Genomic DNA, 72089 nt, shown 5'->3' on the forward strand with positions numbered 1-72089 from the left:
CTTGTACACTCTGGAGTTTAGAAGGATGCGAGGGGATCTCATTGAAACATATAAGATTGTTAAGGGCTTGGACACACTAGAGGCAGGAAACATGTTCCCGATGTTGGGGGAGTCCAGAACCAGGGGCTACAGTTTAAGAATAAGGAGTAAGCCATTTAGAACGGAGACGAGGAAACACTTTTTCTCACAGATTGGTGAGTCTGTGGAATTCTCTGCCTCAGAGGGTGGTGGAGGCAGGTTCTCTGGATGCTTTCAAGAGAGAGCTAGATCCCTATCTTGAAAATAGTGGAGTCAGGCGATATGGGGAGATGGCAGGAACAGGGTACTGATTGGGGATGATCAGCCATGATCACATTGACTGGCGGTGCTGGCTCGAAGGGCCAAATGGCCTGCTCCTGCACCTATTGTACCATTCTACAGCTTTTTTTTAAATTGCTGTTTATTTACCCTTTTTCCTTCCGCCCACAATATTTAATATGTAAAATAATATGTGATTCTGTTCCATTCTGTTTGTAGTTTGTTTGGTTGTTTGTTTGTTTGTTTGTCTTTTTGCACAAAGTCCGCGAGCATTGCCACTTTTCATTTCACTGCACATCTCGTATGTGTATGTGACCAATAAACTTGACTTGACTTGTCAATTGTCTATTGTCCTTCGGACGGTAAACTTCAGCCTCGTCTACCCTCAGATTCAGATTCAGATTCAGATTCAATTTTAATTGTCATTGTCAGTGTACAGTACAGAGACAACGAAATGCATTTAGCATCTCCCTGGAAGAGCGACATAGCAAACGATTTGAATAAATAATAATAATAATAATAAACACCTACCCTGACATGTAAGCATAATGTACTCCATTATTTGAGGAGCATACCATTTTGTATTGCATTATTTGTTCTTCAACATTACCTTAAAGGAAGACAGACACAAAAAGCTGGATTAACTCAGCGGGTCAGGCAGCATCTCTGGAGAAGGAATAGGTGACTAAAGAAGAGTCTCGACCACCGAAACGCCACTTATTCCTTTTTCAGAGATGCTGCCTGTCCCGCTGAATTACTCCAGCATTTTGTGTCTAACCTCACGGTGTTTGCCTTGACAACGGAAAGGATGCACTTTAATGCAAGGCTTTAATTCTCACAGCTTGAGTTTCCTGGGGTTGCTCCGCCAGCGTCGCCAGCTGTGGCCGGGAGCCCGCACCGCTCGCCTGCGCCCCCTCTCGGTCTCCGTGAGCCAGCGCTCGCTTCCCAGCAGCCGCCCATAAGCTGAAGGCAGACGCGGCGCAGCAATTGGCAACACAGATCGTAGTATCTTTGATTGGCAAGGGGGGCGGTGACGCCGGACGGGGCTGGTTTGTGCAGCAAGCGATCCCGAGCGGGGACAAGGAGGAAGGCGGAGCGGAGTAGCAGTGGTAAGAGGCACTGGCCGCTGGTACAGCCAGCCCTCTCCACAGGCACAGTGGAGCTGCGAGCTTCCCCCCAGCTCTATGAATTGCAGCAGGTAAGTGAAAGAGAGAGAGGGTGGGAAAATTCTGGCTGATAGCAGCCGAGCGCAACAAATGGTGAGGTTAATGCAGGGACTTCCTGCTAACTGCGATCACTGTGCTTGGCTTAGGAGGTCGGGGACAGATTAATCGTAGGTTAAAACTAGAAGTGTTTTAGGTTGATTGCTTTCTAAACTTCCATTCTATAATTCGTTATTATACATGACATGATAGATCAGATGAAGCTAACCCCTCGTTGCTTGGGTCTGCGAGGAACGTCTCCCTCCTGACTGACCAGTTCCTTGAACACTTCCATGAGGGGACGTGGACGAATTTGATTGATGAGGTTCTCCGTCGCTTGTTTGATTGGAGCTGAGGGGAAGGGAGACCTGCTAAAGTGGGGAAGGAGTGTTGCTATCTTGCGTCTTAAATAATGACTTCGCTACAAGAGTTTATGTAACTGAACGACAAAAGAGCAACAACTTTAAAAAAAAAAAAATCCGATGTGTATTTTAAAATATGGGATTGCAACCTCGTTGCCTAGTTTAGAGCATAGGATAAAACGGCAAGATATTTGCATTGATCTTTCTTGCAGTTTTCAAGGTGGGAGTTCTTCTGTATTTTAGTGCTTTTGTTGGTATGGCGTTGGCTAACTCTACCGCAAGTTACGATTGTATCCTCACTTCATTACCACAAAGGATCTGGACTATCATTACTGAAACAGGACTGCAGACCGAGTTCGCGTTGAGGGGGAGGGGAGAGGAGGGGAGAAGTGTCCAGAGGCGCCTGCTTTAAAAAAAAATCCTCGTGGTTGTCAGCTAGAGGTCATTTTAGATATCGACCTTAGTGGTTTCCAATAATTTGAAACCTCTCAACATCAAGAGATTAAAAACGACATGGATATCCCTTGTAGTTCTACAGTTTTGAGAGATCCGTGGCTGACCTTCATGTTCCTTTACTATTTCCACTTACATTAAATTTCTCTGTCCCTTCAAGTGAGTTTACAGTTGCCTAAATATAAAACATTGATGAAAAGAAAATAGACTGGATTTGCATAGCGCCGTTGGCATCCTGATGTTTGGGAGTGCTTGATGGATATATGAAATATTCATGACGAGTTGTCACAATTCATGTGTTACAAGAGAAAGAGTTCACAGACACTAGTGAGCCAAATGAGCGGATAATCCACTTCAGAAATACGGCCTAAAAAAAACGAATGGCCACAACATTGGGAGGATGCATCTGCTTTTCTTTGACAGGGACAAATAATATTTCATATCCACCTGGGAGGTCAACGTTGCTTCAAAATGGTGCTGAACTGAAATGCTAGATTGGATCATTCACTCGTTTCTAGAGCTCACAGCTTCCCGATTACATGGAGAGTTTGACGATTGGCCCACAGCTGGCACCAAATGAATGAACAAAAAGCAAACCGCTGGAGCAGCAGCTCCAGCAGCATCACTTGGGTAGATGGACAGGCGACATTTGGGGTCAAACAGTCGTTTGACTATTTACCTCCACCGATCAGCTCAATTTTAATTGTCATTGTCAGTGTACAGTACAGAGACAACGAAATGCTGCCTGACCTGTTGCCCGACTCCAGCAGTTTGTCTTTTTTTGCTCAAGAATCTGGCATCTGCAGTTACTTGCGTCACCACCTTAAGAAGGTCTTCTGTTCTGTAGCTGTCAAACTTGCTACACCTCAAATATTATTTTCATAAATCCCAAATCATCACAAATGGCGATGTTTAATTCACAGAAGACAATTAAAACTTTTTTTTAAATGAGCCCAGGGTGTGCTTTGAAAGGCTATTTGGTAACATTTCTTTTGTAAGTATGCGGTCTCATAATAAGTTCACTTCCAAAATGCCTGGTCATGAGTTTGGGGTTTTCTGGAGCCAGCTGGGGAACAAGTTGTCGCACAAATCTTCAAATCTGTGCTTGAGCTGCACAGGACTCTGATATTGTGCATTGTTATTAAGTATACTGGAGCAGAGTTCTTAAAGAATTGTAGCCACCTCAGACACTGGCTCAACACCTGCTGTGGATAGTAATCAGTGAACTTTACTGGTTAAACTTCTACCCCGAGAATTTGTCTTTAGTTTTATTTAAAGACGCAATGTGGTGTCGGGTTGCCGCTCCTGGAATGCTGCTCAGTCACTGTTTTATGATCCGAATAAACACAAGCACCAGAAAGAATTTAAAAGTGGGGTTCATACAGAAAACTATGGTTTAGGGATATCTACACCCACCTCTTTCTGATTATTGAAAAACATTAGTGGCTCAATGCCAAGGCCTTGATTTGGACTGTGAATTAGTATTTTTTAAATTTGTGTGAATGCATCGAAACAATGTAAAGTACATACATTTAGAGGGGAAAAGATGTTGGCAGCTATGCCCTTTGCCACAAACCCAGTATGAATAGACGATAGATCTGACTGATGTTTGAAGCCTGAATGATAATTGGCTGTATTAATGTGAAAATTCATATTTTTATTTTATTGTTTAAGGTTTATGTGAGCAGTGCCAAACATGTTTAGCTCTGCATCTATTTAGTTGAGCTTGGGGGAAAAAAAGAAACATTGATAACAATTTATTTAATTTATGTCATGCCCTTTAGCATTATCCCAAATGCCTTGTAGGAGCTCACATTGGACCAGAGAAGGGGACATTAGAACAGTTGATACCATCTTGGTTAGAGAGCTCAACTTTAATAAATAACTAGAAGTAAGAAGTGGAGACATTTAGGCAGGTCATTTAACACCATACAAGAACACAAAATAAACAGGAATGGACGTAGGCAACCCAGGCCTCTCAAATTTGTTCCACCATACAATATGACTGGGGCTGATTTATACTGGTCTCCATTCCTGTTCTATACCAGGGTCTCCATTCCTGTTCTATACCAGATCCCCCAAAACCTGAATTCTTTCATTTTTCAGTTAGATTATCATCACCTCGAATGATCTTGCCTCCACCAACCTCTTGGGCAACAAATTCCAGTGAATCTCCAACCTTTTCCACAAGAGGAAAACTCCCCTGCTCTTCGGACAATCCTCAGCTGACCAATGACCTGAACAAATTCTACTGCAGATTCGAGAGACAGAAACATAACACCACAGTCACACCCCCTCCCCAATTACCACTTCACACCTACTTACATCCTGACTCCAGTCTGCAAAGACTGGACCCTTCCCCCACCAACTCCCCAATCACCACTTTACACCTACTTACAGCCTGACTCCAATCTGCAAAGACTGGGCCCTTGTCCACTACCCACCCCCTCCTTGCTTCCCAACATCAGTCTAGCCACTGCTCGATCAATAACAATAAAAATTGAGGAGGTGGAGAGGCTATTCAGGAGACAGAAAAGCCCCAAATCTCCAGGACCGGACAATGTTTCCCCCTCTACCCTCAAGCTCTGTGCCAAATAACTGGCACCAGTCTACATAGACACTTTCAACCAGTCCATGCAAACCTGCACTGTCCCTGCCTGTTTCAAAGTCTCCACTATTGTTTATGTATCCAAAAAGCCAAGGAATACTGGTCTTAATGCATCAGGCCTGTTGCACTGACCCCTGTAGTCATGAAGACCCTTGAAAGACTTGTGCTGACCCACCTGTAAAATATCAGAAACCCACTGCTGGACCCCTTGCAGTTTGCATACCGGGCCAATAGATCAGTGGATGACGCAATCACCATAGGCCTGCACTTCATCCTCCAGCACCTAGACCACCAGATGACCTATGCAAGGATTTTGTTTCTGAATTTTAGCCCTGTATTCAACACCATTGTGCCAGAGCTACTACACTCCAAACTCTCCCAGTTGACTGTGCTGAACCCCTCTGTCAGAAGATCACCAACTTCCTGACAGACAGGAAGCAGCATGTGAGGCTGGGAAAGCACATCTCGGACCCTCAGCATAGGAGCACCGCAAGGCTGTACTCTCCCCCTTCCTTTACTCTCCCCACACCAAAGACTGCACTTCCACAGACTCCTCTGTCAAGCTTCTCAAGTTTGTGGACAACACAACCCTGATTGGACTGATCCAGGATGGGGAGGAATCGGCCTACCGACAGGAAGTCACACAACTGGCGTCCTGGTGCCATCGCAACAACCTGGAGCTCAATGCTCTTAAGACGGTGGAATTGATTGTAGACCTTAGGAGAGCTCCCCCCTCCCCTCCCCCCACTCACCATCAACAACACCACTGTCACATCTGTGGAGTAATTTAAGTTCCTTGGAACCATCATCTCCAGGGACCTTGGGAATGGGAGGCCACCATCGACTCCACAGTCAAAAAGGACCAACAGAGGGTGTACTTCCTGCGGCAGCTAAGAAAACACAATCTGCCTCAGTCTGAAGAAGGGTTTCGGCCCGAAACATTGCCTATCTCCTTCGCTCCATAGATGCTGCTGCACCCGCTGAGTTTCTCCAGCATTATTGTGTACCTGCCACAGGCAATGATGGTCTAGTCTTATACTGCCATCATATAGTCTGTCCTCACCTTCTCCATCGTGGTCTGGTTTGGCTCAGCCACCGAGCATGACATCTGGAGTGCGTAGTTCGATTAGCCGAGAAGGTTGTTGGCTGCAACCTTCCCCCCATCGACGAACTGTACACTGCAAGGGCCAGGAAGTGAGCGGGTAAAATAATTTCTGACCCCTCTCACCCTGGCCTCAAACTCTTAACCCACTTCCCTCTGGAAGGCGACTCTTGACTGTCAGCCAGACATAAAACTGCTTTTTTCCATGAGCAGTAGCTCTACTCAACAAACAAAAGTTTGTAGCTTCCTTTTGCTCTGGTATTTTATTTCATTTTTCACATATTTAAATTATAATGTTTAATTCTTAATTGCTAACTGTATATCGTGTTGTTACGAGCAAAGCACCAAGGCAAATTCCTTGTATGTATATATGGCTAATAAAATGTATTCAATTCAATTCAGAGAATAAGCTTGGTCAGCTATTGGTGGGGTGAAGGAAGCTGAGAATGGGCACAGTGTCAGAGATTGGAAGGGAAATGATTGTGGGAGAGGGACAGTGCATTGCTGGTATGAGCAGGAATGAGAATATTTTTAAATTGTTAAGTGGGAATTGATGAAGGCTACTGAGCAGGAGTTGGATGGGTGAAGTGACATTGTGAATCTGCTTACGTGGAGCTGAGCTATAGACAAAGTGACGTTTATGGAGGATGGAAACAATCTGTTGCTGTGTAATGATGGGAGTGTTCACTGGGTGTCACATGGTTATTTTGCTGAGTAAATATGGCTATGCCTATTCTGATTTGTCCCTTCAAATCTTTCTCTACTTGGTCCATGTTGGAGGAAATTAGATGAATTGTTGTTGGTTCTCGGGTTAAAAATTATTTTTGACACTGTACCGTGACATTGTTTTACACACTGCGTTTCAGAGTAGGGACTGATTATTCTATTTGTTTTTCAGTTTTATTTTAATAAAAATCCTCCCTGGCTCAGCAGTTGCATTTCTTTCTCTATTGAAAGGCTTTGAGTTCAAATCCGAGCACAGATATTTGATAATATAATCTGGCCTAATATTTCAGTATATTTTATGAATCAAGTGGAATAATATGATCAGAGCTTTTAACTGATGATTTTTTTTTAAATTATCCGTTTTTTAATATCAAGTTCAAATAATCACAATGCCATAGTGCATTTGCACACTCATTCTTGGATTATAAATCTGGATTGTTAAAAACTTTTCACGTACCAGTTGGGACTGGAAGGTAAATGGATATTGGGAATCTGAGGTAAAATATGGATTTCAAATGATAGTGAAGGACATTTTTATCAGTGTGTTAATTCGTTTACTAGGCTGTGCATTTTTGTACAGTTTAGCAAAGCTTTTGCAGCTCCAGTTCATGGGTTGGTGTCATTACCTGTAGATTACTTGCGTGCAGCAGCAGACATCTGCTATGTAAATATTTTTTTTATGTTGGGGGAGGGAAACAAGATGGATTGGGGAGAGGAGAGAAAGGAAACCTTGTGCATTTGCCCTTTTCTGACCTTGAGAGTTTCATGGCTAACCACAGTTTTAAATGGGCTTTTGTTTAAATTAGGCTTGTTGCCTTTTTTTTATTATCTGGGGGATGGTAAGCTTCAAAAGGTGCATTAATTTCTAAAGGCTTCTGTTCCTCCTTTGTATTCTGTATAAACCATTAGATTAAACAAATGGATTGCATTTCATTTTGATTAAATAATGTGTGAAATTGATGTTACATTAAACCTAAAGCCCCATTGTTTGAACAGTCGTATATTAATCTATACTGTACAACTAAAGGCTTAGGTCCACTCCTCTCGACAACTCCAAAGAGAAGCATTATGACTGAGGTGACTTGGCAAACGTAATAATAATTTTGCCGTCATTTGCTGGTCATTAGTGAGTTTATCTCAAGGTTGTATGGACACTTCATGCCATTTGCTCTGGCACAGCTGATGGTATCAGGTTTCATTCTGAAATAATCTCTGTGGGGGAGGGGTGGATAACCCGTTGGCGTCTAAAACCAAGGAGTTACATGCACACGGTAACACAGAAGATTGTAGAATGCAAATACTTACATGTGATGGGTTTTACTTTTCTTCAATTTCTTAACCCACAGTTCACCATTTAATGTTCATAGTTGGTCCTACACACAGGAACCATTTTTCCCTCCACCTGATCCTCTCATCCTTCATTCCTAACGTCACAAATCATCTCATTTTAGCCTTGAATTCTTGCTGCAACTCTGCCTCATCTAGTCTCGGGGATAGAAAGTCTAATGGGTCTGTCCCACTTACGCAACTTTTTCGGCGACTGCTGGCACCGTCATAGGTCGTTGCAGGTCACTGAAAATTTTGAACGTTGAAAATCCAGCGGCAACCAGAACAAGGTACGATTCTGGGAGACTACTCACGACCATGCAGGCTTCACCCCGCGACATGTCTCCTCAGTCGCCCAAAGAGTCGTAGCGTCTTTCTGGTTGCCGCTGGATTTTCAACGTGTTGAAAATTTTCGGCAACATCCAACGGCCAATGATGGGTGCCGGCAGTCGCAGAAAAAGTCATGTAAGTGGGACAGGCCCATAAAGATTCCAGTACGAGTTAAGAAATTCTCCTCTGAACAATCCAAAAAATACAGCCCTTAATCTAGATGCAACATACCACAATCCCCCTACCCCTCCTTTTCCCCAGTTTTAGACAAAACAGCCTCAGCTCTGCCCTGTCAATTCATTTCAACTTTTACTGATTCAGTTAGGTCATTTCTCATCTAAATGACAAAGTGTAACCTCTTCAATCTACCCTCTCAGAATTATCCCCTCATTCTAGGAATCAACAGTGGAATCGATACTGGAATCTACACTGCACCATCTATCTCCAAGTATATATATTTTTTGACAAAAGCTGCTAATAATGCTGCTGGTGGGGTCTTGCCAAAAAACACTATTGCAGGAGAGTGTCCTAATTCTTTATTCTATCACCCCAGTTAATAAATATCTCATGCCGCTTACCTTCCTAAGCACAGTCACTTTTTGTCAACTTTCTGCATTGCCAGGCGGGCTTAACATTTCTGTTCTGCCCACCAAAATAAATGAGATCACATTTTCCCATGTTAAACAAAGTTAATAGACTTTTGGTTAAGCATATGGAGGTTTTGCATTTTGTGCAGTCAAATAAGTTGGTCTTGGTGTTGTGTTTGACTTGGATATTGTGGGCTGAAGGGTCTGTTCCTGTGCTGTTCTATGTACTTGCACATTAACCAGTTTACAGCTTTTTGCTGATCCTTTCTATGTAAACATTAATACCAACTTAGTTAAGGAAATACATGCCCTCCCCAGGTTAGGAACAACCAATACATATGAATAAGTATATAAGAGATGGGTGGGTTGAATGGGGATGGATTTTTTATCTCCACGTTTTTTCTCTGAGCTGCAACATTCTGGGGGGGTTGGGGGGCTGGCTGGAGCTGGGAGGCAAGGCAGACTCGCTCATTCAATGATCTGTTCTTCCCGTGTCCACTCACTTTCCCGTCGTAGCTGATTAGTTCATTTCCGACTTGCAAGAAGTTCTCAAGAACAGAATTCCGTTGTAACCTGACGACCTCTTCACCAGTGATGAAAATATTGGTTAAAGACTTGGGGAACATTTGAGAAAATGAGAGGGGGTTGAAACGAGGTATGCAGAGCATGGACCACAGAGAGCCAGTGGTGGAATAATTAAAATCATGAATTAAGGCTGGATATAGATGTGCACAGGAGGAATTTATAAGCAAGGATAAGAACACTTTAAAATGAAGGCCTTGCAGGACCGAGAATTGGTATAGGCCTGAGGTGATGAGTGCAATTTATATCACAGTCAGTATCTTTGTGGAGGCTAGTGAGCAGGGAAGAGCAATGTTACAAAGGTGAAGCGGGTGATTTTGGTGATGCTGTGGTTTTGTGGTCAATGTATGCCTCAATGACGAGCAGTGTACAGAGGTTGCAAATGGTCTGCCTGCTGATTTTTGCACTTGCTGAAGTACAGGAGTGCACCTCGCCTTAAATTGCTGATTTCAAACCAATGCAGAGGAGTAATGAACTATAATGCAAGTGTAAGTTTATTCTCAGTCCTGGCCTCCCTCGTCCACTTGGCCCTGTCCCTGAAATCAAGTTCATTACTGATTTTGGTGAAGTTGTTTTAAAGTAGCAATTGGATTGTAATTTATATATGTCGTTATGCATTTACCACATGCTCAATGTACATATAATATATGTCCTCGGGTCGATTTGTATTCCATTGTTGGAGCATAGAAGCTTGGGAAGATCGGGATAGAAACATAGAAAATAGGTGCAGAAAGAGGCCATTCGGCCCTTCGAGCCAGCACTGCCATTATGATCATGGCTGATCATCCACAATCAGTAACCCGTGCCTGCCTTCTCCCCATACCCCTTGATTCCGCTAGCCCCAAGAGCTCTATTTAACTCTCTTTTAAATTCATCCAGTGAATTGGCCTCCACTGCCTTCTGTGGCAGAGAATTTCACAAATTCACAACTCTGTGAAAAAACGTTTTTTCTCTTCTTAGTTAAATGGCCTCCCCTTTATTCTTAGACTGTGGCCCCTGGTTCTGGACTCACCCAATAAATGGCCTCCCCTTTATTCTTAGACTGTGGCCCCTGGTTCTGGACTCACCCAGCATTGGGAACATATTTCCTGCATCTAGCTTGTCCAGTCCTTATCATTTTATATGTTTCTATAAGACACCCTCTCATCCTTCTAAATTCCAGTGAGTACAAACCCAGTCTTTCCTCGTATGACAGTCCTGTCATGCCGGGGATTAACCTCGTGAACCTAAACTGAACTCCCTCAATTGCAAGGATGTCTTTCCTCAAATTAGGAGATCAAAATGGAACACAATGCTCCGGATGTGGTCTCGCCAGGGCCCTGTAAAACTGCAGAAGAACCTCTTTTCTCCTATACTCAAATCCTCTTGTTATGAAGACCAACATGCCATTAGTTTTCTTCTCTGCCTGCTGTACCTGCATGTTTACTTTCAGTGACTGGTGTACAAGGACACCCAAATCTCGTTGCACTTCCCCTTTTCCTAATCTGACACCACTGAGATTATAATCTGTCTCCTTGTTCTTGCTGCCAAAGTGGATAACCTCACATTTATCCGCATTTTATTGCATCTGCCCACTCACTCAACCTGTCCAAGTCCACCTCGCAGTTCACACTGCCACCCAGCTTTGTCTCATCGGCAAATTTGCGAGTGTTACTTCTAATGCTATCATCTAAATCATTAATATATATTGTAAATAGTTGCGGCCCCAGCACCGAGCCTTGCGGCACTCCACTCGCCACTGGCTGCCATTCTGACAGGGACCTGTTTATTCCTACTCTTTGTTTCCTGTCTGCCAACCAATTCTCTATCCTTGTCAATACCTTACCCCCAATACTATGTGCTCTAATTTTGCCCACTAATCTCCTGTGTGGGACCTTATCAAACGTTTTCTGAAAGTCCAGATACACTACATCCACTGGCTCTCCTTCATCCATGTCACATCTTCAAAAGATTCCAGAAGATTAGTCTGGCAGGATTTCCCCTTCATAAATCCATGCTGCCTTGGACCAATCCTTTTACTGCTATCCAAGTGCCCCATTATTACTTCTTTAAGAATTGACACCAGCATCTTCCCCACCACCAATGTCAGGCTAACTGGTCTATAATTCCCCGTTTTCTCTCTCGTTCCTTTCTTGAAAAGTGGGATAAAAACATTAGCGACCCTCCAATCCACCGGAACTGATCCTGAATCTATAGAGCATCGGAAAATTATCTCCAATGCGTCCACAATTTCTAGAGCCACCTCCTTGAGAACCCTGGGATGTAGACCGGCAGGCCTGGGGATTAATCAGATTCCATCCCATTAGTCTACCCAATACTATTTCTCACCTAATGCAAATTTCTTTCAGTTCCTCTCTCCCTAGATCCTCCATCCTCCAGTACATCTGGGAGGTTGTTTGTGTCTTCCTTGGTGAAGACCGAACCAAATTACCTGTTAAACTCTTCTGCCATTTCCTTGTTCCCCATAATAATTTCACTTGTTTCTGCCTTCAAGGGACCCACATTTGTCTTTACTAATCTTTTTCTCTTAACATACCTAAAGAAGCTTTTGCTATCCATCTTTATATTCTTGGCGAGTTTACCTTCATACTTCATCTTTTCACCCCGTATTGCCCTTTTTGTTACCTTCTGATGTAATTTGAAAATTTCCCAATCCTCTGGCTTTCCACTACTCTTTGCTATGTTATATACCTTTTATTTTCGTTTTATACCTTCCCTAACTTCCCTTGTCAGCCACAGTTGCCTCTTACTCCCCTTAGAATCTTTCTTCCTCTTTAGAATGAAATGATCCTGCATCTTCTGGATTATGCCCAGATATTCCTGCCATTGCTGTTCCACCGTCATTCCTGCTATGATCCTTTTCCAGTCGACCTTGGCAGCTTCTTTCTCATGCCTTCATAGTCCCCTTTGTTCAACTGCAACTCTGACACTTCTGATTTAACCTTTTCTCTCTCAAATTGCATTTTAAAACATATCATATTATGGTCACTACCTCCTAGCGCTTCCTTTACCTTGAGTTCCCTTATTAAATCTGGTTCATTAGACAACACTAAATCCAGAATTGCCTTCTCTCTGGTCGGCTCCATTACAAGCTGCTCTAAGAATCCATCTCGGAAGGACTCCACAAACTCTTTCTTGGGGTCCAGAACCAACTTGATTTTCCCAGTCTACCTGCATATTGAAATCTCCAATCACAAATTGGCATTACCTTTGTTACATGCCAATTTTAACTCCTGCTACAATTTGCACCCTATATCCAGGCTACTGTTTGGGGGCCTGTAGATAAGTCCCATGTGTCTTCTTACCTTTACAATTCCTCAATTCTATCCACAGGGACTACATTGTCAGTCCCTATGTCACCCCTCGCAAGGGACTGAATTTCATCCCTCATCAACCCACCACCTCTGCCCACCTGCCTGTCCTTTCTATAGGACGTATAACCCTGAATATTCAGTTCCCAGCCCCGATCCTCCTGCAGCCATGTCTCCGTAATCCCCACAATGTCATATCTGAGCCTGAAGCTCATCTACTTTACTTATACTTCACGCATTCATATATAACATTTTAATTCCATTGCTCACCTCACCTTTCACATCGATTCCTATTTCACTTGGCCATACTCCCCTATCCCTTTGAGCTTTCTGTCCCGTTAATTCTAGTGTCCAACTTTTCTTATACTCTCTTTCCCTTTAACTCCATCCTTGTATTTCCAATGTGTCTCCTCCCCACCCACCCCCCACCACTATAGGAGGGGTAAGTTCACTTAGCCTGATCGTAACCTAGCTCCAGGACTCCTCTTCTAGTATCCTTAGTTATTTGGAAATGTCATCCTTACTTGCATTGAATGCCAAAATAATCGAAGCCGATATGCTTTCTGTGTAAGAAGGAACTGCAGTTGCTGATTTACACCGACGATAGACACAAAATGCTGCCGCAACTTAGTGGGTAAGGCAGTATCTCATGTGATGTTGCCTGACCCCCTGAGTTGGTCCAGCATTTTGTGTTTATCTTCTCATAGCATTTCTGCTATTTGGCTCAGTTGTTCAGAAGGTGGAGAGTCCTTAAGAAAGCTATTGGTGATTGATGAAACTTACCCTTGTATAGTGCCTTCCAAAACATGTTACAGCCAAATAAGTTATTTTTTGAAGTGTTGTCACTATTGCAATGTAGGAATTTAGCGGTGCTATTTCAATGTGGCTAATTTGGAAAGAACAGAGTCTTACAAACCGTACAATGAGGGAATAGACTGTTTTGGTTAAGGGATCAACATTTTCTCCACCACTTGGGTTAAGTTCTTTGTAAATTTTTTTTTTTTAGTTTTACTGAGAAATAGTCTTGAAATGTTTGCATTTGCTTGGAATTACTTGGACCTCAATCTATCTTTCAATCAGGAAGTGGAATTATGGACAGTTCAGCACTTCAGTACTGCATCTCAAAGTCATTGTAGATTTTTGAGCTAAAGTCTGTGCACAGGACTTTACATCACATACTGTAATCTTTCCTCTGTATCTTGGCATCCATTTTCTCCTAAATATTAAAAGGGACCCTCTCTCCTGTTACAGATGGCCTATAACAATGGTTCGTGAAAATTTAAGAAATGAGTGTTCTATTTGTGAAAGATTGCTACACTTTCCTCCCTTTGCTTGGTAAATGACAAGCAAAAAGTCACCGTTACTTGTGTCTATGGTGTAACAATTAACTCTCTGTTCCATTTTTAATTATGTGCTTTTTATTTTGTTTCCTCCAGCATGCTTGAGATCTTATCTCCAACATCCACAATGCCAATTGACATCGCTATGCAGCTCTACCTTCCTCCTCCGTTCAAACAACTGAGCTACACACGAAAGAGAACACTGAAAGTAACCCAACCACTGCGGCCATGCATCCACCTTCACCTTGGTGAAGATACATCAGATAATAAGCACAGAACCAAGGAGCAGAAGCATGTTTCCTTTGCCGACAGTAAGGGCTTGCCGTTGACTGCAGTTAAGTTCTTTGATTTACACAGTTTAGATTTTTCCTTCAATATTGATGAGTTGATCAGTAGTTTAGTAGACCTAAAGACAGCAGACAAAGACAACCTGCTCTTAGATTTTGCACAGCCTTCGTCTGATTTCCTGGATTTCAAGAACCGCCTGGAAACTGAATCTGTCTGTCTTGAGAATTGCTTGTTACAGGAGGGTATGATTATGGGGACTATCAAGGTGAAAAATATTGCATTTGAGAAGTCTTTGAAAGTAAGGATAACATTTGACACTTGGAAAACGTTCCAGGACCATGACTGCTGCTATGTGCACGATCTTTACGGTGGCTCCGATAGAGACACTTTTTCATTTGAGATCCGCTTGCAGGAATACATTGCCCCACATGAAAGGATAGAGTTTGCCATCTGTTACGAAAGTGATGGGAAGATCTTTTGGGATAGTAACAAAGGGCTAAACTACAGGTTAATCCGATCGGAGCTGACACACACTCCGGAGATAGGAAAAACAAGTCAGTCACTGGATGCTTTATTGACTGATTCTGACCAAATGCCAGGGTACGGGATTGAATATGATCGCTATGGTGGACTGAGGTGCTCCTATGGCGTGTTCCCTGAATGGCCTAGCTACACTGGTTACGACAAGATGGGACCTTACTACTGAACAAATTACTTAGGAATGGATGGTTTTAACTTTGTTTTTCAATGTACATCTGCTGGTTTATAGTAGCCTCAAGCATAGTGAAGCAGGTGCAGGTTATAAACAACTACGTGGGGTTTACCAGCATGTCAGAATCTTGCTCATTTACTAAATCCGATGTGTAAGTATGCAAGCTCGTGTTGTAAATCAGAATACAAGTGCCTTCTAAAGGTCACAGAACAGTGCTCTTTACCAAGTACATCAAGTGCCCAACTTCTGTATTCCGTGCAGCAAGTTTTTATAAAATTTCCTGCAAGTTTTATAATTGTTCTGAGATGATGAACGAGCCGCTGATGAAGCCACTCAATCAGTTCCAAAATATCTCGGGCTCTCTGACTATTCAACTGCGCCAAAGTATTTCATTGCATTTCATCAGCGCTTGGAATGAACTTGTAGGTCATGTAATGAAGGCATCATGTCTGCATCAGTAGGAGGTTGTGCTGGAGGTCACAACAAGCCACATCCAGATGATCTTTCTCAATTATATTCTTCACAAAAAAAAAGTTGGTCTGTTTAATACAGATACAGGTTTAGTGTTTGAGCAAAGATCCTGTTATCATTGCTGTGATTACGTAGACTTCTATTTTTGTAATTGTAAACCTTTGCAGAGCTGTGTTGATTTGATCAACAGACTTTTCCGCAAACCGGTTTGATCAATTTTAACTCTGGACTGAAAAGGTTGAACGCATTCACATTCAGTCAGCAGAAATGGTGAAAACAGGTGATTTTATGTTAATTATTGCTCACTTTTACATTAGTTTTCACAAAAGAAACTTGAACGTGACTTTTTTTAAAGTCTTGCACATTATCGCTGAGGAACTTGCATGGAAATGTTTTATTGACTGCTGCTTCTGTGCAATCCTAATTAATGGCTCAAAGTAATTTGAGTTGAGAGTCACCCTCCTCCTCTGGAGTGGAACATTTACCTGTAAAATGTATTGTGCACCAGTCACTGTTTTTGTGGTGAATTATGCTACTTGCCAAAACTGAACCCATATAACTGTGCCCGTAAAACAGAATAATTGTCAGTGAGCAGGAATAGGCACTATCAGTTGATTATCTGAAGGGACTGTTGACTAAGGTAGTAGTCAGGATCTGTAGTTCTACACTTTCATGCCTAAGTAACTACTTCCTATCATGTGTAGCAGATAAGTAAACCTTTCTATTTGGATGGGCATAAGGATCAGCTAAATTACAGGTCAATTTTATTAAGAGCAGTTTCTGGACAGGCACTCTCCATGATGATCATTCCCAGCCACGAGCACCCCAACAAGAATCAGTGATGGAGCTAGGAAATTGCTGCCTTTGTCCTGTAATGTTGTCAAAAAGTAAGCTGTCCAAGAGACAGCTTCTCGGGCATTGAGTTGACATTCAGCCTGCAGCAGAATACTGAGCTCTCATCTCCTGCACTTTAATTCTCCATTTCAGTCCCACTCAGACTTCCTCATGTAACCACCCATAATATTCAATGCAGCACTGCAGATGCCGGAAATCTGAAGTTCTGATGTTGGTGTTCTAAAAAAGAGGACACTGTTACTCTCTCCAGAGATACTGCCTGACTTTTCCAGCATTTTCTGTTTTTATTGCAACCCAAGCTGAGCTGGAATATCAGCACTTTATTTTCCGTGTGGCTTTATTACAGACTCTTATTCACCTCTACAATGTTTCTACTGTGTCAATATACAACTAAAATCAACTAATCGTTTGTCTCCCTTATTGCCCACTCCAGCCTTGCAAAAAAAGCTTTAGATCCAGTTTTGATGAAAGATAGTGGATTTGAACCATTGCTAGCTCCACAGTTGTCTCCTGACATGACTTGAGTATTTCCGGCATTTTCTGTTTTGAAAAACTTGTTTTATTTTCCCAGCTTCTGCAACCTGATGAATGTAATATAATTGAAGTACAAATTACTGCAGTGTCTGTCCATTATGGTTCAAGGGGGTTCATATGGTGATGGCCATTGAGCACTTGTTAGCCATACAAAGTTTGCCCAATTTCCTCCACTGCCTATTTACAGCACACAACCCTTCGCTAGGCAAAATAATCATTCAGATTCTATTTTTATAGTCTGGCATTCTAGTAAGTTAGCTGGTGCTTTAAGGAATATCACGTTTTTCACACTTTTCTTTCTGAAATTGCAATATTATTTGCTTTGGCTATGGATTTCAGAAATGAAGGCACAAAGGCCTTTTAATCTTTCGCAGTGTTAAATCAAAATATTATTAAATTATATTAGTCTAGGCAGAAGAGGAGGCCTTTCAGCCCATTCCATCTCAAGTGGAGTAATACCATCCATTCCATTCCCTGTTCTTTTCCACGCTGCTCAGCTAATCTTTCAGTAGTATGTATCCAATTCACTTTTGATTCTTTCCTTCAACTCTCCAGATATCTTCATATCCCCAGTGCATCATGCCCACAATGTTAAATGCATTCCCTTGGTTGTGGAACCATTCACTAATGGAAATAATTGTTGCTGTTTATGTAAAGCAGTCACAATCCTCTACACTTATTATGTTTCCTCTCCGCCTCTTTTGCTTTTAGAACAACAACCCTAGCTTCCCGAGTCAAATTAAATAGCTGAAATCCCTCATCCCTGCTTTTCTGTTGCTTCTATAAGACCTTCACATCCTTGTTAAAGAATGATCAGACTTGAGTGCAATACTTTAGTTGTAGCCTGTACCAGTGTTTGTACGTTCCACATAATATCCCTATTTTCTTGTACTGCCTCGATGCATCCTAGATCACATATGCACTTCCACTTGCACAGATTTCTGTCAATATCCTCTGTGCAACACGCCCTTCAACTGTCGACCTCAATTCTAATTCTCTATCCTCAATACAGTTTTGTTCTGAGTGTTTTTGTGGATAATCATGCCTCTGCTCAGTTTGAACGCATTAAAGCATAATGGTAGCTGTGATAGGTAGAGACGTTTTCTAACTTCTGACTGTTTTAGCACATTGGGCTGGTTGACCATTTGCCCACCAGGAGAGACTTGCATTCATTATTGAGCCTCTACATTTTCAAAGGGGTTTTGGATACATACAGGAGACATTAAGTCGAGTTGGAAATGACCAACAATCCTGTTGAATTGGTAGAACCGGCCCAGGAGGTAGAGTGCCCTCTGATACCTGTGCAAATATGTACTTTGTGGCTGTTGTACTATTTTTGCCGATCACTGACTTATGAACAATATTATGTTTATGCTTTATATAATAAAGATTGTCTTCAAGTCAAATTCTTCTTTAATTGAGTTTTTCATGCGACGCCAAATGTTCTTTTAACCTGACTGTGCAAGTTTTATCCAGTAACTATTGCCACGCATGTAAAGTGAACTGGGAGGAAGAACAAGGGCAGAGAGATAGAAACAATGCAAAGCTCCTCAAGATCCCAGCCCTCAACCGCGGTAATCAAACATGGTTTGAACCAGCACATACCACAGCAAATTTTGGTTGCTTATTTGTACAATAATGCAAACTATTTATTACCTGTTCAGTGTTTGATCACATGTCAGTGTCCAGTCTGACCCATAGCCAAAGGTTTCGACTTGTATGTAATTTTTAACGTTTGTCAATCTCTTCTATGGGGCACAGAAAAAAATATGACGTGATATCATTCATGGCCACGAGGGGCGGTATGGTGGCACAGTGGTAGAGTTGCTGCCTTACAGTGCCAGAAGCCTGAGTTTGATCCTGACTACAGGTGCTGTCTGTATGGAGTTTGTACGTTCTCCCCATGACTTGCGTTGGTTTTCTCCAGATCTCTGAGTTCCTCACACACTCCAAACACATGCAGGTTTGTAGGCTAATTGGCTTGATAAAACTAAATTGTCCCTAGGGTTTTTTTAAAATGGGGTGTGGGGATCGCTGGTCAGCGTGAACTCAGTGGGTACAAGGGGCCTGTTTCCGCACTATAAACTGGACCAAACTAAAGCCACGAGTTGTAATTAACTTGATCATCCTGAAACTATTATAAATAGAAAGAGTTGATTTGGATCAGCTTTTCCCTTTGAGAATAGGGAAGATTCAAACAAGAGGACATGACTTCAGAATTAAGGGACAGAAGTTTAGGGGTAACACGAGGGGGAACTTCTTTACTCAGAGAGTGGTAGCGGGGTGGAATGAGCTTCCAGTGGAAGTGGTGGAGGCAGGTTCGTTGGTATCATTTAAAAATAAATTGGATAGGCATATGGATGAGAAGGGAATGGAGGGTTATGGTATTAGTGCAGGCAGGTGGGACTAAGGGAAAAAAGTTGTTCGGCACGGACTTGTAGGGCCGAGATGGCCTGTTTCCGTGCTGTAATTGTTATATGGTTATATCTAACTGTCAGTCTCATTGGGTTCTACATTTCTAAATGTCTACATTCTAGCAGGTGCTAAATGTAAAGCAATGGCTAAAGCAACAACCTGGCCCTTAACTCCAAGAAGACCAAGGAGCTCATTGTAGACTTCAGGAAGTCCAGAGGCGGCACGCACACCCCCATCCACATTAACGGGACGGAGGTGGAACGTGTTTCTAGCTTCAGGTTCCTGGGAGTCAACATCTCCGATGACCTCTCTTGGACCCACAATACCTCTACTCTGATCAAGAAGGCTCATCAGCGTCTCTTCTTCCTGAGGAGACTGAAGAAGGTCCATCTGTCTCCTCAGATCCTGGTGAACTTCTACCGCTGCACCATCGAGAGCATCCTTACCAACTGCATCACAGTATGCTATGGCAACTGCTCTGTCTCCGACCGGAAGACACTGCAGAGGGTGGTGAAAATTGCCCAACGCATCACCGGTTCCATGCTCCCCTCCATTGAGTCTGTCCAAAGCAAGCGCTGTCTGCGGAGGGCGCTCAGCATCGCCAAGGACTGCTCTCACCCCAACCATGGACTGTTTACTCTCCTACCATCCGGGAGGCGCTACAGGTCTCTCCGTTGCCGAACCAGCAGGTCGAGGAACAGCTTCTTTCCGGCGGCTGTCACTCTACTCAACAACGTACCTCGGTGACTGCCAATCACCACCCCCCCCCCCCCACCCCCCCCGGACACTTATTATTATTTATTCAAATCGTTTGCTATGTCGCTCTTCAAGGGAGATGCTAAATGCATTTCGTTGTCTCTCTACTGTACACTGACAATGACAATTAAATTGAATCTGAAACTGAATCTAAAGCAAGACATTTTGGCAATTTCTGTAAACAATCACAAACTTGGAAAACCAGTTGATCCACAGAAAGAGGAATTCCTGAACATCAGTCAGTTCAACAATACACACCTTTCAGAATCAGTCCCCTCCCTAATGTTTTTGTTGCGTTCTTCCTGTCAATTATCTTTTATTAACCAATGGGTAGCAAGGTATGAGCTCAAATAATTCAGGACATCAAGGTAACAAATGATAATTAGCTTTATGTGAAAATTCATGATATAAATCATAGCTATGAATAGCAATACCAGACTTGAAATTTGAGCCTTGAGGACTGAGAAATCTGAGAAACAGGTGGGAATTAATGTCTTAGGATCAATTGCAGCAAGAAATGATGAACATAAATAGTAGGTCATTCAGCCTCGGGTGCCTGCTCTACCTTCAGTAAGATCATGGCTCTGCTCTTGCCTGGCACTATTTCCCTGCATGCACCCTGTGCTCTGATTCCCTTCATATCTAAAAAAAAATCGATTGATCATAAATATACTGCACAACTGATGCCTCCGGGTAAATAAATTCCTCCCCTATGGTGAATAGCCAGCCCCTTATTTTAAGAGTGACTCCTGAGTCGAAGCATCTTAGTCAAGAAAAACATCTCCATTCTACACTGTCAGACCGTTTATGATGAGCACTTGTAGCCATGTGTTCTGAAGGAATTTGATGGAGGCTATTTATGATGTTGGTTATTTTTCTGCAGTAAGGTGAGGTTACAAATTTTAAGATGGGAAGATGTCAGAGATTTAAAGGAGGAGTTGAGACATCTGTTGCATTAAATTGTGACCTTGACTGTCTTGATCTTTGTTGTATGTATGAAAGATACTTGGAGACCTGATCATAGTGCAAAACATCGAGTGGTTAATAGTGTTAAATATGAACAATTATTGGTGAATAACTTGTTTTCATTTGTTTAACGTGCCTCCTTGGTTTACATGGAAGTAATTGTTCTAGCCACTGATAAATTCTGTCCCAGGGAGATTTAAACTATCATTTGTTTCACAAATATTTTCCCTGAAGACAATCTGACTGGATGCTGAGCCCATGCCATGTATCCATCTTATACTGCAGAAAATCCAGTCCTGACCCAGGTAAAATGGGTGCAGAATTGGTTTGACCTATTCAGGAGACAAAGCATGGAAGTGTTTTATCCAATGGTAGACCATACACTCTGCTGCATTGAGACTTGTATCCACAAAGTAAATCTTGAGTGTAAATGAGATAAACACCAGACAGCAACTGCTTTGCCCCAAAGGGCTGTGGAGGCTCAGTCACTGGAGGGATTTAAAGGGAGGTAAATATTTGAAAGATCGTGAAAAATAAAGGCCATGGCAAACTGCATCCTTATGGGCCTGATCCACTTAGGTGGTTTGTTAGCAACTACAGGTGACTAGTTTGTTGCCACATGTTCACTGGTGGTCGCTGGGAGTAGTCTCCTCAGTCGTGCAAAAAGTCGTAGCGTCTTTCTGCTCTCCGCTAAAATTTTCAACATAATCGCTAAATTTTCGGCAACAGTGGGATTGAGACCAATGAGCGTAGCTTGACTTCTCCTGATGTAGATGCTGTCGTAGGTTGTTGCCAGGATGAAGTAGGTTGTCGCCGGTTTTTCAGCAACCTGCTACGACTTTGACAGTCGCTGGCAGTTGCCTAAATAATTGCTGTGGGCCAGGCCCATATCTTGCAGCAGCACACCAGAAAATGTAAGCATAGTACTCTGTAAACAATATAATAAATAGAGCCAGGATGTTTAGGCACTAAAAGGCATAATAAAATTACAAAAAAGGCATGAAAATGCATTTATTGACAAAAAAAGGTATTTATTTCCGCCACCAAAATATGGTTAAAAATGATAATATAAAAAGAGATACTACATTAAATGACATAAGTTGCCCGGTTGCACGTAATTAATAGCATTTTTTCAAATTATCTGGTGTTAAACTATGCCGTCTGTCAGACAGAATATGCTTCAGTTGTGAAAAACCTCTTTCTACCTCAGCTGAAGTTACTGGTGCCTACCGGAAACAAGCTACAGACTCTATATTCATGTCGATATCTTGTGCATTACAACTACCTTTGAGAACTTTAGCTTTGTTTTCTATTTCTTCAAGATCTTTGTTAGCTAAAATCACTCTCACATTTTCCTTGTGAGGAGACAAGCTTGAGTATTTCGCTTGGGTAGTAACACCCCAGCGGTATCAACATTGACTTATCCAATTTTAGATATCCGTGCCTTCTCTCTACTCCCCCTCCCCCATCCCAGTTCTCCTTCTAGTCCTACTGTCCCCGCCTCTTCTTTTCTTTCCCCCACACATCAGTCTGAAGAATGGTCTTTTTTTCAAAGCACTGTATTCGTCCCCGAGGGGCAATTTAAAAGGGCGCATTACAGTAGCTTTTTAAAAAGGGACACAATCAACAAACATAAGCAGCACGCATACTGCACAATCAACCAGCACACGCATTTCACAGACACTGCACAATCACACAACACACACCGCACATCAACATTCAACACATAGTAATAGTTTTTAAAGTGCTTCCTAAGTGCTTCAATTAAAAAGTGCATATAGAAGGTTATTTCATTTCATATGTTCATGAGTCAGTGATCAGCATTAAAAAGCTGGACAGCCCTGGGGATGAAGGTTGCCTTCCTCCTCTGTGTCCGGCAACCCGGTGTCCGGACAGCGGAGTCTGCGTCCTGAGGGGAGCCACTCAAACTCAGGAAACAGGATGTGAGAGGGGTCCTGAAGAATCCTGCGTGTTAACTTTACAGACTGTTGGTCGCATAGAGCAGTGAGGGTTCGGACGGGCTGCTCAATGATTTTTGAGCAGACCTTGACCACATTCAACAGGCGGTTTCTGTTTTGCAGGGTGATGGAGTGGAACCAGCTAGTGAAAGAGAAGGATATTACATTTTCAATGAATGCGTAGTAGAATGTAGTGAGAATGTCTTTGTTAATCCCAAATGACTTCACCTTCCTGAGTAGGTACTGTCTCTGATGGCACTTTTTAAGGATTTCCTCTATGTTAAGAAGAAAACCTTAGCAGGTTGTTGAAGGCTGTTCCCAGGTATTTGTATACCTCCACTATCTCCACTGGCTCCTGCTGTATGATAGTGGTGGCTGCCTCACCCATCTGTCTCTGTTGGGGGGGGAAAAAGTCACAATCATGTCCTTGGTTTTGCTTATATTTAGCTCAAGACAAGACTTTTCACACCAACGACGTCTCGACCCGAAATGTCGCCTATTCCCTCTCTCCATAGATGCTGCCTCAACCGCTGAGTTTCTCCAGCATTTTTTGTCTCCCTTCGCGTTTACCAGCATCTGCAGTTCTTTCTTAAATAGATCTTGGAGAAGACTGAACCAGCGGGCAGTGGCACGAACGCTTGATGAACGACCGACGGTGGCGCCCCCGGTTTCGCCCCGGTGGTGGAAGTTTTCTTGTAAGTTATACTATGTTAATGTTAATAATTACATTAATATTAACATGTTAACATAGAAAACGTCATTGTAATCACGGTACAACTAGAGAAAATAGCACAACCTTTTAGCAAAGTGGCAAAAAAAGGCTGATTTAGGCACTCGATTGTGAAAAAGGCATTATCCTGGTGAAATCATCAAAAAAGGCTTGAAAAGGCACATGGCATTTTTGGAAAAATCCTGGTTCTAATAATAAACAAAAAAAAGTTTAGTGCACAAACACACACTTACGTACATCAGAGCTGCCAATGCTATAAGAATACTGATGGGCGATTTTGTGTTGTTAAATCCGACCATAGATAATCGTAACAACCAGTCACCGCTGTACCAGCTGAGGTACAGCGGGCAGGTGTGAACCGTAATCGGCCCGATATCCTGTTTCATTAACATACCACTCGCCAATGAAAAAGTAATAACCTGGTGAAATCGACAAGATCTTGCTGCTTAAAAAATGCAAGGATATAAAAGGCATACTGTACCTCTAAAAATTATAGCAGATTAAATCTATTAGTATTTTAAATTTCAAGATCTGGATGATTATTTGTGTAAACGTTGATCTACCACGGTGCTTGGGATTAAGGGCTGAAATATTTCTATCTCTATCTCCTCGGCATTCCCGGAATCATTTGGCATTTTGCAACAGTTTAGTCTGAAGAAGGGTCTCGACCAGAAACGTCACCCATTCCTTCTCTCCAGTGTTGCTGCCTGTCCCGCTCCAGGTTTAAACAGTGCCGTCAGTTTAACGCGTGAGAATTTAAACGAAGAGCTGTCGGCTGCAGCACTATGGGTTCTAAATGTAGCGCTACCGGCTGGAGCGCTATGAGCTTTAAACATAGCGCTATGGACTTTAAACATAACGCTATGGGTCGCAGACTGTTTGGGAAAATCTTTGGAATTCTCTTTCTCAGTGGAAGTTGAGCCTTTGATTATTTTTCAGGCAGTGGTAGAATTCTGGATAAGCTTAGTGGTGAAAGGTTACCAGTGGGATTGCAGTTACATTGGCCTTGATTTTACAGAACGGTGGGTGGGCTCAAGGGGGAGGGAGGGAGGGTGGGAGAGAGGGGGGGGGGAGAGGGAGGAGAGAGAGGGTAGGGAGAGGGAGGGTGAAAAAAAGGAAGGAGAGAGGGAGGAAGAGAATGGGAGGGAGATAAAGAGGGTTGGAGGGATGGTGGGAGAGAGGGGGAGAGAAAGGAGGAGAGGGAGAGGGAAGGAGGAAAAAAAGGAAGGAGAGGGAGGAAGAGAATGGAAGGGAGGGAGAGAAAGAGGGTTGGAGGGAGAGGGATGGTGGAGAGAGAGAGGGGGGGGGGGGGGGAGAGGGAGAGAGGAGAGAGGAAGGAGGGGAGGGAGAGGGATGTTTCCAAAATGGCTTCTACATCATCATCTGGTGCTAAAAGCAGGAAGCAGCCGTTCAAACAGCAGTATACAAAGAGATGGCAATGAATGCACTGTCAAGCACTAGAAGACATGTCAATTGGTAGCAAAGTTATGCATTCTTGTTCTCTCACATGGGTATGACCGCACATTTAAAAAAAAAACATTTTTTTCAGTAAAATGGCACTGTGTAAAAATACTGATTTTCAGGTGCTAGAATACTGAAACGCTGACAAAACTTGGCAGCTCTGCTACATACACACAAAAACAAACAATAATAGTGTGGTTAATCCAACCACAAAGATTTGTCATGCTCATAAGAAGTGGATAAGCCATATAACCATATAACAATTACAGCACGGAAACAGGCCATCTCGGCCCTACAAGTCATAAAGATTGTTTAGACATCCTAATCTTGAATTCAGGAACTTTCTGCATGAACTTCAACTTCATGGAGGATTTTTCTATGTCTCCTTATCCACTTAATATTCAATCCTATTTTTAAAATAAAAGGTTCGCCCATTGTTAACTGCTTGAAATTCATGTCAATATTTGTTCAAGCTTTGTCATTTGAAATTTCAAATCATGGTTAAGTGTCTGCCACCAGATCTAATGGACATTACTAAAACTTCTGAATCAGAATAAATTCACCTGGTCTGAGGAAGGTAGCATATTTAAGCTACATCAGGCATTCTTTCAGATAACTATGTATTGATTCTTCCAGCAAATATATAGGCCATCCAATCGTGCGGCCTAGGCAGGGTCTTGGAATATGGCACCATGATAGTTCACAGCAGGGAAGATGACTATCTGGCTCAGCACATCTGAACCAGCACTTTTTGAAGCAATCCAAATCCAAATGCCCAGAGCTCCCTCCCCCACTGCTGGTATTTTTCTTGGATTTAATTATTTCTTCTTTGTGCTAAAAGGGCTAGATGTCTCCATCGCAATCAGTCCTTACAGTAAATTATTCCAGCAACACACTGTGTAAAGGAGTTTCTGTTGACCTCTCCCCTTTCTTGGTGAATTGAAAATTAACGTGCCCCCTTTTCCATAAATCACTCTTATTAATACTCATTATTCCTCTCCTGATCTAAATTTGGCATTGCTTGTATTTCTTTTCCAGAGCCTGACCTAATAGTTATAAAATTGCTTTGCTCACTCTAAAGAAGGAAGCTATATAATTCCACTTTCTTAAAGGGACATTCAGCAGCATATGAAGATATACACAAAATGCTGGAGTAACTCGGCAGGACAGGCAGCATCTCTGAAGAAGGGTCTTGACCCGAAACGTCACCCATTCCTTCTCCAGGGATGCTGCCTGTCCCACTTAGTTACTCCAGCATTTTGTTTCTATCTTTAGTGTAAACTAGCATCTGCAGTTCCATCCTACACATTTCAGCAACATGTGACTGGATGCGTTTAGTATGGCAGTATTAGAGGACAGCATATTTCAACTTGGATGGAGAACTGAGAAAAGAAAACCACTGGACACCATAAAGTAAACATACAGTGTGCTTTGAACTTGGTTACTGTGGTGACACACAGCAATGCCAAGTAATTCAAGATCAGCATTTATATTCCACCATTGCCTTCGAGTTCTGTTAAACAAAATTGACTTTCCCACCAATTGTTGATACTTGGCGATTGCCCTCAATCTAATGGTTCAATGTTTCTTTATTATCACATGTACTAAGGTACAGTGAAATTTTTTTTGCATACTGTTCAGTAAGATTATTGCCATACATAAGTACAATCCCTGGTCAAGTACAGAATGTACAGAAACAGTCCACTGAGTTTATATGCACGAGTCACCAGGTTTTGGCATCATTTTCAATGCCTTGTTGTAGCTGGCCATAAATGCCCATTGCAGCCGTCACATTTTGTTATGTTACACCCTTATTTTAAAATTGATTAAATTATTTATTTTATCATCAATCTACACCTAATACCCCAGAATGAAGAAGCGAAAACAGGTGTTTAGAAATTTTTGCAAAGTAATTAAAAAGCAATAACTGAAATATCACATTTACATAAGTATTCAGACCCTTTGCTATGACATTCAAAATTGAGCTTAGGTTCATCCTGTTTCCATTGATTATCCTTGAGATGTTTCTACAACTTGATTGGAGTTCACCAGTAAATTAAATTGATTGTACATGATTTGGAAAGGCACACACCTGTCTATACAAGGTCTCACAGTTGACAGTGCAAGTCAGAGCAAAAACCAAGCCATAGAAACATAGGAGCAGGAGTAGGCCATTCAGCCCTTCGAGCCTGCACCGCCATTCAATATGATCATGGCTGATAGAAACATAGACATAGACACATAGAAAGTAGGTGCGAGAGTAGACCACCAGGTCCGTCGAGCCCGCACCGCCCTTCGCTCATGGCTGAACACTAAACAGACATACTTACCCACAAACAGTAGACACAATACACAGAACACAAGACACTACCCTCCCCCTTATACCGCTATCACACCTCTCCACCCCAAGAACCTCGTGATCTCCTGGGGGAGGCAAAAAACCGGATAAAAACCCAGGTCCAATTCGGGAAAAAAATCCGGGAAATTCCTCTCCGACCCCAATCCAGGCGATCGACACTTGTCCAGGAGATCACTCAGGTCTTACTATACTAAACATCAACCTAGGTCCATATTCTGTGGCCTCTAAATATATTTAAAGTTTCTGCCCCTTATCCCCTGGGGCAATTCCATCTATTTTAGTCTTAAAGATATTTAATTGTCTGCTTCCACTGCTCCCTGGGGAGTGATTGTGTAAATTAACCACAGATCTGGGGAAGAAGTTCTTCCTATCTGTTTTAAAAAACAATTTCTGCAGCATGTTGCTAGTTTCCCGATCATTGGTCATCCAACTCAGTATCCTGTACCTGCCTTCTCTCCATACCCCCTGATCCCTTTAGCCACAAAGGCTACATCTAACTCCCTCTTAAATATAGCCAATGAACTGGCCTCAACTACCTTCTGTGGCAGAGAATTCCATGAAGATGAAAGAATTGTCTGTTGACCTCCGAGAGGATTGTGTCGAGACACATATCTGGGGAAGGGTATGAAACAATTTCTGCAGCATTGCACGTCCCGAAGAGCACAGTGGCCTCGCTATTCTTAAATGGAAGAACTTTAGAACCACCAGGACTCTTCATAGAGTTGGCCGCCCAGCTAAACTGAGCAATCGGGGGAGAAGGGCCTTGGTCAGGGAGGTGACAATGAACCCGATCGTCACTCTGTGAGAGCTCCAAAGTTCCTTTGTGGAGATGGGAGAACCTTCCAGAAGGCCAACTATATCTGCAGCACTCCACCAATCAGGCCTTTATAGTAGTGGCCAGACGGAAGCCACTCCACAGTAAAAGACACATGACAGCCCGCTTTTGCCAAAAGGCACCTAGAGGGCTCTCTGGTCTGATGAAACCAAGATTGAATTCTTTGGCCTGAATGCCAAGCGTCATGTCTGGAGGAAACCAGGCACCGCTCATCACCTGTCCAATACCATACCTAAGATGGAGCATGGTGATGGCAGCATTATGCTGTGGGTATGTTATTCAGCGGCAGGAACTGGGAGACTAGTCAAGATCGAGGGAAAGATGAATGGAGCAAAGTGCAGAACGTTCAGGACATCAGATTGGGGTGGTGGTTCACCTTCTAACAGGACAACGACCCTAAGCACACAGCCAAGATAACGCAGGAGTGGCTTTGTGACAAGTCTGTGAATGTCCTTGAGTGGCCCAGCCAGCGCCCGGACTTGAACCAGATCGAACATCTCTGGAGGGACCTGAAAATAGCTGTGCATCGACATTCCCCATCCAACATGACAGAACTTGAGAGGATCCGCAGAGAAGAATGGGAGAAATTACCCAAATACAGGTGTGCTAAGCTTGTAGCATCATACCCAAGAAGACTTGAGGCTGTAATCGCTGCCAAAGGTGCCTCAACGAAGTACTGAGTAAAGGGTCTGAATACTTATGTAAATGTGATATTTCAGTTATTTCTTTTTAATTACTTTAAAAACATTTCTAAACACCTGTTTTTGCTTTTTTATTATGGGGTAATGTGTGTAGATTTATGATTTAACAGAAAAGAATTTAATCCATTTTAGAATAAGGCTGCAGTGTAACAAAATGCGGAAAAAGTGAAGGGGTCTGAATACTTTCTGAATGCACTGTATATTCCAGATCGCCACTGAACCATCGTCCCTCTCCTCACCCTTTGTGCCCCAGGGATGTGTCTCGCCGACCGCCCTTTTTCTAGTGTCTGCTGCCGTCGCCAACTCCTTCTACCCTCTTGTCTAGTTCCTAGTCCTAGGGGGAAAGCAGGTGCTGGGCCTCCTACTCCAGGCGAGTTTCCAGTCTGCAGCGGGGGAAGCAGGCCTGTCTACCGCGTACGGCTCGCTGGGACCTTCTGCCGAGCGTGGCTCATACTGTCTTTGTATATTAGAAAGCTGTCTCTAATCTCCCCAAATATTGGCACCTGAGACCAGCCTGTCTCGCTCCAGAATACCAGGTGCTCTATAATTTACAGGCTGCAGAACAAATAATGAGATTAATGGGTGTGTGGAGTGATTACTTGCAAGCCTCAATCAAAAGGGAAGTGAAATACAGCATTAATGCTTAAGAAAGAACTGCAGATGCTGGAAAAATCGAAGGTAGACAAAAAATGTTGGAGAAATTCAGTGGCTGAGGCAACATCTATGGAGAGAAGGAATAGGTGATGTTTCGGGTTGAGACCCTTCTTCAGACTGATGCTGGTGCCTCACAGCTCCAGTGGCATGGATTCAATCCTGAGCTTGGGTACTGCCCCCGCAGAGTTCAATGTTTCCCTCTGGTCATGTGAGTTTCTCCTGGGTTCACTGGTTTCCTCAAACATCCCAATGAAATACTGCAATGAAACATTGGCTGCTGTAAATGACCCATTGATGCAAGTTAATGAAGACATGAATTAAAGGGCAGCTGACAGATATGTGAGGGAGAATGTTGGAGGCTCAGAGAGAAATTTGAGGGGGAGGGAATAATAAGATAGTTTCCTTTGAGCTGGCATGAACCCAATGTAGTATAGTTTAGTTTAGAGATACAGCATGGAAACAGGCCCTTCGGCACACCGAGTCCGCACCAATCAGCGAACCCAGCACATTAACACTATCCTACACACATTAGGGACAATTTACACTTGTACCAAGCCAATAAACATACAAACCTGTACGTCTTGGGAGCAACTCGTCCTACAAGAGAAAGCAAAAGATCTCGGAGGAAACACATGCGGTCATGGGGAGAACGTACAAATTCCGTACAGACAGCACCCGTCGTCGGGATCGAACTCGGGTCTCTGGTGCTGCAAGCGCTGTAAGACAGCAAATATAAAATTGATTGGAGAGCGATGATCCCGAGAATGATCCCGGAACAAAATTAAAATCTGATATTTAGTTACTACTGCTCAACCCATCCACAATTCTTCATATGTTTAAATATTTGTTGCAAAGCTTGACTCGGTCATATTGTAATCCAGAGAAAGCATTTCCATTGATACGGTGTCTTTGATATGTTCTCAGACTGTCAAAGAGCATTTCACAGCTAGTGGTATGCACTCACTCTTGGAGTCAGTTAATACAGCCAGTTTGTATCCAGCAGAATTCTAGAGATTAACACGCTAATCACACACTTCAGTTACATTGATTGATTTATTGATAGAAATGGACTTAGATGCTAGTGAAACACACACCAACATTATTCCATTGTGGCATTCATGCCTTACACGTCTCTAACACCTTCACACCTGCAGCAAAACAACATACACAGAAATGTGCACATATAGTTATTCCACCTTTGCAGCCTCTCTTTAAAACTCAAAGCAAGTTGTTGATGAATCTTTTGCTTTCTCTTGTAGGACGAGTTGTCTTGTCATCTGGCTCAACAAATGGGAGAGGAGCCTTTTCTGAGCTCTGTCGTTTCTGCTGTACTGGAGCCTGTAACTCAGGGATAGATGCCCCTCTTACGCACTTGAATACAGTGGTGAATCTCTGGAACTCTGCCACAGAGGGTAGTTGAGGCCAGTTCATTGGCTATATTTAAGAGGGAGTTAGATGTGGCCCTTGTGGCTAAGGGGATCAGGGGGTATGGAGAGAAGGCAGGTACGGGATACTGAGTTGGATGATCAGCCGTGATCATATTGAATGGCGAATTGTGCAGGCTCGAAGGGCCGAATGACTCCTGCACCTATTCTATTTTCCCTCATCACTATTCTTTTTCCGAAATCACTATTGATTTGAAAGATATTCTAACAGGTTAGCCCAACCCCAAACCAACAGCTGAGGAGAAAGACCAGCAGCAAAGAATGGGGCTGTGTTAATAAGTTTGAAGCTTCCAGGCACAGGCTTGGATCTTGCCACCTTATGGGATGTTGAGAATGCTGAGGTGGCACGTATCTTATAAGACCCTTGGTACTTGTTGACCACAGAAAGGCCAGTGATTTGGGCAGGTAATGGGTCTGCAATACAGAGAGTGAGGTCAGATGGAGTTCTGTTCATAAGGATTTAGATGAGAACTTCAGGGGGCATCCTAGCAGCTTGACATACTGCTTGCAACAGCATATTATGCACACGCTGTTGGTGATAATTCTGTGTGCTGAGTTAATTTGCTATTTTTTCCATGAAGTGTGTGCAAAAAATGAAATGTTTAATCACGTTGTATTTAATTAGCAAGTGCTATATGGCAGAGTTTTTAGGCCAAACTGTTTTAATATTATATATGTTGGATTTATTTTGCTGACAATTTAGGCTAGCAATTTGGTGTAGTATTCAGACAGTTCTGTAGGAGACAAATCTTTCAACTGAGAGTTAAACTACCTTGGTCAAACATTGCAGATCCAAAGACACTTTGAGAAAGAGTGGGGGAGTACTTCCAATGCACTGAATAATAATGATCTCTCAAACAACACCTAAAAACAAATGATTTGTTCATTTTCTTATTGCTGTCTGTGAAAGTTTTCTGATTGAAATTGTCTATCGCATTTCCCAAGATTACCTTAACCGTTACACTCAGCATGTTTTTCACTGACCTTAAAATGGCTTAGAGTGTAAGAAGGAACTGCAGATAGACACAAAAAGCTACAGTAACTCAATGGGACAGGCAGTATCTCTGAAGAGAAGGAATAGGTGACGTTTCGCGTCGAGACCCTTCTGCAGATGGCTCAAAATGGTTTAGGATCTTTTGTGGTAATAGAAAAGACCATATAAAAACATATAAAAGTTTTGTTTAAAACTTTGTTTTGGTAATAACCACCATTGGGTTCATGGATGATCCAAAAAGTTATTTCCTGTTTTAATAAATTGACAATTGTTATAATTTCAAAATTTAATGCGTTAAATTAAACCGAGTGTATATAGACATAATCAGTGTTTGAAAGATTAGCCTGAAGTTACATTGCCTGAATCAACACTATGGAATGTGTCTCTGGCAAAGTTCCATATATGCATTTTTTGGTTCTCTGACTCCTCCACCAGACAGATGTAACCCCACTATTTATGAAAAATGACTCAGAAGCTGGGAAATTATGGACTTATTTGATTAATACTAAGAGCAGGGAAGCCATTGGAATTCATAATTACGGCTTGGTTTGGTAAGATATTGCGCACTGTATACAATTCACGGCACTCCACCTTAGAAAAGGTATATTTATTTTGGAAGGAATGTGTTGCAGCTTTATCACAATGTTGGATACAAGGTGGAATTGGCTTAACAGTTAGTATTTCTCAAGTGAATGCCCAGCCAAACGAAGAGAAAATGGAATAGGAAGCAGATAAACTCACCTTGAAATTATAACCTGTAAGATGAATTAAACTTTGAAGAATTTGAGGAATTCACATACAATGGTCTGAAAGGTGCTCTCACTAATTATATAATACAATCAGCATTTTGAAAGAGGGCAGTGTAGATGAAGTGAGCGAAAGTCAGTGTGGATTATTCCACACAAGGAAATCGGGGTATGCTGGGACTGGCTGACAAAGCTGTCTTGTAGCATAGGATCAGCTGTGCAAGTGAATGGCTGAGTAGACATTAGAAGCAGCACAGTGGCGCAGCAGTAGAATTGTTGCCTTAGTAGCGCCATTCGGCCCTTCGAGCCTGCACCGCCATTCAATGTGATCATGGCTGATCATCCAACTCAGTATCCCGTACCTGCCTTCTCTCCATCCCCCTGATCCCTTTAGCCACAAGGGCCACATCTAACTCCCTCTTAAATATAGCCAATGAACTGGCCTCGACTACCCTCTGTAGCAGAGAGTTCCAGAGATTCACCACTCTCTGTGTGAAAAAAAGTTCTTCTCATCTCGGAAGGATTGTTCCCGATCCTTAAGCTGGGACCCCTTGTCCAGGACAAGGGAACAATCTTCCTCACTAGCTGTAACCCCTTAAGAAGAGGGTAAATTCTATTAGAATCTTCGAGATTCTGAGAGTAAAACAGTCTATTTTTCTTTCTTCATAAGACAGTCCTGACATCCCAATCAGTCTGGTGAACTCTCTGCCATGGCATAAGGCCTTCCTCAGATTGGCTATACTGTTACTCCAGGTGTGGTCTCACCAAGTGTACAACTGCTAGACCTCTCTGCTCCTATACTCAAATCCCTTTGGAGAGAAAGGCAACATACCATTCGGGATACTGAGTTGGCACCTGATCACCTTCAATGACTGGTGTACCATGACACCCAGGTTTCGCTGCATCTCCCCCTTTCCCAATCGGCCACCATTTAGATAATAGTCTGCTTTCCTTTTTTTGCCACCAAAATGGCACCTATTTTCATATACTGTTTCAAACATTTCTCACCCGGATGCTCTGGTTTCCTCCCACATTCCAAAGATGTCTAGGTTTGTACTGTACACTGGTTAATTAACTTCATTTTGCAAATTGTCCCAAACTTGGAGATGTGCCTTCAGGATAAAACTGCACAGTGTAGCACGTGTTGCCGTATGGTCTTGCTGTGGGCTACAATGGGCCGATGGATTTTGTACGTTTCCCCGCTGGGGATCTTATAGAAACTTACAAAATTCTAAGGGATTGGACAGGCTAGATGCTAAAGATGTTCCCGAAAGTCCAGGACAAGGGGTCACAGCTTAAGGATAGAGGGGAAATCCTTTAGAACCGAGATGAGAAAAACATTTTTCACGCAGAGAGTGGTGAATCTCTGGAACTCTCTGCCACAGAAGGCAGTTCATTGGCTATATTTAAGAGGGAGTTAGATGTGGCTCTTGTGGCTAGAGGGATCAGGGGGTATGGAGAGAAGGCAGGTACGGGATACTGAGTTGGATGATCAGCCATGATCATATTGAATGGCGGTGCAGGCTTGAAGGGCCGAATGGCCTACTCCTGCACCTATTTTCTATGTTTCTATGTTTCTCCGGATGCTCTGGTTTCCTCCCACATTCCAAAGATGTCTAGGTTTGTAGGTTAATTAACTTCTGCAAATTGTCCATAGTGTGTAGGATAAAACTAGTGTACACGTGGTCGTTGGTCGGTGTGGGCTCAATGGGCCGAAGGGCCTGTTTCCACGCTGTATTTCTAAACTAACTAAAAAAGTTACGTAAAAAGGAGTTAAATAAACTATTTCTGCATTCCTTGGAATATTTTAGGTTAATGGATTACACGATTGAGATTTTTTAAAATTTTGAAAGGAATTAATATTGCAGATTGAAACAGATGTTTCAAATCAGGATCAGACATTCCACTTCCCCACTCCTAACCCATTAACGTTAACATAGACGCAATCCCTCTATACCTTCATCCCACATCAGGAGGGTCTGAGGAACCTTCTTCCTGAATGAAGGTTGAAGCAGTTCTTCTCAACGAACATATTAATTTGCCTGAGTGAACTCAAACACATTTCATTGTACCGTTGACCCTGTGTTAACCGACATATGACAAATAAAACTGAACTGAACAATAATAACATTAACTTACATTTTTCTCAAAGACATCACTTTCTCCAAATCACTGGTGTAGTTATAGACACTCATATGGGGTTAAGCTACGCATGTCTTTTTGCAGCAAAAGTGGACAAATGTTGGTTTCAGTCCTTCTTGGGCTCACTCCACTCTTTTTCCAAAATATAGATAACTATATTTATACCTAACATTAAAATATTATCACTTTCGCAACAAATTTGCACGCTACTCGCCTCTTCGCATGGTTCATCCTTTTCCTTTCCCACACCTCTCCATCTCCATGTCAGTGGAAAGGATAAGTAACAACATCCACTCGAAGCCCATGACACTAAGGCTTCCTTGATTATCTTCCTTCCACTCGGTTTCCTGTAAGGAGTTAATTCTATTTTCTCAGTTCCACTGTTCCATCGCATTTGCTCTGATGATGAGATAAAATGTCTTCCTTTTTTAACCATGTTTTTTTACTCTACCACAGTGGACAGCCTGCCTGGACGTGCCTGAAATTCAAGAGAATCAGGGGTGGAAGTTAGTGGAGTGGCTATCATGGAGAAGGTGCTTGGGAGGCCGAAGGTGGAAAAGTTACCTTGAACGGATGGACTGCATCCTAGGGTTCTGAAATAGGTGGCTTTAGAGATTGTGGAGACAATAATAATGTAAGAAGTAATTGCAGATGCTGGTTTAAACCAAAGAAAGACACAAAAAGCTGGAGTAACTCAGCAGGATCTCTGGAGAGAAGGAATGGGTGACGTTTTGGGTCGAGACCCTTCTTCAGACTGGTTAGGGATAAGGGAAACAAGAGATCTTCTTTCCCTTTTCATTTCCTTCACTCCATAGATGCTGCTGCACCCGCTGAGTTTCTCCAGCAATTTTGTGTACCTTCGATCTTCCAGCATCTGCAGTTCCTTCTTGAACACAGGGAAACAAGTGATATAGATGGTGATGTGGAGAGATAAAGACCAATGAATGAAAGATATGCAAAAAGGTAAGGAAATAGGCCATTGTAAGCTAGTGCGACTTGGGTGGGGGAGAGATAGAGAGAGGGAATGCTAGGGCTACCTGAAGTGAGAGAAATCAATATTCATACAACTGGGCTGCAAGCTGACCAAACTAAATGAGATCCTGTTATTCCAATTTGCACTTAGCCTCATTCTGACAATGGAGGAGACCGAGGACAGAAAGGTCTGTGTAGGAATGGGAAGGAGAATAGTGATGTTTCAGCAATCACTAGAGCCAGGAGTGGCTCCAGACGATTGGAAAATGTCCAATATTACCCCGCTGTACAAGGAGGGAGCAAAGCAGAATAGTGGAAACTTTGGGACGGTTAGTCTGCCTTCAGTGGTTGGTAAGATTTTAGAGTCCATGAGAAAGAATTAGGTTATGTGTACTTAGAAAGTTCATGATAAAATAGGCCGAAGTCAGCATGGTTTTGTAAAGGGGAGATCTTGCCTGAAGAATCTGCTGGAATTATTTGAAGAAATAAATCAGACAAATGAGAATCAATGGATGCTGTTTACCAACATTTTCAGAAAGCTTTTGATAAGGTGTCACATGTGAGGCTGCTGAGGAAAATGAGAGCCCATGGCAATAAAAGTCAGACACTAGCATGGATAGCAGGTTGGCTGGTTGGCAGAAGGAAAAAAAAAGGGCCTTTTCTGGTTGGCTGCCAGTGACTAGCAGAGTTCCGCAGGGGTCGGTGCTGGTGCCGTTACTCTTTACAATGCATATTAATGATTTGGATGAGGGGATTGAAGGCATTGTGACAAAGTTTGCAGATGATATAAAAATAGGTGGAGGGGCAGGTAGTGTAGAGAAAGCAGGGACTCTGCAAAAGGACTTGGACAGGTTGGGAGAGTGGGCAGAGAAGTGGTAGATAGAATATAGTGTAGCAAAATGTAGAGTAATGCATTTTGGTAGTAGGAATAAAGGCGTGGACTATTTTCTAAATGGAGAGAGTATCCAGAAATCTGAGCTGCAAAGGGACTTGGGAGTGCTGGTGCAGGATTCTCAAAAAGTTAATCTGCAAGCCGAATCGGTAGTAAGGAAGGCAAATGCAATGCTGGCATTTATTTCAAGAGGGCTAGAATACAAACCAGGGATGTAATGCTGAGGCTCTAGAAGGCACTAGTCAGGCTGCATTTGGAGTATTGTGAGTAATTTCTCTAAGAGCTGCTCCATATCTGAGGAAGGACGTATTGGCTCTAGAGAGGGTCCAGAGGAGATTTACAAGAATAATCGCATGAATGAGTAGGTTAAGCTATGATGAGCATTTGACGGCACTGGACCTGTATTCGCTAGAGTATTGAAGGATGAGGGGGCAACCTCATTGAAACGTACAGAATAGTGAAAGGCTTGGACAGAGTGGATGTAGAGAGGATGTTTCCACTACTGAGAGTCTAGAACTAGAGGTCATGGCCTCAGAATTAAAGAACATTCCTTTAGGAAGGTGATGACGAGAAATTTCTTTAGCCAGAGAGTGGTGAATCTGTGGAATTCTTTGCCACAGAAGGGTGTAGAGGCAAGTCAGTGGATATTTTTAAGACAGATTCTTGATTAGTACAGGTATAAGGATTTATGGGGAGAAGGAAGGAGAATGTGTTTAGAGGGAGAGATCGATCAGCCCTGATCAAATTGCAGAGTAGGGAGCTAAGATCCTATAGCGAGCAAGATAGTCCACTCCTGCGAAATCCAATGGGCTTACGTGTAGTACGCAACGGAGCGGAACGTCGGTCATTTCTTCGTCCATTTCAGTAATCCCGACCCGACTTTGGTTATCCCTCTCGCAGTGTCATCAACGTTGCGGGGGAACAGTTTGTGTCAATAAATTATAATTCTTTTTTTAATGTTTTTAAATGTTTTTTAATTTTTTTAAATGTTTTTTTTAAATTTCTTTTTAAATGGCTCATGTGCTGTTTGAGTTGATGTTTGTATTAAACTTGCACTCTGTAATTCATCTAATCACACTGTTCAATAATAGCAATATATGAAGATTCCAATTGCTCTACTTCCTTAATGTTTTTTTGTGTCTATAGAATTGCTTTTCAACAATAAATTGGGTCTGTTCTTCCCAATAGCCAGAGAGTGGATGACATCGGTCTGAAATGGTGGGGTTATCTAAATGAAGTATTTGTTTTGAGCAAGATAAACAAATGATGTAGATAGATATAGATATGCCATTTACTGTCACTATACATGTACAATGAAATTAAAAAGCTGCTCGTACTCAGTGCATACATATAATTTAGTACAAAAAAACAAGAAACAGAAAACAAAAACAAAAGGGAGAAGGGGGGGGATAGGTGCACAATTCTGCGGCGCTATATACATATCTATAAAGGCAAAATGGTGAAGGAGATGTTTAAAGATTATATTAAATATTAAAAATGTTTTTTTTTTTTAAATGTTAAAAATTACAGTTACAATACACATTACAGTTCCAAATTTCATTACGTGGATATAATAGATGGCAGTCCGGGTGTTGGGCAGTTGCATGTGTGAATTAAGAGTATTACATTTTCCAACTATTCCTGAGTCATTACAGTGTTTAAGAGGGAACTGGATGCTGGAGAATCGAATAGATGGAAGTCAGCGGGTGCAGTTGGCCTGTAAAGTAGGCAACGTTTCGGGCCGAAACCCTTCTTGCTGATCGGGGGTGGGGGTGGGTGGGGACAAGAAAGGGGAAAGGAGGAGTAGCCAGAAGGCTGGAGGGTGGGAGGAGACAGCAGGGGAGCTGAGGAAGGGGAGGAGACAGCAAGGACTAGATTTGATGCACCTATAGCGCCTTCCAGAGGGCAGCAGGTCGAACAGTCCAAACGCAGGATGGGAGCTGTCCTTGATGATATTCTTTGCCCTACTAAGGCAGCGGGAGGTGTAAATATCCATCAGGGAGGGGAGAGGGCAGCCAATGATCTTCTGTGCTGTCCTAGTTACCCTCTGAAGCCTCTCTCTGTCTGCCATGGTGCAGCTGCCGTACCATGCTGTAATGCAGTATGTCAGCAGGCTCTCGATGGATGAGCGGTAGAAGGTCAGCAGCAGGTTAGAGTCCAGGTTGTGCTTCCTGAGGACCCTCAGGAAGTGCAGCCGCTGTATAACTTAAGGATGATTTTATTTAGCGACCATACAACTGATTAGATTGTGTAGGAAAGAACACACATATACACATATATATGAATGTGATATAGATGTATATAATCATATAACACACATGTATATTTCTCCAGATTTTTATATATAATGATAAACTTTATTACGGACTCAAGGCCCAGACAAGGGACAACATTACATAAAAATACATTAATCCTCCCCGCAACTTTACCCTGGCGTCCCAGCCGTGATGATCCGGGTCAGACTTCCCACAGGCTGTGGTAGGAACATAGGCATCTTTTCGCTTTTTATTGTGATTTATTGATCTTTTTAAAGCTGAATATCTGATAACGACACATTAGATGTGGACGCCATGGCCAAAGCAAAGGAGCGAGTGCGGAGACGGAAGCCGGTTACGGAAATGGTGCTGAGGATTACCCATCAAAGATCCCATGACCCTACCAAAGAATCTAGAGCAAGCAAGATTGATCACTCGACGAACAAGACGTAGTACGGTCATGGGTTGATTCATGGGTAATTTTCGGCACCATTTCCGTAACCGGCTTCCGTCTCCGCACCAAAGATCCCATAGATAACTAGTGCGAGCAAAGATAACTAGTGCAGAGGCGGAAGCCGTTTACGGAAACATCCTAGTAAAAATAAAAGTTATTTCGTAAAAATCTTCTCATCTTCAGAATTTTAATTTATTTACACAAACTGTTCCCCCACAAAGTTGATTACACTGCGAGTCGGGTCGGGTTACGTAAATGGATGAAAAAAAGGCCCACGTTCCGTTGCGTACGACACGTCAGCCCATTGCATTTAGCAGGAGTGAGTGATCTAACTTGCTCCGCTATAGGATCTTTGTTTAGCAGGAGTGAGTGATCTATCTTGCTCCGCTATAGGATCTTTGTTTAGCAGCAGTGAGTGATCTATCTTGCTCCGCTATAGGATCTTTGTTTAGCAGGAGTGAGTGATCTATCTTGCTCCGCTATAGGATCTTTGGTCGGATGACGTGGTTTTGTACAAAGATCCTATAGCGGAGCAGCAAGATGGGTTACTCTCACGCAAACGTGAGGTACGCTCATGGGCGGTTTCATGGGTGATTATAGGACACATTTTAGCAACCTGACTCCGATCTATCTTTTGCTCCGCTTATAGGCCAAAGATTTGTTTAGCAGTGCGGGGGCAGCGGGGAGAGAGAGTGAGTGATCTAGGGAGTGTGCTCCGCTATAGGATCTTTGTCCGGGGCGGCGAGAGTGATCTATCTTGCTCCGCTATAGGATCTTTGTTTAGCAGGCGTGAGTGATCTATCTTGCTCCGCTATAGGCCTAGTCTTTGAAGTTGCAGCAGGTTTACATGTTTTATTGATCTATCTTGCTAGTCCGCTATAAAGTTCTTTGGATTAGCAGGATTGTGTGTGAGTACATCTATATTTTTCATGTATGTGTGTTTATCTTTTATTCTTTAGAATCAGCAGAATTATGAGTGATCTAACCCTTGCTCACGCGCTATAGGACCCCTTTGTCAGTCAGCAGCGAGTGGGTGATCTATCTTGCTACGCTATAGGATCTGTTGTTGAGCATTTTTAAAAAGAATGATAAAAATCTTGACAATTCCCAGAATCATATGGATCTTTGTTTAGCAGCAGTGAGTGATCTATCTTGCTCCGCTATAGGATCTTTGTTTAGCAGGAGTGAGTGATCTATCTTGCTCCGCTATAGGATCTTTGTTTAGCAGCAGTGAGTGATCTATCTTGCTCCGCTATAGGATCTTTGTTTAGCAGCAGTGAGTGATCTATCTTGCTCCGCTATAGGATCTTTGTTTCGCAGCCGTGAGTGATCTATCTTGCTCCGCTATAGGATCTTTGGTCGGATGACGTGTTTTTTTAGATGACGTGGTTTTGTTCCTCCAGCGCTCTGACCGCGCACCTCCTACTCCGCGACGCGCATGCGCGGATGCACGCCTCCCTGCGTGCTCGACGCGCATGCGCCGATCGGATCTCCGCTCTTCGAGCCCTTCTCGCTCCTCGACGCCTGTGCCCGTCTGGCGGAGGTGACGTAAGACGCTAGCGCGCGGAGGCGGAAATGACGAACGTTGTTTGCGCGGCGGTTGGGGCGAAGATGGAGGAGGATCAAAAGGAGAACTTTCCGCGGGCTCCCGACAGCGGCCCTGGCCCGGGCCCGGCGCAGGTGAGGCGAGGCGTGGCTGGCGGCCTGAATCATCAGGGCCATCGCCGGCACTGCAGGGCATGAAAGGGGAGCCGTGATGGGGGTGAGACGCCACCGTCCACCCACTGCCCGGACAGGCGCTGCTCTCCCGCCAACATCCCGCTTCCCTGCCCCTCACTCCACTGACCCACCGATGTGAAGGGTTTTCAGTTTTGCATTTTTGTTTGTTACTCACTGGTTACCCCCACTCACGCCAGCAAAAATAATTGTATTTGACAGTCTTTGCATCAACTTGAATCTAGATCTTGTATTAGCAACAAGTAAATCTTTTTTTGTATCAGAAGAAATTATAGTTGGAAAAAATAGTAAACTTAACAAAAAATTTTGGAAGGTGACAGACTTAAGCATACTGAAATTATTCCTTCATGTCTGCCACCCTCACATCTTTATCTTTCCGATAAGGAAACGTTTTACTTCGTTCATTTTTACTTATCAATAATTGTTGTGTAAATTATATGGAGAATTTTCATATGACACTATTTGTAGTACAAGTCCAACGTATTGTGTAAATGGAACTGGCCTAATTTGTTATGCAGTCACATAGGATAATTCACTGATTTGTGCTGGTCTCCCCTTGCCTTCAGCCGAAGCAGCGCTGCAGACTTGATGGTCAAGAATATCCAATAAAAGCTACTCCTACAACCTACATAAAAGACTTCAGTGACCCAGTCTATAAAGAAATTGCTGTCACAAATGGTCACATCAACAGAATGACTCGTGATGAGCTCCGCACAAAGCTAGCAGAGCTCCATTTAGAAACCAGGTGAGTAATATGTTGCCATTGATGAATGACAAAAGTACATGCAACTGATCCACTGGGAGAACTTTCCAACTTAGTCCCACTAGAATTGTATTTTTATGAAGTTTAGTTTAGAGATACAGAGCGGAAACAGGCCCATTCGGCCCACCGAGTCAGCACTGACCAGTGATCCCCGCACACTAACACTATCCTACACACACTAGGGACAATTTCACATTTATACCAAACCAATTAACCTACAAACCTGTACGTCTTTGGAGTGTGAAAGAAAACCAAAGATCTCGGAGAAAACCCACAGGGAGAACGTACAAACTCCGTACAGTAGTCGGGATTGAAACCGGGTCTCCAGCACTGCAAACGCTGTAAGGCAGCAACCCTACTGCTGTGCCACAAGTTGTAATTGTTATTAGGAAGTTTTACTATGTTAAACATAAATTGTTATGGTTGCACATTCATTTCGTTAAATGTTACGGGCTGATAACAACGATGCAGGAAGGTCGGAAATGGTGAGGAGCAGATGACATGGAGGCCTGAGATCCAAATTTAGATGTTATTGAAAATGAGCAAGATACCACATATATGCCCTCATTTTATTCTTTCATTAGGAACAATTAATTAACTAGTAATCTGTGGCTAGTATAAAAAATAACGCATCTGCGACTCGCTAAATTTTTTAGCTAACATTATTATTCAAAAATTGAACTTTTTTCAGGTAATGGTATCTCTGGACTTTTGTCATGTTTGTAATGGAAGTTTGTCTGGGAATGTGTAAATTGTTCAATGATTTTATATCCCTTCTATCCAACCACAGGATAACTATGCCATATTGATTTTTGTTGAATTTTTATAGAGCCTAAATTGTAATAACTGCTCTGAATAAATTATACAGGAGGATAAATATTCCACGTATTATCAAAGATCTGAGTGAATGGAAGATGCATTTTCACTTTGTTTTTCTCTAGTTCCTTTTCTTTTTTCCCTTGTCATATTTTCCTGTCACATTTATCCTTTGTGGGCTTCACTACCTCCATTATTTGTATTTGAGTTGCACAAGAGCTGCTTACTCATATGTGTACCATGTCTTGCTATTATTGACTCCGTCTTGTTGTCTTACGACCTTTAGGGGAGTGAAGGATGTGCTGAGAAAACGGTTAAAAAACTTCTACAAGAAGCAGAAACTGACTCAGACTTTGCAAATCAAATCAGAGTGTTCAGATATGTACTACGATTACATCTGCGTTATTGATTTTGAAGCAACTTGTGAAGAGAACAATCCACCAGAATACCTGCATGAAATTATTGAGTTTCCCATTGCTCTCATGAATACTCGCACGCTTGAAATTGTGAGTAATTGTTCAAGTTTATTATGTTACATGTATGGAGAGGTACAAGTACGACAAAAAATGTTGCTTGCAGCAGCATCAAAGGCACATAAGCTCTGATAAATGCATTATGTGTGCACTACTTGGGCACTACACAAAATTCGAAAAGGGGTGGCACAGTGGCGCAGCGGTCGAGCTACTGCCTTACAGCGCCAGAGACCTGGGGGCTAGGCTGGATCCAGATTACGGGTGCTTGTCGGTGCGGAGTTTGTACGTTCTCTCCGTGACCTGCGTGGGTTTTCTCAGAGATCTTCAGTTTCCTCCCACACTCCAAAGACGTCCAGGTGTGTGGGTTAATTGGCTTGGTATTAGTGTAGATTGTGTCTAGTGTGTGTAGGATAGTGTTAATGTGCGGTGATTGCTAGTCAGTGTTGACTCGGTGGGCCGAAGGGCCTGTTTCTGCGCTGTATCTCTAAATTAAACTAAAAAAAACATTATTACAATTATATAATTGGTACAAAAACAAGTCCATAACCATATAACAATTACAGCACGGAAACAGGCCATCTCGGCCCTTCTAGTCCGTGCCGAACACGTATTCTCCCCTAGTCCCATATACCTGCGTGCAGACCATAACCCTCCATTCCTTTCCCGTCCATATAACTATCCAATTTATTTTTAAATGATAAAAACGAACCTGCCTCCACCACCTTCACTGGAAGCTCATTCCACACAGTCACCACTCTCTGAGTAAAGAAGTTCCCCCTCATGTTACCCCTAAACTTCTGTCCCTTAATTCTCAAGTCATGTCCCCTTGTTTGAATCTTCCCTACTCTCAGTGGGAAAAGCTTATCCACGTCAACTCTGTCTATCCCTCTCATCATTTTAAAGACCTCTATCAAGTCCCCCCCCTTAACCTTCTGCGCTCCAAAGAATAAAGCCCTAACTTGTTCAACCTTTCTCTGTAACTTAGTTGCTGAACCCCAGGCAACATTCTAGTAAATCTCCTCTGTACTCGCTCTATTTTGTTGACATCCTTCCTATAATTAGGCAACCAAAATTGTACACCATACTCCAAAATTGGCCTCACTAATGCCTTGTACAATTTTAACATTACATCCCAACTTCTATACTCAATGCTCTGATTTATAAAGGCCAGCACACCAAAAGCTTTCTTTACCACCCTATCTACATGAGATTCCACTTTCAGGGAACTGTGCACAGTTATTCCCAGATTCCTCTGTTCACCTGCATTCTTCAATTCCCTACCATTTACCATGTACGTCCTATTTTGATTTGTCCTGCCAAGATGTAGCACCTCACACTTATCAGCATTAAACTCCATCTGCCATCTTTCAGCCCACTCTTCCAACTGGCATAAATCTCTCTGTAGACTTTGAAAATCTACTTCATTATCCACAACTCCACCTATCTTAGTATCATCTGCAGACTTACTAATCCAATTTACCACACCATCATCCAGATCATTGATGTACATGACAAACAACAGTGGACTCAACACAGATCCCTGTGGCACCCCACTAGTCACTGGCCTCCAACCTGACAAACAGCCATCCACCATTACTCTCTGGCATCTCCCATTCAGCCACTGTTGAATCCATCTTGCTACTCCACCATTAATACCCAACCATTGAACCTTCTTAACCAATAAGAGATGGGCCATAGTCTTCATTGTTGAGATAGAAGTATGATTGTGTTGGTTGGTTCAAGGACCTAACAGTTGTTGGAAAGTAATTCTTCCTGAACCTAGTGGTTTGGACATCAGGCTTCTGTAACTCCTGCTCGATGGTAGCAGAAAGAAGAGAACATGGCCTGGATGGTGCGGATCCTTGACAATAAATGCTACCTTCTTGCGCAGCACCCTGTATAGATGCTTTTGATGGGGGGGGGGGGGGGGGCTTTGCTTGTGATGGACTGTCCTAAGTCCAACTTACTGTGGCCTCTTGTGTTCCTGGTATATTGGATTTGCCATATCAGGCTGTGATGCAATTAGTCAGGATAGTTTCTGCAGTACATCTGTAATAGTTTGGTCCAAGACAGGTCATCAAAGATGGTAAGGCCCAGGAATTTGATACTGCTAACTCTTTTCACTGCTGACTGTATGTTTTATACATCTTGGATGAAATTGAAATTCTTGTGCCTTATCAAGTACCAAAGCTTTCAACTCCACAATTCAGCTTGGCCATATATAATGCATTACAATTGATAATCAGAATCTTTGTCAAATGAGTAGTTTTAATGGTACATTGTAAAGAAGGAAGCAAAATGGGGATAAATTCCAAAGTGTTGTTTGGCAGCCAAAAGCAATCTGGTGAGTGGTGGTGGAGGGAAGCAGATTTGGACCACCTCAGAAACCTGAAGCTTGAAAAGGTAGAATTTAAAGATGGATATAGTCTTAACTGTGGCGACAACAAGCAGAAGTGTGGTGGGTTAAATAGGTCTTCATGGGTATAAACCCCAGAGCAGTTTATTTCTAGATGACGGATTTACAGAGAGCCAATACCTCACCGTACCAAAAACCCTGGTTCATCCCTGACCTCTGGAGTTTGCACATTCTCCATGTGACCGTGCAAATTTCTTCCAGGTGCTCTGGTTTATTCCCACTTCCCTGAAGGTCGATGGGTTAATTAGCCCATTAAATATTTGTGTGTAGGTGAGTGGTAGAATCCAAGAGGAGTTGGTTGACATGGATTGGGCCACAATGGCTAGTTTCTGTGCGATATCTGTGCCTCTGGGGTAAAGTGAGGTGGAGAGAAGGGTAAAGAAAAAAGAGTGGACAAGATAGTGTTGGAATAGTAATCGGAAATCAAGAAACTGCAGAGGTTAGAAATTAAAGTAAAATGCTGGAAACTTTCAGCAGGTTGGACAGCACCTGTGGAGAAAGTGATTTAGATAAGTGACCTTTCATTAGAACTGTTTTGATGAGAGATCACCACTCTGAAACATTAACTATTTTATTAGGTATGTTGCAAAACGTACCTGAAGCGTCGCTGAACATCTGTCCCAGCCAGTGTGCGCGATTTTGGCACCGTTTAGAGGGGGGCGGGTTTAAAACGCGATTTTCCCTAAGCTGTTCAAATCGAGGTTTTTCAGCCTAGTTAATTATTAACGAAAAATCGCCGGAAGATTCCCTCGCTTGAGCTATTATTAGTTTTAAGGGCTTTATTTAATTGTTATAGTAGGATAAAAATTAACCTCTAAACCCCCGACCGCCGACAACGGGCCAAATCTCATACAGGGGAAAACAAGGTAGGCTGTTTATTTTTACGTTAAAAAGGGCTTCTTAAGATCCCTTATACAAAGTTTAATGTTGCGAGTAGCTCATTTTGGGCCCATTATATCCCACAGTATTTTTCTGGGCATTTGAGTGCACAAATCTACCGCAATGTGAACGTTCTAAACCAGCGCGTTCACAGGATCCCACTAGAAAGCTGATTAAAATGGACTTTAATTTACAGCAATTAAACACTAAATTCCTTCCATTTGGCCTATAAATTAATGTAAATGAGATTTAAAAATCATGTTTTATTGTGAATTGTTTGAATATTATTTGGACACTTAGGCTATTTTAAAATGTTAATCATTTATTAAGAAATGGATAGATGTTTAGATCTAGTAATTGAAGTTTGGAATTAGCTACAATTAGGTAACTAACTAATTATATGCTTTAATTTCAGGTCATCCAAGTAAGATTATTTTATATTTGTTTCAGAATGCTTCAATCTATGATAACTGAAAATTTCATTCAGTTCTCTTAATTTTAAAGAAAGTTATGTGCTTTTGACTTTCCGCGATCACAGCTTTTTTGTTATGTCCATAGAAAATCAATAGGGAACAAGATGCTGATTTCCGAGTATGAAAATGGCCATAACTTTTTCAATACTTGAGATATGAAAGTGAATTAGGTGTCATATTAAACTTAGTTTTATGCTTTATCTGATGGGATAAATTGCAGACTTGATTTTTTAAATCTCAAAATTTTGTAACATTGCTAATTTATATGCCATGAGCAGAATATATGCTTGCAATTTTCTATGTTGTCGGGTATATAGATGCCAGTGTAGTAACTATCAGTATAACTTGGCGTGAAGAGTATCGTTCAGGACAATATTTCTTCAATACGGCAGTGGAATGTTCTCTGATCCAATAGACTGCTGTATTCAGTGTTACAAGCTATTTCTTTATCACGAGGAGTGAATTGAATTGACTAGACACTAGCTTCTGTGATAACGAGGAACAGGGTTGCCCTTGCATGGGATTAAATGCAATGTGAACGTTCTAAACCAGCGCGTTCACAGGATCCCACTAGAAAGGTTTACAGACTTCTTAATGCACTCTGCACAATTAATTTTCAAGACACAGTATTGGAGAAAGCTGACTTGATGTTGGGGAATGAAGCTGATCAGTAACAATGGAATCAGTAGGAAAGGATTTTGATGAGTAATTGTTAGATTTAGCATATTTTTGAGAAAAGACAAATATATATTGGGAATAAAAGTTCTCAGTTGGGGAAAGGTAAATTTGACTAAACTGTGAAGTGATCCAACAAAAGTAGATAGAAAATAAATTAATGTCCGCAGCGTAAGGTATTCAAGTGAACATTTGAAAAGTAAAAGGATTGAAGTTCTAGACACAGGATGCATGGCGACACAATACAGAAGATAATCTTATAATAGTTGGTGTGCTCAATGCTTCAGAAAACCTCGAGAATGGAAAGTGTAAGAGTGAAAGGAAGAACATTTTGAAAATAATAGGTTATATTAAAGAAAACCTAGTAAAGTACCTAGTGCATAAGGAGTGAGAGGATAATTAAGAAAAGAATAGGCCATGTTGAGACAAAATCAGTTAAACATTATTTTCTTAATACATGTTTTTAGAAAAGATAGCACACGGCATTGGGGTTCAGTATTGATGTGGATAGAGAACTGGCTGGCAAACAGGAAGCAAAGAGTAGGAGTAAACGGGTCCTTTTCACAATGGCAGGCAGTGACTAGTGGGGTACCGCAAGGCTCAGTGCTGGGACCCCAGCTATTTACAATATATATTAATGATCTGGATGAGGGAATTGAAGGCAATATCTCCAAGTTTGCGGATGACACTAAGCTGGGGGGCAGTGTTAGCTGTGAGGAGGATGCTAGGAGACTGCAAGGTGACTTGGATAGGCTGGGTGAGTGGGCAAATGTTTGGCAGATGCAGTATAATGTGGATAAATGTGAGGTTATCCATTTTGGTGGGAAAAACGGGAAAGCAGACTATTATCTAAATGGTGGCAGATTGGAAAAGGGGGAGATGCAGCGAGACCTGGGTGTCATGGTACACCAGTCATTGTAGGTAGGCATGCAGGTGCAGCAGGCAGTAAAGAAAGCGAATGGTATGTTAGCTTTCATTGCAAAAGGATTTGAGTATAGGAGCAGGGAGGTTCTACTGCAGTTGTACAGGGTCTTGGTGAGACCACACCTGGAGTATTGCGTACAGTTTTGGTCTCCAAATCTGAGGAAGGACATTATTGCCATAGAGGGAGTGCAGAGAAGGTTCACCAGACTGATTCCTGGGATGTCAGGACTGTCTTATGAAGAAAGACTGGATAGACTTTGGTTTATACTCTCTAGAATTTAGGGGATTGAGAGGGGATCTTATAGAAACTTACAAAATTCTTAAGGGGTTGGACAGGCTAGATGCAGGAAGATCGTTCCCGATGTTGAGGAATTCCAGGACAAGGGGTCACAGCTTAAGGATAAGGGGGAAATCCTTTAAAACCGAGATGAGAAGAACTTTTTTCACATGGAGAGTGGTGAATCTCTGGAACTCTCTGCCACAGAGGGTAGTTGAGGCCAGTTCATTGGCTATATTTAAGAGGGAGTTAGATGTGGCCCTTCTGGCTAAGGGGATCAGGGGGTATGTAGAGAAGGCAGGTACAGGATACTGAGTTGGATGATCAGCCATGATCATATTAAATGGCGGTGCAGGCTCGAAGGGCCGAATGGCCTACTCCTGCACCTAATTTCTATGTTTCTATAGCAAGAGCAAGATGTTGAACCAAAAAAAGTGCTTAATTGTTTTGAAGATTGATATGTTTTGGTCTCAGATGAATGAGGTTCCATTGTTTGAAATGGGGAAAAAATGTTAATGTTTGGAAAAAGGTTAAGGATGCTATTAAATGGCATGTATAATTCACAGAATCACATTAGTCATTTGGCTGGCTCTGTGCAAGAGCGATCTAGTTTTAGTCCCATTTCCGTTCTCTCTCATCATAGTCCTCTATACATTTGTTTCCAGGTCATGATTGGAAGTGCCTCCACTATTTTCCCATCCCTGGCAATACATTCCAGATCCTAACAACTCGATCTTTCCTCCTGTAATATTTTTTGGGTTCTTTTACCAGCCCCCTTCCTTCTATGACCTCTGGGTCTTGATTTTGTTGCCAGGGAATAATGTTTCTTTAATTTTTCTATTCTGACACCTCATTTTAAGGAATTATTATATTAGGACTGCATTCACTCCAGGCTCTCTCTTTCCTATTTGAGGATATTGATGGAAAGTTTTTTTTTTTCTTTTTGGCATGGTTTCACTGCAGGCTGGAGTATTTGATGTGGTCCCACATGGCAAACTGTTCAGTAGACTAAAAGCTGACGGATTTCTTTTGAGTGAAAAGTTGTTTCTGAAATTAGATTAGTGACAGGAAGGAAAGTATAATGATCAGGTGTTAATGTAATTAGAAGGCTATTTCCAGTGCTTTTCTTGTGTTTTGTGCATTGGTTCTTGACATCTTGTAGTGCTATGGCGTCTTTGGATCCCAAGAATTTAGCGGATTGGAGGTCAAATTTCTATGGAGTCATTGAAACTAATGGAGGTAAACCTGGATAATTTTAATTTCTACAGACAGAACGTTTGTTCTTTTGAATTGGATTGTAATCAGGCATGGTGATACTTAATCTGTTGAAATCCTTCTATGTTATTTTGCCTGGAGGCTTCTGATGCGAAACATTACTTTTCCATATTCTGTTCCTGTCTAATATCATGTTAACTCAAATGAAAAAGCAGCTTTCCTGTGAAGTCTACTTAATGACATCTTGTTGAAAACAGCTAAATCAGTACAGAATTGACACCACCAATAAAGGTTGCAGCCATAACCTTTTTTGGGTGTGTATTCTTTGAGTTTGCACCACATCTAATTTTAAGATTCTTGCTCATTATCATTCATATCATTGATCTTTTTTGGCATTTAAATTATATGATCCTTTACAATCATATCATTGAAATCTACGGTCCTGAGAAAATACTAACATAAAGTAACTGTTATTTTTAAGGAGGATACATTCCAGGAGTATGTTAAACCAGAACAGAAACCCACCCTTACAGAATTCTGCACCAAACTCACGGGCATCACACAGGTAATTTTATCAAATACATTGTTTCAATTTGCAGTGGTGTTCTTTGAAATGGTAATTTAAAAAAAATCAAAACTTGTGCCTAACTTTTTCTTAAACCTTTTTTTGCTGTTAGAATATTTAACAATATTCTATAAATTGGCTATTTGTGGCATAGTTTGAATAGTCAGGTGAGAGTAGTCAATTGAGGTTGAATATATACAGTTACTAAACAGAGAACCCATCTTTTAAATTATATACTTTTTGCTGTAGTCTAAAACTAATCCTTTTAATTTGGTGCAGCATAGAAAATTAAAACACACATTTGGGGCACATTTTAAGCTACAATTTAAGTCTTAGACTGATGTTGAGCAGTACCTTCATTAAATACTTGCTATATTTTGTAATACTGAACATTTGTGTTGCATGATGAATGATTAGGAAAATAGGGTTCCAAGAACATTTTGCTTCATCTTTGTCTCAAATAGCACCCCATTATTTTTAAACAATTACTCTCTTCCTGATTCTCCTACAGGAGGAAGCATCACATTACTCTGTTTAGGGCAGCACTGTGGTGTAGCTGGTGGAGAAGCTGCCTCACAGCACCAAGCTTTAATTCTAACCTCTGGTTATGTCCGTGTGGAGATGTACGTCCAAACAGCGTATACGTCCTTCCAATATCTTTGTGGGCACCTTTATCAATATAAATACAAACTTTATCCCCATCATATGCTTTCCTGTGGCCACATCTATATACTATTAAAAGTCTTGTCTGTCTGTCGGATCAAAGAACTACGCCAAAACGGAACACAATAGCACAAAATATTTTGCAGAATTGTACTCGGCTTTTCCTGTGGTTGTTCGTATCAAGTTTCTTCACATTTGATGTTATATTCAAGAAATGTTACATTTTTAAACTTAAACTCAAGATTTGGGATTAAAGGGGGGACCTGCGCCAAAACAGTACACGGTAGCGCATAAATGTTTGCAACACTTTACGCACCTTGTCAAGTTTCCTTCAGATTTTATGTTATATTTCACGTTAATATTTAAACGTTTCAAAAAGCCAAATTCTCAAAATAGCTGTTCCTGTGTTACGCGAGGTTTCTGACTGTTGCAGGGACGACGTCACAATGGCATCTCACAGACCAGTGCGTCGGGGGGAGGGGCTTGGCCTAGAGACATAGAAAGAGATACAGAGAGAGAGAATATTGCCTTGGGGAATGGGTTGCATTGGTGGACCAGGCGTCACATTAGAAAAACGGGAGAGTGGTGGAATATTGCCTTGAGGAACAGGTTGCGTTGGGGAACAAGGCCTCCCGTGGGGGCTATGGGTGAGTGGTGCAAAATTGCGTTGGGGGACCAGGCCTTCTGTGTGACAGGGGCCCAACGGGTCGCACTTGGTCTAGTTTATAATAAAAATGGTCTCATCAAGGACATAATTTGGTCATGAGCTTCCCATCTCTCCTTTTTTCAATTGAGGACACCAAGCATTTTATCTATTTTTCAGTATTAACTACATGTATACAAGAAGATCAAACAAATAATTGGAATAGTTAATGCTGAAGTGGCAAGTGTTGTTGGTACAGGTCATCTTTTCAACCATTTTGTGTTTATTCCAGGATATGGTGGACAAGGCAGGGAGTTTCCCAGATGTTCTTCAACGAGTAGTTGATTGGATGAGAGAGAGAGAACTAGGAACCAAGTGCAGATATGCAATATTAACTGATGGGTATGTGATTCTAAAAAATATATAATGCTTAGATTTATCGTGAAAGAAACCAGAATTGATGATGGGTGAATGTAAAATTATTATAACTACCTTATAAATTTTCTGCTTTAACTGCCCGTAACTTAGTCTGTGGACATTGTTCTGAATTCAGTGCGCAAATTTGCCTCCTAACATAACATTAAAAAAACATAAATTTGCATCAGTATTTGAAAAAGGGAAAAGTGAGTTAAAACTAAGTATGGACTCGTCTCCATGCAATCAAAATCCTTCTGCTGGTCTAGCATCCAGACCTATGGATAAACCACTGTGAAAGATTTTTTAAGTTTCTGAAGTTTATAAGCCTCTTGCTCTATATTGCATTAGTGTGTGAAACATTTAACATTGTTCTAAGTTTTGTATCATTGTCTGTTGATTTACTTAAAAAAAAATGTTTTCCCTAATCGCAGGTCCTGGGATATGAGCAAGTTCCTGAATGTTCAGTGCCACCTCAGCAGAATCGAATATCCACGGTTTGCAAAGAAATGGATTAACATCCGAAAAAGTTATGGCAACTTTTACAAGGTTTGTGATGTGTTTTAGCTTGCAAACACGGCTACAGACATTAAGAGTCTAGTTTTCCCTGCTATTATACATTGAACATGTGTAGGATGTAACCAACAGCATGTGTTTCTAGAGACCAAGCAGTTGTCCTCTTTCTGGTTGTATTTTATTGCTGATTTTGCCCATTTAAAAATGTGGAAAGCACTCTTCTAATTGCTTTTGGTGGTAAAAACTTAAAACGGGCATTTAACTATATACGTGCTGTGGTAGTATTACTAACATTAAATGAATTATGTACAGATGCTGAATGTTGCTTAGGTATCCAGAAGTGGATTCTGTATTGTATTGTATTCAAATTTATTGTCATTGTCTCAATTTGAGACAACAAAATGAATTTCCCTTACAGGCAGTATCATAAAAAAATCACAAAGAAATAATAAAAATAAATAATCAATAAATAATAAAACATATTAAAAATAAAATTGAAATTGAATTAAAATTTAAAAAAAAAGCACAAACACAGAAAGTCCAAGACACAACATAACATAAATGGCACCAAGGTGAGGAAGGCACCATAGTCCAGCCAGCCTCCCCTCCGTGTTCATCCGTGGTCGGGGCCTTCCGAGCACCCGCAGTCGCCGCCCCGGGTGGCCCGATGTTCAGGCCCTCACGCCGGGCTGGTGGAACGCCGATGCCGAACCCCGACGGTGAACATCCTCCTCCTCAGCGGCCCGGACCTCCTGATCAGCCGCCTCACGCTGCTGGAGTCCGCAGCTCCTGAGTCCACAGGCCGAGCTGGGCAGAGTCGCAGGATCCCGCGCTGTCCATCAGCGCCGCCCGCGTTGGGAGCTCTGCAAACCGCAGCTCCATGATGTTGGTGCAGCAGGTCCAGCACTCCGGGCTCCAGACGGCGACCCCCGGTAAGGCATCGCCAGCCCCGCGATGTTCCAGCGCTGTCCTGCCGCTACTGGAGCTCCGGTCGATCCCGGCAGGAAAGGCCGCGCCAATCCAGGTAGGTAGGCCGCTGTGGGGGGGGGGGGGGGGGGGGGAGCGAGGACGCGACTCGAATAATAGTCGCGTCCTCACCAGGAAGCGGCTGAAGGACGGTATCTCCCGCACCGTGCCCTCTTCCCCCACATAAAAAACACCAAAAAAACACAAAAAAACACACTTTAACATAACTAAATAACTAAATAAACAAAAAAACAAAAATATACCGGGCTGTAGGTGGAGGCTGCTGGCACCAGCGCCACCGGAAGTACCCAGTTCCTCTTTTTCTGATATTGAAATATAACATTGTCCTTAATTTAAAATGTTGGTAGAACGAGATATTGGATTAATAAGTTTGGTTCAAATGTGATCGAATGCAAGTCAACATGGGTGAGTTCACTGTTATTTGCACTCTGAAGAAGATAGCATTATAATTGAATGATGAGTAGAAGGAACAAATATGGATGTATTGGAAGGGAATTTTCAAGTTAAATTTAGCTCTTAAGACCAAAGGAATCGAGGGATATGGGGGAAAAAGAAGAACTGGGTACTGATTTTAGATGAACAGGCATGATCATATTGAATGGTGGTGCTGGCTCGAAGGGCCGAATGGCTTACTCCTGCATCTATTTTTCTATGTTTCTATCCATTATCTACTTAGTGTGGTTAAATTATGGCGGTTTTGTGCCCAATATTAGAAAAGTGTAGAATATGAGTCTTAATCAATTGTCTGAATCACTGTGCAGTATTACATGGATGAAAATATGATTGTGGGCCTGTATTTATGCTGCGGGTTTTGCAATAGAGTAAGATTCCAAATTCCACAATACTCAATAAATTGTAATGATCCAGTTGAAAGGTAGTACAGGTGCACAACCTTTTATCCGAAGATCCAAATAACGAAAACCTCCGAATAGCGACATTTTTTCAGTCCTTGAATAAAGGTCCTTGAAAACGTTCACCGAGGGCGGCCCGCAGAGGTGACAGCGGAACCTCCAGTCAGTCCTCGAAGAAAGGGGAACTAAATCCCCATTCATAAAAGAGAAGGTGAGGGTATATTGCGCGGGAGGGTTAATAATTGACAATATGCTGCTGCCTGCCCGCTGAGTTATAAAGTTCCCACGGTAGACTCACGATACACAGTGTATCGTGAGTCTTGCGTGCGAACTTTTTAACTCAGCGGGCAGGCAGCAGCAAATTGTCGCTCCCTTCAGTTTCACCCCACCTACACCCCTCTGCTTCCCGGCCATGTCTGTGACCCCTTCCCTCCCCTCTCCAGCTCCCTGCCCATTGCACCGGCGCGGGGGTTTTGCACTGTCTTCACGTCGGAGCCAGTGCCAATCACCGGAGACGTCAGGACCAACGGGACACCGACCCCCAGGCCCACTGCAAGCACGGAGATCCCAGAGACCCACAGCCAGCAGCAGCCCAGCCCCGTTCCAATTCCAGAGGAACACGCTCTCCGCTGTCCCCGTAGGGACAGAAGCTGATGGCTCGGGCTGTGACATCTCCGGTCACCCCACTGTACAGGAGCTGAGACTGGGAACTGTGGGGTTGTTTGCAGTTGCAGAGGGAGGGGGTAAGGGCGGTAAAGTTCCCAGTCTCAGCTCCATTCCAGGGGGGTGACCGGAGACGTCAGGACAAACGGGACACCGACTGCAAGCACGGAGATCCCAGAGACTCACAGCCAGCAGCAACTCTAGCCCAGCCCCGCTCCAACTCCAGAGGAACCCGGGTTGCGGATGAGGGGGCGCAGCTCGGGCTGTGGGCGAACTGCCACTTGTCGCTGTAGCGGCGCATCGGGGAGCGGGTTCCTGTTGGTCCTGACGTCTCCGGCCACCCCCCTCGACAGGAGCTGAGAGACGTCAGGACCACCAGAAGCCGCTCCCCGATGCGCCGCTACAGCGACAAGTGGCAGTTCGCCCACAGCCCGAGCTGCGCCCCCTCATCGGGACACCCACCCCCAGGCCCACTGCAAGCACGGAGATCCCAGAGACTCACAGCCAGCAACAACTCTAGCCCAGCCCCGCTCCAACTCCAGAGGAACCCGGGTTGCGGATGAGGGGGCGCAGCTCGGGCTGTGGGCGAACTGCCACTTGTCGCCGTAGCGGCCCATCGGGGAGCGGATTCCTCTGGAGTTGGAGGGACAGGGAGACACAGCGGCTTTTGAGAATGGTGGGCAATCACTTCCAAAGTTCTGCCCACACAGTCAGTACACCTCTCCTACACTTGTCTCCCGCACTAAGATCATCTCGCAGAGAATGATCCCAGCCTAACCCTCCCTATTCTCTCCTATTCTGCAAGAAAAAACTACATTGAAGACTCAAACTCGCGATCGAGTAACTGCCGGGATCGAGGCGCAAACTCGCGACCTTGCGGATACGAGCCGAGCACTCTACCACTGAGCCAGCCGTTAAAATCTACGCTAAAAATCTTCCATTCCGAAAGCCGAAAAATTCTGAATTACGAAAAGTGTCTGGACCCAAGGCTTTCGGATAAAAGGTTGTGCACCTGTACTGGTAATTTGTATATTTGGGCCTGCCTAGTTTAATTTTGTTTAGCGTTAGTCAAAACATGCCCTTCGGCCCACCGAGTCTGCTCTGACCAGCGATCACTAGTTCACAAACTAGGGACAATTTTCAGAAGCCAATTAACCTAAAAACCTATACGTCTTTGGAATGGGCGAAGAAACCGGAGCACCCAGAGAAAACCCTGCAGTCAGGATCGCACCCTGGTCTCCGGCGCTGTAAGGCAGCAGCCGTGCTGCCCTTAGCCATGTGAAAGCTGCATTTTTAAAAGTAGCATTTTAGTTATGTATATCGTACCTCATGGTCGTGTATTTTTTCTTTACCCATATGATGGTTGATTTCTAGTACCACTGGAAGTTTGGGCTCTTTAGTGCATGAAGAGAACACTTTGGGGACAATACTGACCGATGTGGGGGGAGAAAAGTGGAATGTAGATCTCTAGTTGTGCCTTTCACTTTCTCTTCTACATTAAGTATGTAAATGACTAAATAATACAATCTGAAATCCAAGATCATCTTTAATCAGTATTCAAACTATAGCAGTACAGCAGGTTGTTAGTTGTTAGAACATCGTGACCGCTTCCAAGACTGACCAGTTTGGTATGAATTTTCCAAGATAGTTCACCATACCCAGGAATCGCTGCAGGCCGAGCACATCGGTGGGGGCAGGCATCTCTGAGATGGCGGCAACTTTCTTCGGATCCGCCCTGAGACCGTCGGGAGTGAACACATGATCGACATAGGTGACCTCTGAAATCCTGAACTTACACTTGTTAGGGTTGAATTTCAGGTTGATCTGACGTGCCCGGTCCATGATAACCTTTAGGTTGTAGTCGTGCTCCGGTGTGTCTTTGCCATAAACCAAGATATCGTCGACTATGATGGCACATGGGAGGCCCTGGAACAGCAGTTCCATGTTCCACTGAAAGACCTCGCTGGCCGAGTTAATGCTGAATGGCATTCTTAGAAACTTGAATCTGCCAAATGGAGTGGCAAATGTGGTACGGTTTGATGACTCGTCGTCCAGCGGTACCTACCAGAAAGAGCTCTTTGCATCGAGGACAGAAAATACGGTAGCTCGGCCGATCTGTGCCGCAACGTCCTCAACAGTCCTAGTAGGATAATGTGGGCGCCTGATGGCAGAGTTCAAATCTTTCGGATTGATGCACACACAGAGCTCGTCTTTATCCTTCTAGAAAGTAGCAACCATGGTGGAGACCCATTCAGTGGGCTCACTGATCTCCTCTAGCATGTCTAAGGAGACCATGTTCTTTAGTTCAGATTCAATCCTGTCTCTCATGGCATGTGGTGCGCGGACGACAGGGTCAACATTGGGGTCAATGGATATCTTCTAGGTCACAGGCAGCTTGCCTAGTTTGTCATCGAACAGATCAGGGTATTCTTTCATCGGGTCCACCGATATCAGTAGCTTGTGGACCGACTGGTCAAAGAAAATCAGTCCCAAGTCCTGGCATGCTTGGATGCCCAACAGAGTCACAGTCAGAATTCAAAACATAGAAGGTCAGATTCCTTGTAGTCTTTTGTAGAGGATGACCTGGAGCGGGGCCTTACATCGTCGCCCGGCGTGGCTTCAACGGCTGCGGGACTTTGCCAGCGCCCGCCCGGGGCTCCACCAACAAGACCCGGAGCGCGGCCTTGCATCACCCGGCGCGGCGTTAATGGCCGCGGGACAATTGTTATCGCCCGCCGGGGGCTCTGACTTTGACTCTGACATCGGGGGGAGAGGGAAGTGCAGGGGAGAGATACGTTTTTTTTGCCTTCCATCACAGCGAGGTGGAGATGCGCTGTGATGGATGTCTGTGTAAATTGTGTTGTGTCTTGGGTCTTTTTTTTCTTGTATGTATGACTGCAGAAACAACATTTCACTTGAGCCTCTATGAGGTTCAAGTGACAAATAAATTGTATTGTATTGTATTGTCCTAGGAGGCTCATTGACAAATCCCCGATTAGCCGGTCGAGGGGCCTCAGTCATACATCTTCTGTTGTCTGTCGGTGCTCGCGTCTATTTCCTTCCATGGATGCTCCTCGGCCCATTGAGTTCCTCCAGCAGATGGTTTAAGTATAGAAATTCAACTGCAATAGTGTTAGCTATGTATGGCAAGTATTGATTGTTGAGAATGTTTGAGAACCTTCATTGAAACCTAACACTAAACACCATGGTGGTTAGCAGGAGAACAGTATTGTAGATAGAATTGTAGGTAATGCTTCTATCTATGGAGGGAAATGAACACTCAACAAGTAGTGTTTGTGAAGCTGGAAGACTTCTGGAATGTGCGGGGATGGGAGTAGGCCATTCAAGGGCCTGTCCCACTGTCACGACCTCTGCCGAGTTTGACATTGACTCGTACTCGCAGCATGGTTGTCACGAGGTAGTAGGAGGTCTTAGGTCATAGCAGGTCGTGATGCTAGTCGTAGGTACTCGTGGCATCAAGTAGGTTGCAGCGTTTTTTTTCTAGCCTGATGAAAAATGCCCCTGAGTAAAAAAGGTTGTGAATTCGGTCGTGAAAGTGGGACAGGCCCTTCAGTCTGTTAAGCTTGTTCCACATATTTCCCCACAACTGACACTTGGGAAATTTTGAGTGATATTGGTCGAGGACTTTCTTGTACATTTCATTTAATTTTGCTGTTTAACTTGAACTGATTTTGATGCGTGCTATCACCATCAGGTTCCTCGGACTCGGACCAAACTTGCCTCCATGCTGGAAAATCTCGGAATGGTGTATGAAGGTCGGCCTCACTGTGGATTGGACGATTCTCGAAATATTGCTCGGATTGCTATCCGAATGCTCCAGGATGGTTGTGAACTACGTGTCAATGAGTGCCTGCATGCAGGGCAACTGGTAAATGTCCCCAATACCTCCCCATTGGAGAGTGCTCCTCCTCCTTACTCCCCGTGGCAGAAAGTTTAGGTACCGGAATACTGGAATGGAGAATCCAGTGTGCCCAAGTAGGTTTGAAGGAGGAGTGAAGGAGCACAACATTCAGACTATTTGTTGGCAGTTGTAATGGACTATTTTTTGTAAATTGCCTTGTTCAGAAGCACCACCTGGATTTTGTGCTTTATTTTTTAAATTCTATGTCACAGGGTTGTCTATTACCTTTCTGCGCGTGCTGTAATGCTTATGATATAGTGTGAAATGCTGCAAGTCGGGAAAATGGGAATTGACCAAATTTCACTTAATTGGGTTGAACTATACATCCGAAGTCCGTCAATAAAGCATTGTTTTGTATTACTTCAGCTTTGCCTTTTCATATATTAGAATTGTGAAACTGGCATGTAATCAAATATTTACACAATCTCTTACGCAATATATTATATTCCTTAGTGGTCAGTTTGCCTTGAATATCCATGTGCCCCACACATTCTCCATTAGCTAAAGGAAGTCAAGTAACAGCAATGTGCAATTTTTTGTTTTATTATGAACCACAGTATTATTCATTTTACTTTGGACTGTTGCACCCAGTGTTGTCCAAGTCTTATTTTCTCTGCTGTACCAATGTAGCAAAATAGTATATTCAAGTCGAACAAACCAATGTGACAGAATCCTGCCTATTGTGTTTAAAAAAGAGCTGCAAATGCTGGAAAAATTGAAGGTAGACAAAAATGCTGCAGAAACTCAGCGGGTGAGGCAGCATTTATGGAGCGAAGGAATAGGTGGTGTTTCAGAAGGGTCATGACCCGAAACGTTGCCTCTTCCTGCGCTCCATAGATGCTCATTTTGCTTACTGCTCACCATAAAGAAACTTTGCTTATTTCCCTCCCTCACCTGTAATGCTGTTTTTTTGTTTTTGTTTGTTTTTTTTTGCTACAGAAGAGTGCTCCTGGTATTCTATAATATAATTTTCAGATGTTTCTTTGAACAGTTAGACTTGACTGGCATATTAGATCTGCAAATATTGTGGAGATTTAGACTGAAGATTATTTTGATATTAGATTGTTTTTATTGCTTGTACACTTAATATTTATTTCTCTTCATTACCACATTTTAATATTTTACCCAGCTGCTATAAATCTCAACTCATTTTAAAGGAAGTGAGTGATTTCCCCATTATCTATTTGCTCCGTATGTGCATGAGCAGATGTGCATGAGTTGATGTGCATTTTCAACAGCACATTGAGAGCAAAGACTAGTGATACACACCGTTTCACTTGAATTTACGATAAAAGCTAATTCACTTATTTTTGTACTTTCAATGACCACTTTTGCTAATCAACATATTCTATAAACACAACTTCCTATTGGGAGCGCAGAACTTGCCCTTTAATGTTTACTCATTTCTCTTTGTGAAAGTTGGAAAATATCAGAACTTGTTACACCTGTTCAATGCCTTTGTTTGAATTTGTTCATTAAAGGCTAATTTTTAAAACAACTTTTATTCACTTTGACATCTGGTTTATGGAATACTTTGCATATTCAGTAGTCATACAGGAACAATGTGTTGATGTTCTATCTAAACTAATGTTCTCATTTACCGCCATCTGCTACGTTATGATTGAATGCATTGTGCTTTTTAAACAAATCTTCTGTAAGGATCATCTAGCCAGGTGCATTCTATAGTTTCTTTGTACCTCTTATCCTGGTGTAGCACCACTTTCAATAGACAAACTTTTCTTTGGTGGTCAGACACCCTTACAGATGATTATTATCCTTCAGATGATGCTGCATCGGCAGGTTTTGCAGCTATTTCCTGGGAGCTGTTCTTATCAAAGTCATTGTCTTCAATCTCTATCATAAACTCTGTTCCCTGTTCACCAGCTCTGACATTCCCTGTGAACATTTAAATTGAATCCAACCATTTACATCCTTGGTACTATATTTCATTCCAAGATGAGCTTTCAGCTATATCTGTGAATCACAAATGTCCCACCGTGGCGACTGCAGGAGACTATCCAGTCACCACATGTTCGCGGATGGTTGCCGGGAAGTCACCTTCATGGTCGTGAGGAGTTCCCACATTCTCTGGGTGGATCTGCGCACAAGCGGTTTTTACTATTTTTAAACCTTGCTAACTTTTACAATATACTACCGATCGGAACGAGACTTGTTACACTCGCAGCACAGGAGAACGGTGAGTGAGCTGACAAAATATCGTAGCGCTATCGCGTACCGTTTTGAATATAATGGTCAGGAGGTCACATTGCAACTTTAGAAAACTTTGGTAAGGCCACATTTGGAGTATTGTGTGCAATTCTGGTTGCCCCATTACAGGACTGATGTGGATACTTTAGAAAGAGTGCCAAAGACATTTATAGACAATAGGTGCAGGAGTAGGCCATTTGGCCCTTTGTGCCAGCACCGCCATTCAATGTGATCATGGCTAATCATCCCCAATCAGTACCCTGTGCCTGCCTAATCCCCTGACTCCGTTGACTTTACCCGAATACTGTTTGCATTAGAGGGTATTGGCTACTAGGAGAGGTTGGACAAACTTGTTTTTGTTTCTCTGGAGCATCAAAGACTGAGGTGAGAGCTGAAGGAAGTATATACGATAATGAGAGGCATGGATAGGGCAGACAATCCGAACCCTTTACCAAGGGTGGGAATGTCAGATTAGAGGGCACACCACAGCTTTAAGTTTAATTTAGTTTGGAGATACAGCGTTGAAATAGGCCCTTTGACCTACCGAGTTTGCGCAGACCAGCGATCCCTGCACAGTAACACTATCCTACACATACTAGGGCCAATTTTACAATTATACCATGCCAATTAACCTACAAACCTGTACATCTTTGGACTGAGGGCTTCGGTCTGAGAACGTCTTAAGATGAGAAGGACAAAATTTAAAAATGTGTGGGGCAAGTTTTTACAAAAAAGTGGTTCTTGGAATGCATCGCCAGGACTTTCTATTTGGATTTCTGATGGAGGGGATGAACACTCTAAACACTGGTGTTCTCATGTGTTTAGATCACTGAAGCTTCTTTCTTCATGTGAGTAGCCGGTGTAGTCTTGCTCACATTTCTACCAGTGTAGCATCAGGGATGACAATGACCACACCGACACTCACTCGCAAGAGGGTGAACTCAAGTGATATGGTTCATTTATTGTGACAGGTAGGTCCAGGTCCATGTAAGGGTGCTGGCCCTGGCTATCAGTGTTCATATGAGGAAGCAATGGAGACCTCAGGCTTGTCCTGGCAGCTCTGTCCTGGTCTCGAAGGAGGAGGAATGATGATCTCAGGCTGTAACCTGAGGTTTGGCCTCTCCTCACCTGTCTGCTGGTGATAGGGATCTGAGTGACAACGGGGGTGCCGTTACAAAGGATATTGAAGCTTGAGAAAGGGGAAAGGATATACAAAGACATTGAGCTGAGTGAAATTGCAAGAATGATTATGCTGGCTGGGACACATTCCTCTGGCTAAATTAAAATTTGGCAGTGGTCTTTAAAATTTGAGAGCGCAGTTGGGAACTGCATTGATAGGTGATTCTTGAATTCAAGGCATTAGTGTAAACCATTTTAGTTTAGTTAATAGAGAAACATCCTTCGGCCCACCGAGTACGCGCTGACCAGCGATTCCCGCACATTAACACTCTCCTACACACACAAGATATTTTTTTACTATTTCACCAAGCCAAACCTGTACGTCTTTGGAGTGTGGGAGGAAACCCACGCAGGTCACGGGAAGAACGTACAAAGTTCATACAGACAGCACCCGTAGACAAGATTGAACCGGGTCTCTGTCGCTGTAAGACAGCAACTTTACTGTAGTGCCACTGATATTTGTCAGATCAAATCTAAAACTTGGGAGAAATTTATATTAAACATGGATTGGTTGAAGCTGACTGAATTTAGGGGAAGGCATAACATAAGTGGAGAAAACAATTGGGATGCACAGTTACGGTGGATGATTTTGTTTATTAGCGTGACGGCTAATTTGGAGCATAAACTAGCGTAGATCAGGTGTTGCAATATCTGTGTTGCAATTGCAACGCGGTATTTACCTACTGAAGCTTCCATTATTTGAAGGCTCATTTTAATTGAAATTACAGTTAAAACGAACAAAGGAATGAGTGAGTAGGTCATTCTGTTCCTTAAGCCTGTTTGCTTTTTGGTTAATCATCATGGGTGATCCCATTCTTAATCTTTACAATGTTTTGTGCCAGGGTTCTGAGGCCGTTAATGTATTAAATAGGAACACATTACATTTAACGATGCAAGAATGATATGTATAGAGATAAACTAGGTGTTACCAAGGCATTTTATCTATCTTATCTTCTATACTATTACTAAAACTCATCTTGACCGCTTCCAGGCTGCGTTGTAGTTAAGTTTGCGCAAAAAAGCTACCCGATCTCCTCTGCTCCAAGCCGCCAAGATATTTTCCAATAGGTGAAATATGAGAAAAGTTGTGAAGGTGTAAAACATTGTGAGATCAGCAGGTTGGTCTTCTCGCCTGTCTTGTCACCATGAAGGTAATGCCCCTTCCGGCACCAACTGGAGTATAAAGCCCTGGAGGCGGGGCTGAGTAAACAAGTTGTGCTGATTGAATCCGCAAGAGTGGAGTCGGGAAAGCCACTGCGTGGAGTCAGGAAAGCTGTTGAGTGGAGTCGGGAGGTGCTGTGTGGTGCCGCAGCCGACAGCCGCTGAGTGTAGTCCCTCCCCCTACTCCCCCACACACACACACACACCCCCCACCCCCCCCCCCCTCCCCCCCCCCCCCTCCCCCCCCCCCCCCCCCCCCTGCCCCCCCCCCCCCCCCCCCCCCCTCCCCCCCCCCCACACCCCCTCCACACCCCCCCTCCCCCCCCCCCCCCCCATCCCCCCCCCACACCCCCCCCCCCCCACCACCCACCCCCATCTCCCCCACACTACCCCTCGCCCCACACCACCCCCATCCCCCACCACCTCCTCCCACCCACTTCACCACCCCTCCCCCTCCCAGGCCATCGGTCCATTTGCACCAGAGCTCTCAATTTCACACAGATGCAATCAATTCTTGAAGGGTCATAGAGTGATACAGTGTGGAAACAGGCCCTTCGGCCCAACTTGCCCACACCAAGCAACAATGTCCCAGCTACACTAGACCCACCTGTCTGCGCTTAGTCCATATCCCTCTAAATCTGTCCTATCCATGTTTAACTTGTTTCTTAAACGATGGGATAGTTGAGTCCCAGCCTCAACTACCTCCTCTGGCAGCTTGTTCCATACACCCACTTTGTATGAAAAAATTACCCCTTGGATTCCTATTAAATCTTTTCCCCCACGTTGAATCTATGTCCTCTGGTCCTTGATTCCCCTACTCTGAGCAAGAGACTCTGTGCATCTACCTGATCTGTTCCTCTCATAATTTTGTACACCTCCATAAGATCGCCCCTCATCCTTCTGCGCTCCAATGAATTCTTGTGTGAAAGCTATTATTTTCAGAAGATGTCAATTCATGATTTAAATCTGGAGAAAAAAAAACTGCTCGGGATACTGATGTCTGAATAAGAATGGAAATCATCCTGGAAATGCAATGAAATCCGACAGAAAACTAGATCAAATTTGATTTAAATTTATTGATTATAAAACGCAACAAAAATAATTAATAGAAATAGAAACTGAAGATATGTTAATTTGGCAAAGTTAGAATTTTTGAAATGACACTTGCCTTTATTGAGTTAATAAAAAAGGTTGCTTCGCTTGGTAGAGAAATAAAATAGAATGTGGAGCAGCATTATTTCTGGTTAAGAGCAAGGTGAACAGTTTAAAACTGGCAGCAAATGCTGAATATAACGTGCCCATTGCTTGTTATTGGCACCTCAGGCTGAAATCTTAATAAAAAGCCACTTGCAAGATCTGCTCATTGTTGAATATACCCATCTTCAATGTTGAGGTCTATTACATTGTATTACTGTTGCCATTTGCTAATAAAATACTATAATGGATTTAATATAGCTGTCAGCCAATGATTTTTCTCTCATTTCTATTGACAACGGTATTGTAAGAACCACCACTTCAATATCAGACCATCGTGGAAATGTGCCATAAGGTCATAAGTGATAGGAGCAGAATTAGGGCATTCTGCATATCAAGTCTACTCCGCCATTCAATCATGGCTGATCTATCTCTCCTTCCTACCCCCATTCTCCAAACTTCTACCCATAACCCCCGTTACCCATACTAATCAAGATTCGTAATTGAATCCATTCAAATATGATTTGAAATGAACATGACTTGTACAGATGCTCCCCGATTTACGATTCTTCGACTTACGATATTTCGACTTTACGATGGTGCAAATGCTCGGCAACTGCAGCGAGCCGCAGCTCACTTCTGATCACGTGATCAAATTGCATTAAATGCGTTTTTGACCTACGATATTTTTGATTTACGATGGGTTTATCGAAACGTAATCCCTTCGTAGGTTGAGGAGCAGCTGTATTTAACACTTGGCTCCAGTACTCTACAGGACTGCACAGAAGGATGAATTTGAGAGTGTGTTTTGGGTGTTTTTCTTGTTCACTACTATGGCTGATCTTATTTTATCCTGGACTTCTTTGCAATCAGACTTTTCACCTAAGTGAAAGAAAAAAAAAATGAAAGATCATCATCTATCAACAAAAGTAAACACAAAAGTTAATATTAAACCTTGGTTGCACCCATTCGGTCAACAGTGGATCATGGTTATCAGCAAGCATAGGCAGAGCAATCAATGTAATGACACATTATCAGAAATATAAGTTGCGTGAGATAGCAGGGATTTCATGCACGCTTGTTTTATTGGGTTAATAGTTTCTGGATTTGTTTCTATGACTATGAAGCTTAAAGTGGCAATGTAATATATTAGATTCTTACTGCCTCAAGTTAACTTTATTTATGCATTTGCAGATTAACAAAAGCTGATTAACAACTGACTATCATTGCAATAAATCAAAAGCAGAGACATCTGCAGCAAATGTTAGAGACGGCAATTTCAAACCACATTTGAACATGGAACAGTGCAGGACAGACCGTCTAAAGAAGGGTCTTGACCCGAAATGTCACCCATTCCTTCTCTCCAGAGATGCTGCCTGTCCTGCTGAGTTACTCCAGCATTTTGTGTCTACCCAGGACAGACCGTGTCTGTACTGACTGATGCCAGTTAAATGCCTCTTAAATGCAGCTATTATATCTGTTCTGCCACCTCACCATCATTCCAGCCTCTGTAAAACAAAACTTGCCTTGCAAATCTCCTTTAAACTTTCACTCTCTCACCTTACAACTATGCCTTCTAGTATATGATATGTCCATCCTGGGTTAAAAGTTTTGACTATCCACTCTATCTATGTCTCTTGTAATTTTACATACTTCTATCAGGTTGTTCCCTCAGCCTCCAATGTTTCAGCAAAACAATCCAGTTTGTCCAACCTCTCTTTGTAATGAATACTCTCTCTTCTTGGCATCACCCTAGTAAACTCTTCTACACCCTTTCCAAAGCCTCCATATTCATTCTAGTGTGACGATTAAAACTACATGCTATGTGCCAAATGTGACCTGACTAAAGTTTTATGCATAGTTGGGAGGTCATGATGCTGATATAGAAAACAGGTTAGGCCACATTTGGAGCATTTTTATGCAGCTATATGGAAGAAAGCAAGCATGAAGTATGCCTTTTTTTTTTTTACCAACCTAGAGTACTATAAATTCAGTTATCACAGTGGATACTGCCTGCCATGGCTTCTAAGATATGGTCTTCTTGGCACATTGTGAAAAAAACAGCTCTGATTATTTAGTTTGCTGAGCCCAAGTATTGAATGACAATCCTTTTCAATACCAAGGTAATGTTGCATTGTTGCATTTATGATGTTTCAACCAATGAGATTAAATCTGGATTTACCCCCCTCTTTTGGATGTATCTACAAGAACCTATCTAAAGAATCGCGGTTGAATTCATGTCAGTGTTCTGGCCAGTGTTTCCACTCATCCAATAAGAACAAAATCAGATTCCATTCATTTATCGCAGTTGGTTTAATCAGTTGCCATGTTTTCTAAAACACTGACAACAGTTCTATTTGACATAAGCAGCTGCAGCTGCTACATTTGTGACATGAATGCACATAACAGATTTTGCGACACATTTCTAAAGGTCATGAAATGAACAGAACTCCCGGCTTCATTGATTTTTCTGTTTGGTCCCATGGGCGAGTTTTATGATTAACTAGACCAAGTGGGACCCGTAGTGTCCCTGTTACACGGGAGGGCTAGTCCTCGAACGCAATATTCCACCACTCACCCATAGCCCCCAACTGCGCAGGCGCAGCTGACGGGTTCCCGTTGTGACGTGAGTCACAGCAACCCTCCCCAACTGCGCCTCGCCATCCCTCTTCCTACCCATATCCTCCTCCATTCCCCCTCATCCCCAACACTTCTTCCCCCTCAACCCAACATTTCTTCCCCTTCCTTTTCACCCTCCCTCTTCTTCCCCCTCTCCTCCCCTATCTCACATCCTCCCTCACCTCTCATTCTCCTTTCCCCTACCCACAGTCATTCCATCCCTCCCTCCATAACCCCTCTCTTCCCTACCCCCCTTGATGTAATTGTGAGGTGGAACGCTGCTGTGTTTTTTTAATGTAAATGAGATCCCATTGTGATGTCATTGTGGGGTGGAACCCTTCTGACAGACAGTTTATGTAAATGAGATCCCATTGTGACGTCATATGCTGCGAATGGCCAGTGCAGATGGAAGAGATTTTTGCCAAAGTGGTTTTGGTAAAATTTTAAATGTGAATAATTTGTAAAATATACCATAAATCTGAACAAAAACTTCTCACAGCATACCCCAGGACAATGGTGAGTAAGGTGGGACATAATTGTAGCACTATAGTGTACCATTTTGCCGTAGTTTCAGGATCACACGCATCACGCGCGCGCACACACACAGACATACTAACAAACAAGATGTGAATTTTAGTTATATATATATATATTAAAGTAACATGATGGTTCACAGAAAACCCGAAGCTGAGGTAAAATAGCAGGCTTAGTGTAGCTGACTTTACAAAGCGTTAACTGATTGTTGCATACCTTTGTCTATCTTTTGTTCACTGTTGTTTGCAGTTCCGTTTCCTTTACACGCTGCTTCTTGGATGCTGATTGCTTGATTTGAATGCTTCTCTGGTGTTAATTTCTGTATCAAAAAGGAACGTTAAAGCCTGCATTCCTAAAACAGTAATTCTACTTACAAGAACCTATTAGGAGCAGGTTTGGTTCTTCTAGCCTGATCGGCCATTAAACAAGATCATGGCAGATCGACCGAAGCACCATTTCCCAACCCTATACCCATATTGCTAGATTTGTTTATTGTCCAGAAATTTATTGATCTGTGGATTGAATGCAATCAATAATCGAGCTGCTCTCACTGATGGAAAATTTCAAAGGTTAACCACCCCCTAAGGGAAGAGATTTCTTCCTATTTCAGTGCTATATGGCCTACTCCTCATTTTGAGACAGAGACAATGGCATGGTGGTGCGGCGGCAGAGCTGCCTTCCGGCGCCAGAGACCCAGGTTCGATCCTGACCATGGGTGCTGCCTGTAGAGTTTGTATGTTCTCCCTGTGACCTGTGCGAGTTTTCTCCGGGATCGCCAGTTTCCTCCCACACTCCAAAGACATACAGGTTTATAGGCTAGTTGGCTTCGGTAAAATTGTAAATTGTCCCTAGTGTGTGTAGTAGGATAGTGTTAGTGTATGGGAATCGCTGGTTGGTACGGACTCGGTGGGCCGTAGGGCTTGTTTCCATGCTGTATCTCTAAACTAAAACTAAAACAGCAACCCTTAGTTCCAGTCTCTTCAGCAGGGAGACCCACTGAGAATTTTGTATATTTCAATGAGGCCGGGCCTACTCAATCTCTTCTCATTGACAGACCTACTGTGCCAGAAAACAGTCTTTGCTACCTCCACCCTACACTAAGTATATCTATGTTTAGGTAAAATTACCAAACTTGTACACGTGTGGTCTCACCAAGGCTCTACCAAGATATATTTACTGGTGCGTTCAAATCCTTGAACAATAAAGATCAACATAACATTAGCTTTCCTAATTGCATGCAATGTAATGGAACCTTACATTATTGAGAGAACACTATGAGTGATTTGCTCGCTTTTAGAGTAGACGCACATACTATCTATTTAGCAGATGTACCGGTCTGCTTCTTAGTGTTGGACTTTGTTTAGGTTGCACAAGGACTTTGGTTTTGCATTACTGTTGTCTGATTACTTAGTTTTGATGATTATTAATTTATTGTATTATTAATGAATGTACATTTATTTGTGTGTTTTGTGCTTGCCACTACATATGACAATTAAATACTCTCGACTCATGACTCTCAGGAGAAAAGGCCCCAGTAATGTCACCAGATGAGTTCTTGATCACAATTGACTTTCTTATGAAGACAGATTCTTGTAAAACGGAAGGAAAGGGAAGTCAAGGATGTCCATGCTTTTAGGTTTTCTAACACTGGCAGAGCTGTAACATAAGCAGAGGCCATGACAAATATTTCCCTACCTTGATTTGTGATATGGGCGAGAGTGAACATAGTTTGTGAACAATTAACTATTTTTGACATTTCATTCAAATGGCATACAATGAATACTCAAAATTTGAAAAGTCATTCTTGTACAGGAAACCTTTGTTTAAACGGACCATTTCATAACATGTTTCAGTTATAGCGGGCGGGCCTACCGGCGGCTGCCAATACCACCCCAGGCTAGCACCGCCTGCCCAGTCTGCCCCTGGTTTGTGTTGCTACCAGACCATGCCTTCTGCCTCCACTCGTTCTTCCCCCGCACAATTAAAGCATGGAATAATCTCCACCCTACTATAGTTACCCAACCAGATGCAACTAAATTTAAAGTAGCTCTTTCTTCCCAATAACCCTTTCTGGCTTAAGTCCTCCCTCCCCCACCTCCAGTTTAAATTCCATTTGGAATATTTTGGAGGACCAAGAAACCAAGAAGAAGAATCGGCCCACACAGCTTCATTGGTGGCATCCAGCCCACGCCAGCTGCCGGCAGCTCCACCGCCGACCCTCACCTGCACTCCGGTCGCCCGTGAGCCACGGCTATTGGCTCCGCTGATCCTCGCCCTTCACCTGGCCACCAGCAGGCCAAGGCTATCAACTTACCTGGATTCCAGACCCAGTTATGGACTGAGAGTCTAAAGAAGGGTCTTGATCCAAAACATCTATCCATGTTCACCAAGAATGCTGCCTGACCTGCTGAGTCACTTTGTGGCCACTTACGTATTAACCAGCAACTGCAATTGTTTGTTTCTACTACTTATCCAATGATAATACCTTACTCAGTTATAGCTGCCAATAAGCAATAACGGACACCATCCCCCGCTCCCCCATCAATCATTGACAACAATCCAAATAAACAGGAGCTAGATTTTCAGTTTGCTCCAGTCTTTGCTGAATGAGACAGGATCGCCTGTGACAGCAATGTTGCCGAGGACAGTAGATAATTGAAAAATTGGCTACAAGATCAGAAAGGTCTTGGCACATAGCTAGCCTATGCTGTATTTGACAACTCCAAATCTACATCGAAAGCCTCAGCGTTATCATCTCCATGGTAAATCACCTTCCTGCATGGGGAAGGAATCAGTGATGGAGTGTGAATGACCATATCATTAATGGAGATACATTGCAAACATTTTTAGATCAGTTGTTTCCTATCAGAGTTTTTGACAGCTGCCAAGAAATCACTAACCAGCTCATTGCCTGATGTCCATTTCCTTCTGGCGATCAGACGGGTATCCAAATATCTAACGAGGAAACAAAAGTCTTGATTACCATAATATGAAGAGCCTTATTTATTGCAGTTCATTGAACATTTTAATAATGTCATTTAATAGAGAAAGACATGTGGAAAATGCCATGTTTCACTTAAGACATTGAATGTGCTGCCTTTCAAGCTTTGTATTGTGGTTCAGTAATGATAATGGACTCTTTCAATTCTATCGCTTACATCAATCACCATGTTTTGGCCAGCACCTTAGCTGTTTGATTACTCCTTTTGTGTATTTCATGCATTTATCTAATTCCTTTTTCTGAGTTTCTGTGGAATCTACCTTTGCCATATGTCCAGTGCATTGCGGATCGTAACAACTTCTTGTGGAAATTGTTTTCCTACAGTGCCTCCAGCTAGGTAAGGAGCCTCCAGCTAGTGGAAGCAATATGCCTTATATGTTCAATAGCCTGAATATCTTTGTCGAAATTATCCATGCAATCCTTTATTGCACATTTGCCTTAACTTTCCAGGTGACTAGATTCTTATATTCTTGGTATCATTCTAATAAATCACTTAAATG

General features: G+C 42.7%; 2 protein-coding genes across 4 annotated transcripts; both read left to right on the forward strand.

Moving 5' to 3' along the window:
* The first annotated feature begins 1338 nt into the window (after positions 1-1338).
* On the forward strand, positions 1339-18492 carry ppp1r3b (protein phosphatase 1, regulatory subunit 3B). The gene is made up of 2 exons (XM_055632684.1): positions 1339-1495; positions 14323-18492. Exons 1-2 carry the CDS (start codon positions 1482-1484, stop codon positions 15218-15220), a joined length of 912 nt encoding a protein of 303 aa, XP_055488659.1. The 5' UTR covers positions 1339-1481; the 3' UTR covers positions 15221-18492.
* A 22858-nt stretch (positions 18493-41350) lies between these two features.
* On the forward strand, positions 41351-60053 carry eri1 (exoribonuclease 1). 3 transcript variants are annotated; one of them, XM_055632685.1, is made up of 7 exons: positions 41351-41501; positions 42125-42303; positions 43424-43643; positions 50951-51034; positions 52633-52742; positions 53189-53303; positions 59487-60053. In XM_055632685.1, exons 1-7 carry the CDS (start codon positions 41397-41399, stop codon positions 59727-59729), a joined length of 1056 nt encoding a protein of 351 aa, XP_055488660.1. In that variant the 5' UTR covers positions 41351-41396; the 3' UTR covers positions 59730-60053. The 3 variants fall into 3 exon arrangements, with proteins under 3 accessions (XP_055488660.1, XP_055488661.1, XP_055488662.1); XM_055632687.1 differs by having other exon boundaries at positions 41484-41506; XM_055632686.1 differs by lacking the exon at positions 50951-51034.
* Positions 60054-72089: the final 12036 nt, after the last annotated feature.

Source organism: Leucoraja erinacea, chromosome 3 (genome assembly GCF_028641065.1).
Source record: "Leucoraja erinacea ecotype New England chromosome 3, Leri_hhj_1, whole genome shotgun sequence".
Taxonomy (NCBI): Eukaryota; Metazoa; Chordata; class Chondrichthyes; order Rajiformes; family Rajidae; genus Leucoraja; species Leucoraja erinaceus.

What these genes read in the sequence shown, in the direction of transcription:
- eri1 (XM_055632685.1), top strand. Translation starts at nt 41,397, where the DNA reads ATGACGAACGTTGTTTGCGCGGCGGTTGGGGCGAAGATGGAGGAGGAT. An exon ending in GAGCTCCATTTAGAAACCAG is followed by an intron (nt 42,304 to 43,423) that starts GTGAGTAATATG and finishes TACGACCTTTAG; the next exon opens with GGGAGTGAAGGATGTGCTGA. An exon ending in GTTATGGCAACTTTTACAAG is followed by an intron (nt 53,304 to 59,486) that starts GTTTGTGATGTG and finishes TATCACCATCAG; the next exon opens with GTTCCTCGGACTCGGACCAA.